At 43.4% G+C, this 72,089-nt stretch overlaps 1 long non-coding RNA gene and 1 pseudogene across 1 annotated transcript; one reads left to right on the plus strand and one right to left on the minus strand.

Annotated features, from left to right (window-relative positions):
• The first annotated feature begins 2,112 nt into the window (after window positions 1-2,112).
• On the plus strand, window positions 2,113-43,118 carry LOC149994727 (uncharacterized). The gene is made up of 3 exons (XR_016507769.1): window positions 2,113-2,256; window positions 12,253-12,371; window positions 42,426-43,118. It is a non-coding gene; the product is annotated as an uncharacterized LOC149994727 (long non-coding RNA).
• On the minus strand, window positions 39,673-40,455 carry LOC149994728 (homeobox protein Hox-B4 pseudogene; annotated as a pseudogene).
• Window positions 43,119-72,089: the final 28,971 nt, after the last annotated feature.

Consider the following 72,089-nt stretch of genomic DNA (forward strand, 5'->3'; position numbering starts at 1 on the left):
ACAGGACCTCCTGTTTTCATCTCTGATCTCTGGAGGATGCCCACCACTTGCATTTCAGTGATGCAGTGTTCCTTTACCAGTGCATTTGCACCATCCCTTCTGAGGATCCTAGTTGGGTTTAGGGTTTCCAGCTTATATAGGAGACCCGTCCCGGTATGTCTCCTATTATAGTTTGTGATCTCTAATCCTACTTGAAGAACAGTGTCCTGCAATTAAATTCTGAAGCTCATCACCAGGAGCTAGCACAGTTTCCAGTGATTAATAGCAAATTCTCTCATAATACTTCCTTGAAACCAACACTAGCCTCACATTTGGGGTTCCCAGGTCACCTACACTTTTGTCCAGTGAGCTACTTCATGGGTCTCCATAGCCTTTTTAGGTTAATCTTTTGCTAAAATGACTACAGCTCCACACAAAATGCTATTGTTATGATTATAGTTTTATTACAATTTAGAACCAAGAACAAAAAATAGACACATAGGGCCAGGTTATTGAAAATTCCACGGCAATGTAGCCAAAGTCCTTTCCTAAAAGAAAAAGGGCTCACCATGCTCAGCCACATAAAGAGGTTTGACAACCCAAAGCTCACCTGCTCATCAGTGCCCAGAGTTGTTTTTTATCGAGGTTTAATTGCATAGGCAGATGTGAGTGACATGGATCATTGTATTGAACTCAATCTCTATTTCAACTTCTACTTCTAAGTGACAGGCTGACTCAAAGCACAACCTACTAACTACATAGTTGGTGTTTTGAGAGACCATTCCCTATCCTGAATCATATTGTAAGCATGAGCTCAGATGGGATCCAGAGTCCTGAATAAAAACTGTTGGTAAAACCATGGGGGAGGGTTAGATAGATCCAATAATGAGGCTGACAACTCCAGCCATACATAAATTAAGCAGGTACTAAAGACTTTTATAGAACAGGGCTGGCCCTGGCTTGTGTGGCTCAGTGGCTTGAGTACTGGTCTGGGAACTGAAAGGTCGCCAGTTCCATTCCCTGTCAGGGCACATGCCTGGGTTACATTCCACACCCCAGCTGGGGCCATGTGAGAGACAACCAACTGATGTATCTCTCACACATCAATGTTTCTCTCCCTCCCTTTCTCCCTCCCTCCCCTTCCTTCTCATCCATCTGAAAATAAATAAAAATTAAAAAAAAAAAAAAAAGAACAGGGATAGATGGATGAATGGGGTATTGATTTGTGACTCATCTCAGAGAAAGGGAAAAGACCTGACATGTTTGCCCCTGGTAAGGTATTGGCCTATTATAGCAATCAGACTGTCTCAACAGGATTTATGGGAAGCAATCTCCATTCTGGCCAGATATAACCTGTCCATCTGGTGGTGGTCACATCACGGAATAGTCTCTGGTCCACCCTCCACCATTCGTGACCAGGTCTTACAATATCATACACCCCCTCTTCCACAAGGTGCCCTGAGTGGTCAGTGAAGGGCTTCATTGGCTGGGACTATATGGGAGACACAGTCTACAGCAATAGAATAGACACATGCAAGAAAAAGAAAAATTAAAGGAAGCAATCCATGCATTAGTAACAATTTTTCTACTGTACTGCTTGGGACCCAAACCAGTGTGCTAATGAGAATCAAAAGCTTAGGGCAGAGAATCCCTTGGGGTGTTTGTGTGTGTATGTTTGTGTATTTGTGTATATGTGTATATTGTTTGCACATGTGCTTCTATGTTAGTGTATCTCTGTGTTAAGGGCACTAGAGTACAAACAGACAAATCTCTAGGGACACAGGAACTAACAGGAAAGGGGGACCTGATGTCCAGGCCAACAGAGGACAGGGTACAGGAAAAAAGGTTAAGAGGGATATTCAAACATTGATGGGCCTGGATTCTGGAGAGTGAGCAGAGATTGAAGGATGATAGGAGGACACTGAAGAGAGAGAAGGCTGAGCTGAGTGTGTCAGCCAATTCAGAAAAGGAAGTGAGTTAAATGTTGGGGTGTGAAGCAGAAGAAGGTTTCTAAACTTGCATGGGGGGGAGGGTGGCCAATGAAAAGCAGGCTGGAGATGGTGAAAAGATTAGTCAAAGGCAGTTTTGAGAGCCAGACAGCATTTCCAGTTTCATTCTCTAACTGGCTGAGATGTGCACAGTTGCTTTCAAAGCTAGGTGTGGATCTGGTGGCTGCAGCATTTCTGGTTGTGTGCAGGCAAGCTAATGTGGATTTCCAAGAGCTTCAAGACGTCCTTCAGCCAACATTTGAACGTAGCCACGTGCCAACACCTCTAAGTAAGTAAAGTATTGAGGGTCCAACTGGAGGCTGAAAAGAGGCTTACCTATAGGGAGTGGCGAGGGCCAATAATAGAGGGCAGGAAGATCTTGGAGTGTTCAGAACCCAGAATAACATAAAAGTGGTGAGTTTTTGGGAGAAAAACCAGAAAGAACTTGGAGTGTGCAGAACCCAGAATTATCTAGAAAACTAGGGGTGTGAGAGAGGGGATCAATAACCAGTAGGACCTGGGGTGCTGGGAACCAGATGAATCTAGATTATGTAGATGTCAAGGGTTCAGAAAGAGCTTGGAGAGTGCTTATCCCAGAAGAATCAAAAGAATGGGATGGGGGCGTGATCAAGGGCTAGAAAGTCTGGGAGTGTGGGGAGCCCACAAGAACCTAGAAAAAGAAGAAAGGAGTTAAGGGGAAGAGAGGAAAACTATTCTAGATAATTGGGGGCTGGGGAAGGTGAATCTTGAGGGTAAAATAACTTTACAAGGGTTGGGACTACCTGTCCACACTTTCTTTATGCAAAATGTCACCTCAGCATCCGCCCACCACCACCCAGTTTAAACTGCATGTCCAACAGGCTCCTTTAGAACAGCACAGGGGCTCGTCCAAGTCCACACCATTCCCCAACCAAAGTCTGTTCTTTTTAAAAAAAATAATTTATTTATTTGTTTGTTTTTTTATCTATTTATTATTTTTAGAGAGGGAAAAAGAGAAAGAGAGGGAGAGAAACATCACTGTGTGGTTGCTTCTCACTTGCGCCCCCAACTGGGGACCTGACATTCAACCTAGTCATGTGCCCTGACTGGGAATCGAACCAGTGACACTTGGTTCGCAGGCCGACACTCAATCCATTGAGCCACACCAACCAGGGTTCCAAGGTCTGTTCTTAAACTTCTGGAGGCTCCTCCATAGCACAGAACTTCATTTTCCCTTTCTTCCATAATTTCTCCTTTGGTGACTTCCTGCCCCAACCACTCTCTCACAGTCACTTCATGGCGCCGACTTCCTCCTGATGGCCACATTATGTTAACTCCTCCCCTCACACGTGGAAAGCCCCCCGCCCTCACCTTCCCCCTCGAACACACCACCTTGGATTCTCAGGACTTGTACTTACGGCGCCCTCTTCTCCCTTCATACCAAGACAGGAGGCTTTCAAAGCCTCCTCAAAACTCACTCCAGAATTTCACCTTTGAACCCTCCCCATCCCCAAAACTGGGGCAGGCTCCCAGCACTGGCACTTCCTGCCCCATGGAGATGCCCTCCCAGCTCCTCATGGGTTCCCTGCAGATCGGAACCCCCCAGAGCTCAGGCCAGAGACTCACCCCAAATGGGAAGGAAGTCACCACAGAACCAGCCCTGAGACCATATTCCAGTTGAGCAATCCTTCGTTCTCTCAGTTTAAAGTTCATCTTCTTGGTCAGGGAGGTGGAGTTAGTACAACAATAAAAACAAAGTTCAGGATGAAAATTTCCTGCTAGTGGTGGTTGAACTGGAGGTGAGGATTTGATCCAAGCAACCAAGACGGTAATGTGTTTGTCTTGCTGAAGACCATTATTTTAACACACAGGATTTAAAAAAAAGATTTTATTTCTTTATTTTTAGAGAGAGGGGAAGGGAAGGAGAAAGAGAGGGAGAGAAACACCAATGTGTGGTTACATCTCACATGCCCCGCAACTGGGGACCTGGCCTGCAACCCAGGCATGTGCCCTGACTGGGAATTGAACTGGTGACCCTTTGATTTGCAGGCCGGCACCCAGTCCACTGAGCCTCCCCAGCCAGGGTGAGTCAGACCTTTTACAGGAGAATCCTCCTCACACTTGAAAAAAGTTTCCAGCAATGAGTGTTGCACTCAAGTACCCAGTACCACTTGTGATCTAAGGTCACTTCTGCAACCTGGGTCAAGTGCCATGATGACTAAGTGCACATGTGGGAGTGAGTGAGAGGCAATGCAACCCCCATACAATGCCAGGGGAGCAAAGAGCTCTTCAACAACAGGAGCAAAGTTTGTTATATATGAAGACTGAGTATTTGGAAGCTGTCTTAATGTTGTGGTGGGCTAAATAAGCATCCCCACAGAGCCAGCTTTTGTCGCCACAAGCTCAGCCTGCTGATGTGGTAGAGACCACGGAGGGTGCAGCACCACAGCTGCCCTAACGGCCAACACTGCTGTAATTCTGCACAGACTTTCACTTTGACTTTGAGGAACAGGATCACACAGATGTTAAAAGCTCCTTTTTCACAACCCTGACAGACTGTTTATTGCAACAACCCTTAAGAAGCCACCAGCCAGCACCCTCTAGTGGCATAAAATCCTAGCTGCTGTCAGCTGCCCCGTGGCCTCACTGCAGACTCACTCCCCAGTGCCCACATGGGTTTCCACCTGAGGGCTGACATTTGTGTTCTCAAGCATGAGCTTTCTTTGTTTATTTCACAAATTTGGTGTGCCTATCTAAAACAGAGTTCAAAAACAAAACTGTGAAGTAGACTTCTGGCCAAGATGGAGGTGTAGACAGACAAGCTGCATCTCCCTCCACAACTGAGAAGGAATATAACTACCTCAAAACTTGAGACAACCAGGAGTTCCAGAAAATCAAAGTACACGAAAGTCCAGCAAACAAGGATATAAAGAAGAAATACTCATCCCGACAGGTAGGAGGGGCGGAGCCCAGGTGGAGAGGACACGGTGTGGTGGCGGCAGCAGTGGCAACAGCAGCAGGCCGGTGGAAAGTGCAATTACATGTTTTAAAAAGTCAGGAGGGACACCTGGGGAGTGTTCCCAGCTCCTCACCAAAGCAGCTCACTGTCCCAGCTCCAGGGAAAATCAAGCCTCATTGCTTCTGACTGTGCAAATCAGTGGGGGTTGGGACGGAGGCAGAAACTGCCAGTCTCTCAGCAGAGTCTGCTTATTTAAAGGGCCCCTACGTTCCTAAGACATCCGCAGACCCACCCACTTCAGGAACAACGGCCAGGACAGCAGCTAGAGGGGTGCCAGTCCAGTGCAGAAGTGGTAGAAGTGTCTGGAAAAGGGGCAAGTGCTGAGCAAGTAGCATTGTTCCTTCTCAGACCCCTCCCCTGGATACAGTGCCACAACGTGGTGAAACAGGTCACCCTGTACTGACAAATTCCTAAGGCTCTGCCCCTTACAATGTAGTAGGAGCAACAGCTCTCCCTGGGACACAGAAGTAAACAAACACAGAAACCTTCCGGCCAATATGGAGGCCTAGACTGACACGCTATGTCTCCCATCACAACTAAGAAGGACTACAACTACTGCAAAACCAGCAATATCAAGAAGTTCCAGAAAATAAATGGAAGTCCAACATATGAAGTTATAAAGAAGTGGTGCTCGTCCAGACAGGTAGGAGGGGCAAAGCTGGGGAGGAGAGGTCAAGCTGTGCTGTCTGCCGCAGCAGCAGTGACGGCGGCAGGACAGCAGTAAGCACAGACACCTGTATTTAAGGGGAGGCGAGAAGCACCTGGGGAGCACCCTGGCTGCAGACCAGACCCATCAGCTTGTGATTCCAAAGCCGGGGAAGTCAGACCCCCATTGTCTTAGACTGTGAGGCCCGGAGGGGGGGAGGGACAGAGGAGGAAGCTCCCGGTCTCTCAGCAGAGATTGAACAGCAGGAATCCATCTTGGACCCCCACCCCCACAAAAAACGCCCTGTTGTGATGAGTGCACAGGGCTCTGCCCCCTATAGCATAGGAGGTGTGACAGCCCTGCCCAGGAAGCAAAGGTAAACACAAAACTGTTTGGGATGACACAGATCATGATAGAGATCCCAGTGACACAGCTGACCAGACAGCAAACTTCTAATCTAATGAAGCAGCAGATAGGAAATCTTTCTGAGGCACAGTTCAGAGCTTTGCTTATAAAAGCGCTTACAGACCTAACAGCAGATCTTAAACAAGACGGGGAAGGAATGAAGGCTAGTCCTGCTGAAATGAACAAAAACACATACAAAACTAGTGGTGAGGGCAAGAAAATCAGGGATCAAATCAACAAATCGAAACATAGGGAAGAAACAAACAGTCAACCACTGCAGAAAGAGGAAACGAGAAGGAAGGAAAATGAGGAGAGGCTCAGAAACTTATCGGAAAGCTATAAGCGGGCCAACGTCTGAATCATAGGGTTGCCAGAAGGTGAAGAAGAACAACTAGAAATTGAAAAATTATGTGAAAAAATAATGAAGCAGAACTTCCCTAACTTGGGGAAGGAAATAGACTTACAGGTCCAGGAAGCACAGAGAGTTCCAAAAATACTGGACCCAGGGAGAACCACACCAAGACACATTATAATCAAAATGTCAAAAATTAAAGATAAAGAATCTTAAAAGCAGCAAGAGAGAAAAAGAGAATTACATACAAAGGGGTCCCAATAAGACTGTCAGCTGATTTCTCAAAAGAAACTCTGCAGGCAAGAAGGGACTGGCAAGAAATATTCAAAGGAATGAAAAGCAAAAACCTACAACCATGATTACTCTATCCAGCGAAGCTGTCATTCAGAATAGAAGGGCAGAGAAAGTGCTTCCAGGACAAAACAAAACTGAAGGAGTTCATCAGATCCAAACCACTGTTATATGAAATGTTAAAGGGACTTGTTTAGAAGAAGGAAGATCAAAACTATGAACATTAAAATGAAAACTGTATCACAACAACCAACAACAGAAGCTAGAGAACGGAAACAAAGGCAAACTAAGTAGTCAACGAGAGTGGGGAAAGAATTATAGGCATGGGGAACATATAGGGGGGAGGTCAGAAGGGAGGGGGAAGGGGGAAGGGGAGGGAGATAGTACAGGAATTAAGAAGCATTGTAGGAGGGAGTGGAGTACATAGGAAGATGTTGAGAAGAACTTATGCACTACCAATGGACATGGACTGAGCAGGGAGGACAACTGGAGGGAGAGGGATCCCTGGGTGGAGGGGAACAAAGGGAAAAGAAATTGGGACAACTGTAACAGCATAATCAATAAAGCATATTAAAAAAAAAAACAGGACTGTAAAGATGAGAAATAGTTTCTAACATGTGGGCTATCTTGCATGTTGAGCATTGGGTTGAATCCTAAAGTATCTTCCCCAGAGGCAGGTAGCTGAAACCCAAGGTGGGCAGCAATGAATGGCATGTGAGGACGTGCTCTTATGCAGAGTTGGGCTGAGAAAATCATAAAGCCTGGGAAGTTTGGTGTGGTGGATAGATCTGGCATTAAGTGAATATACTGGTGCCATGGAGGAAGGCTGTTTGAAAGAGGGGCTTAAGGTTGAGATTGAGGACTGTGAGTGGGGGCAGGGCTGCCATCTGAGGTGGGGGGAGTGACTGAAATTGCTTCAATAAAGTGGAGGGTGCTGTTCTTCCAGACTGGGATGGGTTAAGGAGTGTTATATGGAGACTGGAGGGAAGGAAAACTCATATTAGTGCCCTGACATTAGGGACCAGAGGGGGCCCCAGATGTGTAGCCAACAAGTGACATGGAACAGAAGGCAAGTGAGAGAGGACGATGAGCATCCAGTGGGGTTCTATAAGTCTGGAGAGTGAGGAGGGAATGGAGGACTGAGGACACCATGAATCCTGACCTGAGGGTGTTTGAGGACTCGAGTCAGGAAGGCAGTTTGAATGTGAGGTAGTCAGACTCGAAAAGGGGTTGAGATAGCAGTCTGGGGGAAGGTGAATACAGAGCGGAGAAACACATACAAGACATTTCCAGAGTGAGTGCCCGTGTTACAGTGTCTACCTGTGACCAGGTGGATGTGTGCAGCTTGATGCAAAGTATAGTCTGAAGTCAGACATTTTCAGAATCTCGTAGGTGCACTGCAGAAAAGCAAAATATTGCTCTTCTTTCAAAGCTTTCCTTTATTTCAGTAAACAAGCTAGCCATGTCCCAAGAGGTTATATGTGAGTGTGTAAGGCTGAATAGGGATTTGGGCAAATGGATCAGGGATTAAGGTGAAGGCCGAACAGGAGTTTGGGGACAGGTGGAGCAATTGTGGATGGGTCAGGGATTAAGGTGAAGAATCCTTTTGGAGTACATGCTCCCTTTTCCTTCTTTGTTGACTTGTCAGAGTGAACTTCTGTGAGTCCTCAAGGGAGAGATGTGTGTCAGGTCACAGTACTGAAGTGGTAGGTGCCGGTGGTCTAGGCCACCTGTTTTTGTCTAATTCAGGATGTGACACTTTCATTTCTGATAGACACTCCTCTTCTCATGTTGGTGTAAAGAGGTAAAAAAGATGAAACAGAAGCCACAGCCAAAAGTTCAATGGGATTTTGCAGGGTCCCCTGGCAAAAGCTCTTCCTTTCCAGGAACCAGGCTCTCTAGACCCACAGACCTAAAAGTTAGGAGAATGAGAAGCACAAATTTTCTAAGTTGTTACTGAGAGTAAAGGTGAATGGGACGGGACATTCCTATGTCTATCTCCTGGTGCCTAGGCTCCTGTGTTGTATCTTTGTGGTCATGGCACCATATAATGGCCATTGACCTAAAGTGTATTCCACATCCCAAAGGACAGTTTTCTATCCTCATGGGCTGTCACCTCCAAAATGATGTCTCTTTAGGAGGCCATTCCAATGCTCTGTCAGACTCACACATGCTAATGATGTACATGAGGCAGGACCAGCAAGTTCTTCAATCATGGGCTGTAAAACAAGTCTTTGCTGTAAGGTGATGTGGGACAGGATCTCACACTGGTCTTGGCACCAAGTGGCTATTTGATCTCCTTGAAGGTTGGTGTAATGCTGCTGGCCCAGTGTTGGTGTGTCCCTGTAAAGCTGGGCATTCAGTGGTGGCAGTGGCCTTGCCAGCTTGGCCAGAGGAAGCTTCTGCTGTGGGGCTGTGCACAGCATCCCTCTGTGCCACATGCATGAGCCCATTGTACAGATGATGACCCTTTCCCCTCAGCACTGCCTCTCCATCAGGCTTCCTGTGGGTCAGAGAGTAGTGCACCCTATGTCCATTTTGGCTCAGAAGCACTGAGCTTCTACCTGTGCACAAGCTCAGGCCTTTTTCCTTCTTTGTAGGTTGGTGTATTAGTCAGGGTTTTCCAGAGAAGCAGAACAAATTGGATACAGATGCACACACACACACACACACACACACAATATTCCTTCACTTATCGCGGGTATTACGTTCTAGAACCCCCCACGATAGGTGAAAATCCGCGAAGTAGGAACCTTACATTTATTTTGTATTTATATATATTTTAAGACTTTATAAACCCTTCCCACACACTTATAAACTGTTCCCAGTCCCTTATTAACCTTTTCCACTCCCTTATTAACCTTTTCCACACTTTTATAAACACTACTTATGTTCTTAAACATATTCTACACTCTTAAACCTACATAACTTTAACAACATACATATATAGTACCACAAAATCCCGCGATATAGCAAAAAATCCATGATAATTAAATATAGTATTTTTTTAAATCCTGTGATACAGTAAGGCCATGGTAAATGAACTGTGATATAGAGCAGGACTACTGTTTGTGTGTGTGTGTGTGTGTGTGTGTGTACAAATTTATTGTAAGAAATTAGCTGTCTAAATTATGGAGGCTGAGGAGTCCCAAGAGCTGCAGACTGAAGGCCTGAGAACCTAGAGAGCCAGTGGTGTAAGTTCTAGTCGGGGTCCAGAGACAGAAGATCATCGGGCAGAGAGAGAAAACTGTCTTGCTTAGTCTTTTTTTTATCTTCATGCCTTCAGTGACTGGATAAGACCCACCCACGTTGGGGAGAACAATCTGCTTTACTCAGTCCACCCATTCAAATTTAATCTCATCTAGACATACACACCTTCACAAACACACCAAAAATAATGTTGAACTAAATACCTGGGTACCCAGTAACCCAGTCAAGTTAACACATAAAGTTAACCATCAGAGCTGGTCACAGGGAGCTCATAGGTATGAATTGAGAGGGTCTGAGCCACTTGTACATGCCTGGTTCTGTATGTATCCTTCTGCTTTATGATGGATGTGCTGGGCTTGCCTAACCAGATGACTCTGGTGTGTCTGATAGAAAATTCTGGTCACTTTATGTCCCAATTTCAGGCACACCATCAGGCTTAGAAGCATGTCATGAGCTGTTTTTTCTATGGTTTTAGAGGAATGGCCTTGCTCAAGAACTCTAGGAGTTGGCCCTTCTACCATTATTATGTCCTGCTGGGGGCTCCATAAAGAGTTTTTCATCCTTCCAACATGAGTTGGAGGAGACACAAGGTGCAAAACATGCCCCCCTTTTTGGAGAGTAAGTCAATCCTGCTCTGACTATTGGGACTGTAAAACATAAAAGATACAGCAAACCCATGAGTGATCACAGATGTGGCTAGTGCCCAAAGCCATTAAACTCTTACTCTGTGTTCTAAACTACTGAACCAGTCTCTTGAACTCAAGAGTTCTCAAGTGACAGCCAGTCTTTTTTGACCTATATTTCAATTCACTGTCCAGGGAGCACCTTCTTGTCTGTCTTTTCCCAACACCAGCAACTTGAAAAATGACAGGCAGGACCCACTTCTAAGGGACAGAGGCTCCCACTGGGCTGGTGGCCCCATCTGAGGCACAGGGAAAGGTCCCAGAGAAGGAGAGGCAGCAGTCAGCATTCAGGTGGTTTTGTGGGGACAGCAGAAGGACACAAGCCTGTGGGAAAGGAAGAGCAACAAACCAAGTAACAGAAAGACATAAAAAATGTCAAGAGAGGAACAGAGCCAGGAGGTGGCTGCCACCAGCTAGGGAAGGTGCACAGCAAGGGGCAGGTAAACACTGTGTCAGATTACAGGACTCATAACACTAGTGCAAGAGTGGCCAGACAAGGAATCCTTTTTTCATTCTTCAGCCAGTGAGAAGTAGCCCGTGAGTGACCGGGTCCTGAGGCTAAGAGTCAGCTGGTCAACAAGGGCGAAGTGGAGGAGAAGGACCTCTAATGGGGTCCTTTCTACAGCTTCCCTCAGAGCATCCAATTCAAGAATCATCCTCTTTGCCCCATGATGAAGGCAAAAAGCAGGTCTCTGCATTTTTTAGCCTGGGGAAAACCTTTGGGGGTTCTCGTTTTGACATTATTATGCTTTTGCTCCTGATGTTAGAACTGGGAAGTATATGGGCTTCTTCAGCAGTTAGTAGCTCTTTGATCTCTGGCATTTTGGAAGAAATATGTGAGGAGCATTTCTTGTAATGAACACTTCTTTTTTCTTTTTAAAAAAGATTTTATTTATTTATTTTTGGGGGGAGGGGAAAGGAGGGAGAAAGGGAGAGAAACATCAATGTGTGGTTGCCTCTCGGGCACCCCCAGCTGGGGACCTGGCCTGGAACCCAGGCATGTGTCCTGACTGGGAATCAAACTGGTGACCCTTTGGTTCACAGGTCGGCATTCAATCCACTGAGCCACACCAGCCAGGACACTTTTTTATTTTGTCATCAAAATTCTGCTTGTCCATCTGATTTCTCAGCTTCTCTCTCTGCAGGAAGGAGAACAGGGGCCAATGATCTATTCTGCTGGAGTGCATGTGCCCTCTCAGAATAATTTTATTTCTTATGGCTTTCCTCCATTCCTCTTCTCTTCTCTTCCATCACCTTCCTCAGGATACTTTGTTTCCTTTGTCTCTCTATCTGCCTCTTGTCGTAATTCATGTGTTCTCAGAACACCTATTTAGACTTCTTTTCAAAGAAGAGGAAACATTCAAAAGAGAGGTAGGGGAGACATGCCAGGTAGCTGCTAGAAATGTCAAGTATAGGGAACAGACCCCTATTCAAATAGCAATTGGAGACCACGCAGCTCAGCTTGGCTGTGATCCTTATATGGGTGTAGGGGCAAAGACAGCAGTGGGGTATGACTATGAGTCTCTGGTTCTTCAGTGGCATTTTCCAAGGTGACCTTGCTGGCAATTAATTCCTGCTAGCCTCCCCCCAGTGCTTTTTATCAAGCTGTGCTATGTTTTTACATTTAGGCACAATAGTACCCCACCGATGATGGTTTCGAAAGACCCTAATATGACCCTTTTTGGTCTCTTCCCCTCCAGATCTGGGCCTTCACATACATCCAGAAAATCCTCCAGGAGAAGCTGTGCCTGTCAGTCACCACCTTTTCCCCTGGTGACCTGTGATGCTTGTCTTTTGCAAGAATGGAGATAACAAACAGGTATGTGCACAGCAGGTCTGTCTTGTGGCATGGCCACCTTCAGTAATGTGAATGCCTGTGTAAGTCTAGGTCTCCTACTTAGGAACAAAAGACTAACTATGGAAGAGAAGGGGTTGATAAGAAATAGGTTCTAATGGTTAAGAGAGGGACAGAATACTGTCTCTGATGTTATCTATGGTGCCAGCAGCAATGGTCAGCTTGTTACATAAAGCCCACATTTTGTTCTATTCTTTCTTGCTCTGCTATCCACCTGGGATCCCAGAGCAGGAGAGGACTGAGACAAAGCCTTCAGGGCCCCAAGGATGAGCAAGGCTCAAACCTCTGCCTTTAGGGGCCTTGGGCTCTGGAAGGATGTCCACCAAGCCTACCACTAGTGTCACTGTCACCAGTGGGTGTCACTGTCATCAATCATCCATATTATCAGGGATCCGCTTCCACACTTTGAAATATATGTGTCTTACTAGTTATTCCAAATCCTTGCCACTTCTTGTTCATAAGTTCTGATGATCACGTGTTGTCAATGTCAGGGATCAATATGATGTTCTGCATAGTGTCCAGAGAGCCCAGTGCCTTAGGACTACAGTAGGGCAAGACTGTAAATGTATACTGTTTTTGGTCCCACGTCAATGCTCATATTGACTCGCCTTCTGGATGAATTTTGAAGAATATAACTTGGGAGAGATGCAAAGGGCTAGGTGATGAAAAGTTCCAAATACCAAGCTCTGTTGTCTTCTCCCCGGAGTGTGAGGATGCAACCCTCTCCTGACACATTGATGGGTTGACCACCCAGAACCCTGGCCCTCTCCCTGCTGTCTAGAGTTTTAACTGTGGCTACATCATGTAGACATGGCTTTTTCATTCTTGGCTATGTGATGGTACCCAGTCTGCAGCTTTCCCTACCTACTCTGTGGAGGTCAGGCTGACTCAAAGCCCAAACTTCTTGTCACTTGATTAGTCTTTCTGGTTATCAGCCCCCTTGTGCACCTTGTTAATGTAAACTCAGGCATAATTTAAGAGGTTTATACATAAAAAAAGGCACTGCTATTGTGATAAAATGCCAAGATTTTTAGAATTTGCCTCCCAGGAGCCAGGGAGAAAGACCAAATTAATTATTGGACAAACTCATCTGCACTTTGGAATTCATTTGACACTCATTTATTCTTAGCCTTCAAGGGGCCATGGCGAAGGGTTTAAATCTTGCACCATAGGAGCTTGTCTGTTATTGACAACCTCTCCCTTATTCATTCATGTTTATGGTTCCTCATCCTTAGGATCCTCAGAGTCCTGGCTCCCAGGAATACTCTTCTGATTCCTCTCATGCATGTTAGTCTGATTCCATAGTTCCCTTGTGGCATAGTCCCTCTCCTCCCTTTAGGCAATGAAGCAGTTCCTTTTTTCTGCTTATATTGAGGTTTGGCCCTAACTGTGGGTGTGGTGATCAGAAGGGCTGGTGGGTCCAGCATTGTCTTCTCTTTTTTAGATTTTATTTATTTTTTCTTAGAGAGAGGGGAAGAGATGGAGAAAAAAAGGTTGTCTCTTGTGCAGTCCTATCTGGGGACCTGCCTCACAACTCAGGCATATGCCCTGACTGGGAATCAAACCAGTGACCCTTTGGTTGACAGGTCAGGACTCAATCCACTGAGCCACACCAGCCAGGGCTCCAGCATTGTCTTGTAGGGCAATCTTATCTTAGTTCGTTGGAGGCTTTGGGCATAGTCTTTCAAGCAACGGGGTCTGTTAACTTTCTATTGTTGCTGTATTAAGTTGCCACAAACTTAATGGTCAAAGTAATGTAAATTTATTAGCTTACGGTTTTGGAGGTCAGAAGTCAGAAATGAGTCTTAGGTGGTTATAATAAAGGTGCTAGCAAAGGGCTGATTCCTTTTGGAGGTTCTAAGGGCAAATTCCTCTCCTTGCCTTTCTAACTTCTGCATTCTTTGGCTCAAGGCCCCTCCTTTCACTTTCAGAGTACATAAACCAGCCTCTGCCTCCATCACATCCTTTTCTCTGACACTGCCCCTCCTGATTCCCTCTTATAAAGTTTCTTGTAATTATTTTGTGCCCACCAAAACAATCCAGAATCATCTTTACATCTCAAGATCCTGAATTAAAAAAATATTTTATTTATTTTATTTTTAGAGAGAGGGAAAGGGAGGGAGAAAGAGAGGGAGAGAAACATCAACATGTAGTTGCCTCTTGTGCACCCCCAGCTGGGGACCTGGCCTGCAACCCAGGCATGTGCCTTGACTGGGAATCAAACCAGTGACCCTTTGGTTTGCAGACCAGCCTTCAATCCACTGAGCCACACCAGCCAGGTCTCAAGATCCTGAATTTAACCACACCTGCCAAGCCCCCTTTGCCATATAAAAGGATTTTCACATGGACTGAGGATTAAGACAGAGATGTCTTTTGAGAGGTGCATTATTTTGTCAACCATGGTGGCCTCAATCTTCAAGAAGGAGAAAGGGCCCTGTGTGAGTGAGTCATTGTTCTCTAGAAAAAGAAGACCAGTAGGCTGTATGTACACGGAGAGAGAGATTTTTTTACAGACAGAGGCTCAAGCGATTGTGGGGACTGGCAAATCTGATATCAGGGCAGACCTGCAGGCTGGGGACCCAGGGGAGAGGTGAGATTGTGGCTGTGACTGTGAAGGCAGTCTGGAGGCAGACTTTCTTCTGTATTGGGAGACCTTCATCTTTTCTCTTAGGATCTCAATGTATTGGAGGAGGCCCACCTGTATTATGGAGGGTAATCTTTACCCAAACTCAATTGATTTAATTGTTCATCAACATTTTAAAAGTCACATTTGTATTCATTGCAACACAAACTGGAATTATTCCAAAAACCTGAGTACCATAGCCTAGCCAAGCTGACACATAACATTAACCATTACAGGCATCTTCTGCAGGCCCAGAGGATTTAGAAATCTGGGATCAAGTTCTCAGAAATAAGTCTGCCAACTCTAGCCCCAAGGTTCTCCTTGTCTGAGTAGGCACAGAGCATTCGCCAAGGTCAAGAGCTGCACTGAAGTGCACTGAAGTTTTGCATTTTACCCTTAAATCCTGCTCAGGGTCTTTAGCTCTGCCTGCCTTTCAGATGCAGGAGGACAGGATCCCTTCAACTCTCATATTTTGCTTTCGGTTGCTGAGTGATAGATAGGTCTGAGTCAGACCCTGTCTATCATGAATGTTCAAAGGCACTTTTGATCAGTCACACATATCTTCAGCTTTCTTTCAACCTAGAGACAGTGTAGCAGCTGCACACCCCTTGTACCCATCCAAGCACACCATAGGGGAGATATCTGTGCCCATTGAGCTGACACTGAGCCTGGGAGAGTTAGCAGTCTACCTTGCAGCTGTGTGAAGTGCTGTTTTGTGGTTAGTGATTCAACCCAGAAACTATCTTTGGGGCCAGCTTCCAAGGACCACTTCTTGTGTGAATGATTTCAAGTCACGTTTCCAAGAGGAAGGATTTAGGAAGTTCATGAAGACGGTGCTGGAGGGAATTGGGACAGCACAGAGCAAGGAAGTTAGCAGGGCTTGGGTCTGACTGGGGACGTACTGCCGCCTGACCACTGGGGCTCTGGAGCATACACTGCTACCCAGTGTCACGTCCAAAGCCAGGTGCGAGGCATTCCCTGGATGCTGGATCTGAGTCATCCTGGCTTTACATCATCTAGCTTCACAGTGAAGGTCAGCAAATCTCCTGGAGCTGGGATACCTGAAGGTCATTGGAGTATGAATTTTTTGAAGTTAATTCATAGAATTCTCATACAAACAAGCTATTCATCTATAAGTTGCATATTCATCAGAGTCAGTGCTTACAGAAAAAAGTGTCAAAAGAATGGTAGGATGTGTTACAATTTCCCATGGTTACAATTTTCCACCATTACAAATTCCACTGTCAATTTTTATTCCATTCTATGGAAGTTAGATGTGTGTAGCCAAAACATTTCAGAAAACTAGAAAAATTCAGGATCCAGTGTAGTTAATAGGTGAATTAGAGTCTAATTTCCATACTTGTGTGTAGTAGATTTTATTGAAACATAACTGTTTTTTAAAATCAACTTTATTCTTATCAAAGAGCCAAATCAAGAGAAATTCATTTACTGCATTAAGTCCAGTTTCAATTTGGCCTGATTATTTGCATAAACACAACAGGATTAGCAATCAGTCATATAAGCTTTTTAAAATCTGCTTTGCTGGAATATTAAAAGGAATTTTCAGATTGAACTTTAGCCCCTCAGGGCTGGGAAGCCAAGCCACAAAGTTGCCATCAGGCTTTGCCTGCAATAGCTGCAGATTTGGGTAAATTCCTCAAGTTCTTGAGGTCCCCTAAAATATCTTGGTTCTTCCTTGCCATCTCCAGGAAAGCAACCTTTGCTCCTTACCTGGAAAGACTGCCATGAACCATGTGAATAAGCAAGGCACCAGGCCATTTATCCATTTCTCATTGGCTTCCAAAGTCAATCTTAATTCCTTAAAGCTTTCTGGTGACATCCAGAATCTAGGCATGTCTCTCAACCATGATATGCTAGTCAAAATCTGGTATTACAACCACCATTGGAAACTGGTTCTATGTGCCTTATCATAAAGAGAACAGATTGTCACTGGGTTCATGCAAACAAACATATTGCCATGGAAACAATAATACTCACTCATTAAGAGTTACCAAATTCTGAAGGGATCAGATAGGGAGAAAAATATAGATATTTTAATATTGCCTATGAAGGTATAACTTCAAATTGCTTTAAGAAAAAATAGTTTCTTTATATCTGCAAAGCACATGGAGGGTCCTGGTCCTTCTAACAGAGTGAAAAGGAACCAAGCTGCAACTCTTAATTAGCTTACCTTTGATATTTAAATTCATTTATTTAATTAAATTCATTATTTATTTTAACCATATAATTTTCTCTCAAGATTTCTTTTCACAAACCCTTTACAACTTCCTCAGTTCCTTTTAGTTTACCTCTTCAGAAATAACCAACTTTAAAAAGCAAAGGAGACCCTGGTTAGTGTGGCTCAGTGGACTGAGTGTCGGCCTGTGAACCAAAGGGTTGCTGCTTTGATTCCCAGTCAGGACACATGCCTGGGTTGCACACCAGGTCCTCAGTTGGGGGCGTGCGAGAGGCAACCACACATTCATGTTTCTCTCCCTCTCTTTCTCCCTCTCTTCCCCTCTCTCTAAAAATAAATAAATAAATAAATCTTTTTTAAAAAGCAAAGAAAAAAAGAAAGAAAAACAAGAACAGCCAGTTTTTTCATTTAAAAATTTTTATTGTTGTTCAATTAAAGTTGTCCCAATTTCCTCCCCACTGCTCTCCCCTGCCCCACCCACCCCCTGCTTCCACAGTCCACAGTCAATCCTCACTCTGTAGTTCATGTCCATGAGTCCTTTATATTTATTCCTTGACTAGACCCTTTCCCTCCTTTTCCTCATTATCACCCCCCCTTCTGGTTGCTGTCAGTTTGTTCCTTATTTCCATGTCATCGGTTCTATTTTACTCGTTTGTTTGTTTTCTTCATTAGTTTCCTGTATTAGGTGAGATCATATGATATTTGTCTTTCTCTGCCTGGCTTATTTCGGTTAGCATAATACTCTCCAGTTTCATCCGTGCTGTCACAAAGGGTAGGAACTGCTCCTTTCTCTCTGCTGCATAGTACTCCATTGTGTAAATGTACCACAGTTTTTTGATCCACTTATTTACTGATGGGCACTTAGGCTGTTTCCAGCACTTGGCTATTGTAAATAACGTTGCTATGAACATGCATGGTTTCCTTTGAATTGGTGCTTCAAGATTCTTAGGCTATCATCCCAGCAGTGGGATCGCTGGATCAAAAGGCAGTATGGAATTTCCTCAAAAAAACTAAAAATGGAAAAAAAGCAGTTTTAGAAAAAAATCACATTTTTCCTATTTTTAAAAAATATATATCTCCACACTTTATACCTTCTATTACCAAAGCCATACAATTTCTTTCAAACTTAATTAGAATTCTTAACTTCTAGAACCTTGATTTTCAGTGACAACTAAAATGTAAGCAATTAGCATTCTTTAGATTGGCAAATACATTTCATAACTTTTAGAAACATAGGCCCCTCCACTGGCAATCACACTCACATTTTTAAGAAACATATTTCTAAGAAAATATGAGACATCCATTTAACAGCTCCAGATGTATATTGTAGCTTCTGTGTAATAAAACACAAAAAGTGGTTGAACTTAAGACTTGTCTAGCAATCAATGATTTGGTATTCTGTGTTCCTTTAAAATATCTAGGTATTTAATAATTTTTATCAAAACTTATTAATTTAGAAAGGAACAACTGAAATAAGTTAAACCAATCTGTTCAGATGGCTCAGTTTGTTTTCTTTTAATAAGAATTTCCTTCCAGAAATTTGCATTTTAAAAGATGGCTCAGATAAGAGTTCTTGAAGAAGACCTGGTATTTGCATCTTAAAGGTATAGGGAAAGAAAAGCAAGCTCCTCCTGGAAAGACTTATGCATGTATGTATGTATGACATTTGTGTGTTTATAATTGTGTCTGTGTCTGTATATATGTGTCCATGTATGCATGTGAATGTGTGATTATGTGTATGTATGTGAAACTCTGAGTGTGTGTGTGTGTGTTGAATTAGACTAAGGGACACAGAGGTGCAAATTCCATGGCACAGGAGCTCGCCGGTTGAGGAGTAAGGTTCATGGACAGGCTGGCAGGGGATGGAAGACAGGGAATAAGGTGAGGAGGGTGGTTCAATTACAGATTAGGCTGGAGATCCAGAGAATGAGTGGGAACTGTAGGATGACATCAGAACCCTGTGGCAACAGAAGGCCTTAGCTGAGGGTTCTTCTCATTCAAAAAAAGAAGGGAGTTGTGCAGAAGTGGGTTTCTGACCAGTGGGTGAAGGGCAGCCAATGAAGAACAGGCTTGGAGTGGGGACAACAAATGTCCAGTGCAGTTTCGACAGCCAGGGCAGGGTTTCCCATGTCCACCTCCCACCAGGCTGAGATGGGCACAGTTACTCCCAAAGCCAGGTGTGGGTTGGGTGGTTGTGGCACATCCGGATGTGTGTAGAAAAGGTAATGTTGACCTCTGAGCTTTGAGAGTTCCTTCGGCCAAGCCTTCAAGTTAGCAAGATGCCAAGATATGTAAGTGAAACTAACAGCGTCCCCTATGGAGGCTGATAAAGAGCCTGGGTAACGTCAGAGGGCAGGGTGAGGGATGGAGGACAGGAAGACCTTAGAGTTTTCTGAAGGCAGAAGAATGTAGAAAATGGGGAGGTGTTTGGAGGAGAAAAATAGTGGACCTGTGTAACCTGGCGTGTGGGTGGCCCAGAAAAATCTAGAAAGTAGAGAGATGGGAGGGGATGGTGTGTAGGGACAGGAGGGGCAGAGTCCAGAGGAATATAGGAAAAAGGGGAAGAGGGCAAGAAGATAGAAGAAGATGAAGAAAGGGCCACTACCTTGGAGAAGCGGGTAAATTTTGAGGTGAGGAATTATCCTACGGGGGTTGGGAATACTTGTCCACACTTTCATTTCTTTTTGCAGAAAGTCACCTCTGTCACTTCCCCTCCCCCAGGTGCTTAAAATGCAGGCCCAACAGCCCCCTTAGGGTGGCACAGAGGTTTGTCCGAGTCCACTCCATTCCCCAACCAAAGTCTGTTTTTTAACCTCCTGGGGGAGCCTGCGCAGCACAGAGCTTCCTCTTCCCTCCAAGCCAACCATAATTTGTCCCTTGACGACTTCCTGCCCCAACACCTTTCTTGCAGCTGACTTCCTCCTGGCAGCCATGTTATGTTAACCCCTCCACTCACATCCAAAAATGACCTCGCCCACCAGTACACAGGTTCTGTACTTAAGGTGCCTTCTGCTTTCGTAATGAAGCAGGAGGCTCAAGCCTCCTCAACCTTGCCTCCAGAATTTCAGCCTTAAACCCTCCCCATCCCCTAAACTGGGGCAGGCTCCCAGCACTGGCACCTCCTGCCCCACAGAGATGCCCTCCCGGCTCCTCATGGGTTCCCTGCATATTGGAACGCCTTCCTTGCCCAGAGCCCAGGCCAGAGACTCACCTTTAAATGTGAAGGAAGTCACACAGAACCAGCCCTGAGACCACATTCAAGTTGAGAAATCCTTTGTTCTCTAAGTTGCAAGTTCATCTTCTTTGTCAGGGAGGTGGAGTGAGTAGGAGGATGAAAACAAAAGTTCATGCCAGTGGTGGTTAAACTGAAGTTTAGGTATCAGTCCAGGCAGTGAAGACAGGGATCTCTTTGTCTTTCTGAAGATGATTATTTTAATGCACAAGATGTATATTTGGTAAAAAAAAGGCCCATGTGATTAAAAACAAAACAAAACTCAGGTTGTCTTCTAAGAATTTATGAGGATTGTGTAGACCCAAGCAAGATTCATAGGCATAAATTAAAGTACAATCACTTCTGGTTGGCAAGAATCATCTTTCTCAAGAGATACGGTATTTTGGAATGCAGCTGAAATTTTATCAAGTACATATATCAGCATTTCTTTGATTAGCGGTGGAGCACATCGGTGTAAGATGCTCGGGCTGTGCTCTATTCCGTATGCTCTTAGTTTACCTCTTATAAAATTCCATGCAGTTTCAGCAAAAGCAGTAGCCACGCTTTCCACTAGACGGTTCATGGCCTTGCCCTTGCTGATTTCAGTCCCAGTTATGATGGCATTGGGGAGATTTGGCCCTTGTATAAGGAGAATACTCCTCCCCCTTGAAGGAAGTTTCACCAATGGGTGTGCAGCTGGGTACCCAGTACCACTTGCGACCTAAGGTCACTTCCGTCAGCTGGACTGAACGCCATGATGACTAAGTGCACATGTGGGAGGGAGAGAGAGGCAATGAAACTCCCATACAATGCCGGGGGAGCATAGAGCCATTCAACAACAGGAGCAAACTCTTCTTTTATGAGGACTGAGCATTTGGAAGTCCTAATGTTGTGGTGGGCTAAATAAAGGTCCCCAGAGAGCCAGCTTTTGTCCCCACAAGCTGGAGCCTGCTGATGTGGTAGAGACCGAGGAGGGCGCAGTGCTGCAGCCGCTCTAACAGCCAACACTGTTGTAATTACACATAGACTTTCACTTTGACTTTGAGGAAAAGGATCACACAGAGGTTAAAAGCTTTTTCACAACTCTGACAGACTCTTTATTGTAACAACCCCCTAAGAAGCCACAAGCTATCACACACTAGTGGCATAAAGATCCTAGCTGCTGTCAGCTGCCCCGTGGCCTCACTGCAGGCTTACTCCCCAGTGCCCACATGGGTTTCCACCTGAGGGCTGACATTCGTGTTCTCAAACATGAGCTTTCTTTGTTTATTTCACAAATTTGATGCGCCTAACTAAAACAGAGTTCAAAAACAGGACTGTGAGGGTGAGAAATAGCTTCTAACATGTGGGCTGTCTTGCATGTTGATCATTGGGTTGAGTCCTAGAGTGTCTTCCCCAGAGGCGGGTAGCTGAAACCCAAGATAGGCAGCAGTGAATGGCATGTGAGGATGTGCTCTTATGCAGAGTTGGGCTGAGAAAATCATAAAGCCTGGGAAGAGTTTTGTGTGGTGGACAGATTTGGGATTAAGTGAATGCACTGGTGCTGTGAAGGAAGGCTGTTTTAAGGAGGGGCTTAAGGATGGGGTGGAGGACCCTGAGTGGAAGTGAAAGAGGACCCTAGCATTGGGGGGAGCAACTGAAATTGCTTTGATGAAGTGGAGGGTGCTGTTCTTCCAGACTGGGATGGGTTAAGGAGTGCAATATGGAGACTGGGGAAAGGAAAACTCATATTAGTGCCCTGACATTGGAGATAAGAGAAGGTCCCAGCTGTACAGGCCAACAGGTGACATGAGACAGAAGGCAAGTGGGAGAGGAAGATGAATATCCAGCGGGGGTCTATGACTCTGGAGAATGAGGAGGAAATGGAGGACCGAGGACACCATGAACACAGAAATCTTGATCTGAGAGTGTTTGGGGACTTGAGTCAGGAAGTGTGAGGTATTCAGACTCAAAAAGGGGTTGGAATAGCAGTCTTGTGGAAAGTGGAGAATGCAGAGCAGGAAACACATACACAGCAAGCAGTTTCCAGAGTGAGTTCCAGAGTGTTACAGTGTCTACCTGTGACCAGATTGCTGCAAAGCGTGGCTGAAGTCAGGCATTTTAAGTATCTCTTGGGGACACTGCAGAAAAGCAAGATGTTGTCCTTTTTTCAAAGTTTTCCTTTATTCCAGTAAACAAGCCAGCCATGTCCCAAGGATTTGTACATGAGTGTGTAAGGCTGAATTGGGGTTTGGATAGGTCGGGGAATTGTGGATGAGTCAGGGGTTAAGGTGAAGAATCGTTCTGGAGAAGTGCTCCCTTTTCCTTCTTTGTTGACTTGTTAGAGTGTACTTCTGTGAGTCCACAAGGAAGAGATGTGTGTCAGGTCACAGTACTGGTGTGTTAGGTGCCAATGGTGTAGGCCACCTGTCCTTGTCTAACCCAGGAGGTGATACTTCCATTTCTGATGGATGCTGTTCCTACATTGGTGGACGTGATAGAACCCATCATATGAGGAGTTCTTCCTACCTGGACATGTTACGTCCCATTCAGATAGTCCATGTCTCCTGAAGCCTAGTAGTAGGTCAGGAATGTTCTACTGCTGTAAAAAACATGGCCTCGCTCCAAACCTTAGAGTCTACATGTGATTCTCTTATTAGGTCTCACCAGAAACTTCACAAAGCACCTTCCAATCTTCTAACATGGATTAGATGGAGGTACAAGTGCAGTCACCTGTTCTCTGCTCTGGAGGGTACATCCACCATGACGCAGACTATTGGAGCTATGGAAGCTTCATAGATGTGGTAGATCCCTGAAGGGTTGCAAATGGGGCTGGCTGCTCCTGCAGCTCACAGAGCTCTCACCCTTTGCTTAACTTGCTGATCACAAGAGCTGATTCTCTCAATGGCATCATTCTTATCAGGGGATATCATTGATTTCACTGATGTCATTGATTTTCAAGGAAGACACAGGCCATGTGTCTTACTAAGACATTCATAATACTTGCGATTTCTGGTTATCATACTGCCATTAATATAACGGACCAGCGATTTTCAACTGGGATGCTGTAAGCATTTTTAAAACATGTAACACCTGACTATTTAGTCAGGGACACTGACATCTTTTCCCTTAGACTGTCAAATTTTAAAAATGCTACAGCGAACACAACAATAGCAGTCAAGTGTGAATGAGTAAAAATCATACCTAATTTTTTGTCATATCAGCACAAAATATAATATACTTTTGGTGTGCTGAAGAATTTTAGTAATTAGTTTATGTGAGCCATGAGATGAAAAAGGTTAAAAATCATTGTACTGGATCAATGTGATGTCCTACAGGTTGTCCAGAATCCTGTGGACTACACAGGTGTAGAGCGAGATACAGTAAATGTGCGGTGTTGTTGGTGCCATGTAAATGCACTTCCAGATGAGTTTTGGAAAGTGTGTTTTCAGATCAACAGCTGCATAGCACATAAGTGAGGGTTTTTGATCACCTACAACATTTGTCAGAGCCACTACAAATTCGGTGTAAATTAGCTTATATTTGTGGCAATGCACTGTTTTTGAAAACATTATTTAGTTCTTTAAAGTATATTTGATCGATTATGCTGTTAAAATTGTCCCAATTTCCTTTCCCTTTGCTCGCCTCTGTCCAGTATCCTCCTTCCCTCCAGCAGACCCACTCCACTTAGTTCATGTCCATGGATCATGCATATAAATTCTTTGGCTTCATCCTTTCTTATATTATTCTTAACTTCCCCCTGTCTACTTTGTACCTACTAATTATGCTTCTTGATCCCTGCATCATTTCCCTATTTCCTCCCCTTCCACCTACCAGCTGATAACCCTCCAAATGATCTCCATACCTACGATTCTGCTCCGATTCTGGTTGTTTGCTTAATTTTGTTTTATTTTATTTTATGTTTAGGTTCTGTTGTTGATAGTTTTGAGTTTGTTGTCATTTTAATGTTCACAGTTTTGATATTTTTCCTTTTCTTAAATAAGTCCCTATAACATTTCATATAATAAGGGCTTGGTGATGATGAACTCCTTTAGCTTTACCTTGTCTGGGAAGCACTTTATCTGTCCTTTCATTCTAAGTGCTAGCTTTGCTGGATAGAGTAGTCTTGGTTGTAGGTCCTTGCTTTTCATCACTTGGAATACTTCTTGCCAGTCCCTTCTTGCCTGCAAAGTTTCTTTTGATAAATCAGCTGATAGTCTTTTTAAAAAAAGTATGTTTTATTGATTATGCTGTTACAGTTGTCCCAATTTCTTTTCCCTTTGTTCCCCTCCACCCAGTAAGCCCCTCCCTCCAGTTGTGCCCCACCCTCAGTCCATGCCCATTGGTTGTGCATATAGTTCTTTTCAACATCTTCCCGTCTACTCCACTCCCTCCTACTATGCTTCTTAATTCCTGTACCATCTCCCTCCCTTTCCCCTCTCCCCACTGACCTCCCCCCATATGTTCCCCATACCTATAATTCTTTTCCCACTCTAGTTGCCTACTTAGTTTGCCTTTGTTTCGGTTCTCTGGCTTCTGTCGTTATTTGTTGTGATACAGTTTTCATTTTAATGCTCATAGTTTTGATCCTCCTTCTTCTAAACAAGTCCCTTTAACATTTCATATAACAGTGGTTTGGATCTGATGAACTCTTTCAGTTTTACTTTGTCCTGGGAGCACTTTCTCTGCCCTTCTATTCTCAATGACAGCTTCGCTGGATAGAGTAATCGTGGCTGTAGGTCTTTGCTTTTCATTACTTTGAATATTTCTTGCCAGTCCCTTCTTGCCTGCAGGGTCTCCTTTGAGAAATCAGCTGATAGTCTAATTGGGACCCCTTTGTACATGATTCTCTTCTTCTCTCTTGCTGTTTTTAAGATTTTTTCTTTATCTTTAATTTTTGACATTTTGATTATAATGTGTCTTGGTGTGGTTCTCCCTGGGTCCAGTTTTTTTGGAACTCTCTGTGCTTCCTGGACCTGTAAGTCTATTTCCTTCCCCAAGTTAGGGAAGTTCTGCTTCATTATTTTTTCACATAATTTTTCAATTTTTAGTTCTTCTTCTTCACCTTCTGGCAACCCTATGATTCGGATGTTGGCTCGCTTTTAGCTGTCCCATAGGTTTCTGAGCTTCTCCTCATTTCCCTCACTTTTTGTTTCCTCTTTTTTCACTGGTTGACTGTTTGTTCCTTCCCTTTGTTCCGATTTGTTGATTTGATCCCTGGTTTTCCTTCCCTCACCACTTTTTTCATATGTGTTTTCGTTCATTTCAGCAGGAGTAGCCTTCATTCCTTCCCTGTCTTGGTTAAGTCCCACTGTTATTTCTGTAAGCTGTCTTATAACTATAGCTATGAACTGAGCCTCAGAAAGGTTATCTACCTGTTCGTCCATTAATTCGTATATTTGCTTTCTGGTCAGCTGCGTGATTGGTATCTCTATCATTATCCCTGCCATCCTAACAGGTTTGTTTACCTTTGCTTCCTGGGTGGGGTTGTCACACCTCCTATGCTACAGGGGGCAAAGCCCCATGTACTCCTCAGAACTGGGCAATCCTTCTCACCACACTGTGGTGCTTTATGTGGGGGCGGGGGTCCAAGATGGATTCCTGCTGTTCACTCTGCTGAGAGACTGGGAGCCTCCTCCTCCATCCCCACACCCCGTGGGCCTCACAGTCTGAGGCAATGGGGGTCTGCCTTCCCTGGCATTGGAATCGTGAGCTGATGGGTCTGGACTGAAGCCAGGGGTGCTCCCCTGGCACTTCTTGCCTCCCCTTAAATACAGGTGTCGGTGCTTATTGCAGTCCTGCCACTCGTCACTACAGCTGCTCTCAGCAGGACAGCTTGATCTCTCCGCCCGGCTTTGCCCCTCCTACCTGTCTGGACGAGCACCACTTGTTTATAACTTCCTATGTTGGACTTCCATGTAGCTTTTTCTGGAACTTCTGGTTATTTCTGGTTTTGTGGTAGTTGTAGTACTTAGTTGTGGAGGGAGATGGAGCATGTCAGTCTAGGCCTCCATCTTGGCCGGAAGTTCAGCTGATAGTCTTATAGGAACCTCTTTGTAGGTAACTCTCTGCTTTTCTCTTGCTGCTTTTAAGACTCTTTTTATTTAGCCTTTGGCATTTTGATTATAATGTGTCTTGGTGTGGTCCTCTTAGAGCAGCTGTTCTCAACCTGTGGATTGCGACACCTTTGGGGGTCGAATGACCCTTTCACAGAGGTTGCCTAAGACCATCAGAAAACACATATATAATTACATATTGTTTTTGTGATTAATCACTATGCTTTAATTATGTTCAATTTGTAACAATGAAAATACATCCTGCATATCAGATATTTACATTATGATTCATAACAGTAGCAAAATTACAGTTATAAAGTAGCAACAAAAACAATTTTATGGTTGGGGGTCACCACAACATGAGGAACTGTATTAAAGGGTAGCAGCATTAGGAAGGTTGAGAACCACTGTCTTAGAGTCTAGCTTGTTTTGGGACTCTCTGTGCTTTGTGGACTTGTATGTCTATTTTATTTACCAAATTTGGGGAGTTTTCCTTTATTATTTTTTCACATAAGTTTTCAATTTCTTGCTGTTCCTCTTCTATTTCTGGCACCCCTATGATTCAGATGTTGGCACATTTAAAGTTGTCCCAGAGGTTCCTAAACCATTTCTCATTTTTTCCAATTCTTGTTTCTTCATTCTGTACTGGTTGACTTTATTTCTTCCTTATGTTCCAAATCATTGATTTGAACTCCAGTTTTCTTCCCTTCACCATTGGTTTCATGTGGATTTTCCTTCATTTCATTTAGCATAGCCTTCACTTCTTCCCTTCTGCATTTGCCATACTCAAACATATCTGTCAAGTCTGTGAGCAGTTTTTACCAGTGTTTTGAACTCTGCATCTGTTAGGTTGGCTATCTCCTTGTCACTTAGATCTCCCACTGGAGCCTTGATCTATTCCTTCTTTTGGGCCACACTTCTCTGTCTCCTCAATTTGACATCCTCCTGTGTTTGCCTCTGTGTCTTAGGTAGAGGTGTTGCACCTGTTACATTGTAAGGGGAGGAGCTCTACGTATTCGTCAGTACTGGGTGACCTGTTTCACCATGGTGTGGCACTGTATGTGGGGGAGAGGCCTGAGAGGGAACAATGCCACTTGCTCAGCAATTGTTCTTTTCCCAGGCACTTCTCCCACTTCCCATATGGGACTGCTACCTCTCTAGCTGTTGCCCTTGCCATGGTTCCCAGAGTGGATGGGTCTGCAGACACTCTAGGACTGTGGGAGCCCTCTAAACAAAGACTCCACTGAGAGACCAGAAGTATCTTCCTCCACCCCAACCCCCACTGTTTTTCACAGTTGGAAGCAATGAGGATTTATTTTCCCTGACACGTGAACCGTGAGCTGCTCAGTCTGATCTGGTGCTGGGAGTACTCCCCAGGTGTCCCTCCCGACTTTTATAATGTGTGACTGTGCTTTCTGCTGGCCAGCCACAGCTGCTGTTGCCACTGCCGCTGCCTCCTCCAGACAGCGTCCTCTCTGCCCTGGCTCCGTCCCTCCTACCTGTCTGGATGAGTACTTCTTCTTTACATCTTTGTTTTGTGGATTTCCATGCAGCTCAGTTTTCTAGAACTTCTGATTATCTCCAGTTTCGAGGTAGTTGTATTTTTTCTTAGTTGGGGAGAGAGACACAGTGTGTCTATCTACGCCTCCATCTTGGCTGGAGGTCTGTGGCAATGCACTGTTATCTGCCATTATCCATGTGCATTTTGGAGATGCTAGGCTAATGAATTAAATGGCTATATGATGGGAACCATGATCCCTGTATCCTTCATTTTGATCATGGCCCTCATCTGTCATTTGTCCTATATGTGATATATTTTTCTTTTACTGAATTGTCAGTGGAGAAGATTGATTGACAGAGAAGTTTTCACTAAAAATTATTGTTTTTTCCTATGATTGCTTTTACTTTTAGGTCAAGAAACCACTGTGAGGATTCTCTTTACTGCTCTGTATATCCGTTTTATTCTGGAGCAGGGCAAATGACCACTGGCTGGGTCCACAAACCTAGTAGGGCGAATGTGAGATTAATGTGGGCAAAGAATTTAAGAATTTTCTGATCCTTTTATGCCAATATTCTAAACAGGACCCCCTGGTGGTGCTTTCAGTCCCCAATATCATGCCAACCTGGGCTTGATGTCAAAGAGCCCTTAAAAGATCTGTATATTCCATTTTCCCAAATGTTCACTTACCCAAATCATGTCTGTAGCTCCCTTCTGAGATGAACTGAGGATCACATGGTGTATACTTGCCTTGGTGTTGTAGGCACCCTCCTCATGGTGCCTGAGCATTTATCAACCAAGAGCCTGATTGTGAGGATTTCTCAGGTCTTTTTATTATTTTTTTTATTTTTTGATTTTTCAATTACAGTTGTCCCATTTTTCCCCCATTGCTCCCCCCCCACCCAGCCCACCCCTTCTCCCACAATCATATTCCTCCCCATTGTCCATGTCCATGAATCACTTATACATGTTCCTTGACTAAACCCTTCCCTTACTTATCCCCCTTCTCCCCCTCCCCCTCTCCCCTATTGACTGTTATTCTGCTGCTTGTCCTATTTAGTTTGTTTGTTTATGTTGTTCTTTAGTTTCCTGTATTAGGTGATATCATATGGTATTTTTATTTCTTTGCCTGGCTTATTTCACTAAGCATAATTCTCTCTAGTTCCATCCATGTTGTCGCAAATGGCAGGAGTTCCTTCTTTCTCTCTGCTACATATATTCCATTGTGTAAATGTACCACAGTTTTTTGATCCACTCATCTACAGGTGGGCACTTAGGCTGTTTCCAGCACTTAGCTATTGTAAACAGTGATGCTATGATCATAGGGGTGCATAAGTTCTTTTGAATTAGGGTTTTAGGACTTTTTGAGTATAATCCTAGCAGTGGAATTGCTGGTTCAAAAGGCAGTTTCATTTTTAGTTTTTTGAGGTAATTCCATACTGTTTTCCATAGTGGCTTCACCAGTCTGCATTCCCACCAACAGTGCAGTAGGGTTCCCGTTTCTCCACATCCTCGCCAGCACTTGTTTGTTGATTTGTTGATGATGGCCATTGTGACTGGTGTAAAGTGGTATCTCATTGTGGTTTTTATTTGCATCTCTCTGATGGCTAGTGATGTTGAGCATTTTTTCATGTGTCTATGGACCTTCTGTATGTCCTCTTTGGAGAAGTGTATGTTCAATTCATTTGCCCATTTTTTAATTGGGTTGTCTGTTTTCTTGATGTTGAGTCGTATAAGCTCTTTATATATTTTGAAGATCAGTCCCATCTGAGATATCATTGGCAAATATGTTTTCCCACATGGTTGGTTTCCTTTTCATCTTGCTGATGTTTTCTTTTCCTGAGCAGAAACTCTTTAGTTTGATGTAGTCCCATTTGTTTATTTTTTCCTTTATTTCTCTTCCCTTAGGAGATATATCCATGAAAATATTGTTACGTGGGATATCTGAAATTTTCCTGCCTATGTTTTCCTCTAGGACTTTTATGGCATCACAGCTTACATGTAAGTCTTTGATCCATCTTGAGTTTATTCTCGTGTGTGGTGTAAGTTGGTGGTCTAGTTTCATTATTTTGCACGTCCCTGTCCAATTCTCTCAGCACCATTTGTTAAAGAGGCTCTTCTCACTCCATTTTATGTTCCTTTCTCCTTTATCAAATATTAGTTGACCATATATTCCTGGATTAATTTCTGGACTCTCTGTTCTGTTCCATTGACCTATATGTCTGTTCTTATGCCAGTACCAGACTGTTTTGATCACAGTGGCTTTGAAGTATTGTTTGATGTCTGGTATCGTGATTCCTCCTGCTGTGTTCTTCTGTCTCAAGATTGCTTTTGCTATTTGGGGTCTTTTTTGGTTTCATATGAATTTTTGGAGTATTTGTTCTAGGTCTGTGAAATATGTCATTGGCATTTTAATAGGGATTGCATTGAATCTGTAAATTGCTTTGGGTAGTATGGCCATTTTGATGATGTTGATTCTTCCCATCCAAGAACATGGTATTTGCTTCCATTTATTTGTATCTTTCTTAACTTCTTTCTTCAATGTTACATAATTTTCAGAGTAAAGGTCTTTTATCTCTTTGGTTAAGTTTATTCCTAGGTACTTTATTTTTCTTGTTGCTACAGTAAATGGTATTTTCTTTTTTGTCTCTGTCTGATATTTTATTGTTGGTGTACAGAAATGCCTTAGATTTCTGTATATTTATTTTGTACCCTGCTATTTTGCCAAATTCACTTATTATATTAAGTAGTCTTTTAGTGGAGTTTGTAGGGTTTTCTACGTATACTATCATGTCATCTGCTATAATGATAGTTTTACTTCTTCTTTCCCAATTTGGATGCCTTTTATTTCTTTTTCTTGTCTGATTGCTGTGGCTAGGACTTCCAACACTATGTTAAATAGGAGTGGTGAGAGTGGGCAGCCTTGTCTTGTTCCTGATTTCAGGGAGGATGCTTTCAGTTTTTGTCCATTGAGTATGATGTTGGCTTCAGGTTTCTCATATATAGCCTTAATCATATTGAGGTATGCTCCCTCTATTCCCATTTTGCTGAGTGTTTTCATCATAAATGGGTGTTATACTTTATCAAATGCTTTTTCTGCATCTATTGATATGATCATGTGATTTTTGTCTTTCATTTTGTTTAGGTGATGTATTATATTTATTGATTTGAGAATATTAAACCATTCTTGCATCCCTGGAATGAATACCACTTGATTGTGGTGTATGATCTTTTTGATGTATTGCTGGATCCTGTTTGCCAATATTTTGTTGAGGATTTTAGCATCTATGTTCATCAGTGATATTGGTCTGTAGTGTTCTTTCTTTGTTTTGTCTTGACCTGGTTTTGGAATTAGGGTAATACTGGCTTCATAGAAAGAGTTTGGGAATTTTCCCTCTTCTTGGATTTTTTGGAATAGTTTGAGGAGGGTAGGAGTTAGTTCTTCCCTAAATGTTTTGTAAAATTTGTCTGTGAAGCCATCTGGTCCAAAGCTTTTGTGTGCCGGGAGATTTTTGATTACTGTTTCAATTTCCTTTTTTGTTATTAGTCTGTTGAGACTTTCTACTTCTTCTTGATTCAGTTTTGGAAGGTTATATGTTTCTAGAAATTTGTCCATTTCTTCTAGGTTGTCAAATTTCTTGCCATACAGTTGTTTGTAGTAATTTCTTACAATCCTTTGTATTTCTGTGGTATCAGTCGTGATTTCTCCTCTTTCATTTCTGATTTTGTTTATTTGGGTCCTCTCTCTTTTTTTCTTGATGAGCCTGGCTAAAGGTTTGTCGATTTTGTTTATTTTTTCAAAGAACCAGCTCCTAGTTTCGTTGATCTTTTGAATTGTTTGGTCTCTATATCATTTAATTCTGCTCTGATCCTGATGATTTTCTTCCTTCTCTTGCCCTAGGCTTTTTGTTGTTGTTGTTGTTGTTCTAGTTCTTGTAGCTTTTGGGTTAGATTTTTTATTTGAGATTTTTCTATCCTTTTCAGATATGCCTGTATAGCTATGAACTTCCCTCTTAGGACTGCTTTTGCTGTGTCCCATAGGTTTTGGGCTGTTGTGTGTTCATTATCATTAGTTTCCAGAAATTTCTTGATTTCTTCTTTGATGTCATTGTTAACCCATTCATTATTTAAAAGCATGTTATTCATTCTCCATGAGTTTGGGTGTCTTTTAATTTTTTCTCTGAGGTTGATTTTTAGTTTCAAGGCATTGTGGCCTGAAAAGGTGCTTGATATAATTTCAATTTTCTTGAATTTGTTGAGGCTTGTTTTGTGTCCTACCATGTGATCTATCTTTGAAAATGAACCATGTGCATTTGAAAAGAATGTACATTTTGCTTCTTTGGGGTGAAAAGTTCTATATATATCAGTTAAGTCCATGTGGTTTAGTGTGTTGTTCAATGCCTGTGTCCCTGGCTGGTTTGGCTCAGTGGATTGAGCGTCGGCCTGCGAGCTAAGTGTCGCTGGTTCGATCTTCCAGTCAGGGCACATCAGAGAAGGAAAACTCTGACTCCAAAAAACCTCCGCTGCCTTGCGGCATACCTCTTCAGGGGAAAGGCTAAGGGAGTAAACCCCGACAGAAAATCCGGAGCCGGAGTCCCTAAGGCAGTTTGACGTTGTAGTCAACACCGGCAACTCCTGCGGCGCACCTGAAGCCAAGCTGTATTGACTCCGTCTTTCCCTTGGACCCTTCAGCTGCGAAGAGAGGGGGGGTCTGCTGCATGGGCAACAGCAGACCCTCCATATCACCCTGCCCAGGCTCTGTAGCTTCAGCTTCACTGGAGAGGACACTCCAGCGTCATCACAAGATGTCGATTCAACACGGGAGGAGACAGATACCGTGTCACTCCTGAGTCGGACTGCACAGCCATTCTCGGCGGTGCAGATAGACTCTTAAGAAGCTACACCATCGTCTCTCGAGACGGACGGCTGCCGACGACGACGACAATGCCTGTATATCCTTGGTGTTTCTTGCTTCGAAGAGCTGTCTATTGTTGATAATGGAGTGTTAAAGTCCCCTACTATGAGTGTGTTGCTGTTAATATCCTTCTTGTGGTCTTCTAGTATTTTCTTTATGTGTTTGGGTGCTCCTATGTTGGGTGCATATATGTTTATCGGTGTTATATCTTCTTCTTGGATTGTTCCCTTAAATATTATGAAATGTGCTTCTTTGTCTCTTTGTATTGCCCTTGCTTTGAAATCCGTTTTGTCTGACATGAGTACTGCTACTCCAGCTTTTTTTTCATGTCCGTTTGCTTGGAATACTTTTTTATATCCCTTTACTTTCAGTCTGTGTAAATCTTTTATTTTGAGGTGCATTTCTTTTAGACAGCAAATATGTGGGTCCTGTTATCTTATCCATTCCGTTACCCTGTATCTTTTAATTGGAGCATTTAATCCATTTACATTTAAGGTTATTATTGACAGGTATTTATTCATTTCCCTTTGTACCTGTGTTCCTCTCCTCTTTTTTTCTTCTTTTTCTTAAAACATTCTCTTTAGCATCTCTTGCAATGCTGATTTGGTGGAGATGTATTCTTTTAGTCTTTCTTTGTCTGGGAAACTCCTTATTTCACCTTCCAGTTTGAATGAGAGCCTTGCTGGGTAGAGTATTCTTGGCTGTAGGACTTCGTTTTTCATTGCTTGAAATATTTTTGACCATTCCCTTCTGGTTTGTGGTGTTTCTGTTGAGAAATCAGTCGATAACCTATCGGAGTTCCCTTGTATGTTATTTGCTGTTTTTCTCTTGCTCTTTTAGGATTCTCTCTTTGTCTTTGAATGTTGCCATTTTAATTATGATGTGCCTTGGAGTGGGTTTTGGGGGTTTCTTTTTCATTGGCACTCTGTGCTTCTTCAACTTGCATAACTTTTTCTCTCATCAGGTTGGAAAATTTTTCTGTCGTTACTTCTCCTATCAGCTTTTCTATTGCAAACTCCTCTTCTTCTCCTTCTCTTATTCTGATGATCCTGATATTATTTCTTCTCATGCTATCCTGTAATTCCCTTACATCTTATTCATATTGTTTCAGTCTTTTTTCATTTTGTTGTATTGTCTTGGAATTTTTTTCTACATTGTCCTCTAACTCACTGATCCTATCCTCTGCTTTGTTTAACCTGCTTTTGATTAACTCTACTGTGTTTTTCAGTTCAGAGATTGTGTTCTTCATTTCTTCCTGGTTCTTGTTAATATTTCCTATATCCTTTTTTATGCTGGTGTAGTTCTCTGTAAGTTCCCTGTAATTTTCTTGGAGCTGTTGGTAACTTCCTTGGAGGTTGTCATAGTTGTTTTTGAGGTTGTCAAGTATATTGAGCTTCTTTACCACCATTGTTTTGAATTCCATGTCTGACATTTGGGCTATGTCTATTCCATCTATCTCTCTTTCTGGGGATTCCTCTTTTCTTTTCATTGAGAGGTTGTTTCTGCATCTTACCATGTTGGATTCTTCTTATTTGTTTTTGCTTTTTGGATTTGTCTTCTTTGACTTCCCACCTTTGTGGTATGAGATTTTTTATAGGAGATCTGGGGGTTTCAGTGGTGCAGTCTCTTTGATCTCCTGAGCCTGATGTTCTTGGGATACCCTTTATGTCATTTGTTTATGGTGTCTGGTTATATTTCAGATGCTCTTTGGTAGGATCTTCCCTCTGGCTAGTTGATTGAGAGTCACTCTGTCCACTTTGTCTTGAGTTCTTTTGTGGAGATGCTGTTAAAAATATAAACACACAGCCCAGGCAGGAAACCCACACCCTCAAAAATATCCCCCACACTCTATCCCGCTATTGTCAGCCAATGATCCAGTATTAATATAAGTGTAGAGAGAGTAGGGCTTTTATACTATAGAAAGAATAGACAAGAGTTGTTTTTAAAGAGGAAAAATATAATTTTTGAGAGAGGGGATGATAGATTAATAATAGGAGCAAGTAGTGTCAAGACTATGCAAGACAGTAGGTAATATTTACATTGTATGTTAATAATAATAAAAGAAAAAGAGGGAAGAATGCAGAGTATAGTAAGAAAGTGGAATTATATAGTATTAGATGTATATGGTAGTTATATTCTATTTATTTAGTGTGAAAGGGAGGCTAAACTAGACAGACAAACAAATAAACCAAAATTAAAGAGGAAGGATGAGAAGGAGAGATGGTATGAAACAAATTAAAGAGATATATTTTTAAGAAAAAAAATTTAAAAAAGAAATAAAAATAAAAATTAAGAAATTTAAAAAAATTAAAATCAAATAAGATACAAATAAAAAAAACTAAAATAGAAATAAAAATTTAAAAATATATATAAAAGAAAAGTTTTTACTCAGTTCAGCCTTTGTGTATCGTCTTCTTTTTCTGGATCCACAGCTGGTCTAATGAGGCGGGCCAAAGGTTCCTGTTCCTTGCAGCAGCTGTGTGCGCCCGCGGTGACCAGCGTTCCTTTGGCGCCTTTTGGAGCTGGCCTGGGTGCTTATGCGTGCGCGCAAGGTGGCCTTTCATTAGCCTCAGGCCTGCTGACGATCCGCGCCCTGGGAGTTGGTCTCTCGCCCCTTGGGGTGGAGCCCTGGACACTTGTGCACAGTGGAAGTGAGCGTCTGTGAGTGGCCGCTGCCCACTGTTCCTGCACCACAGCTGCCCGTAGTTCCCACACCCGCGTGGGTGGGCACAGCAGAGCCCGCGCAAGTGGTCTGTGCTCTGGCCTGGTGCCCACTGGAGCTGGCCAGGGGTGTCTGCGCATGGTCTTCTGCGTGTCCGGTGGGCCCTCCCTGCGCCCGTTGGGGCACTGATCTTATGTCTGCTGGGGTGTGTCCAAGGGGGACCTGGACGCTCGGCCCCTGCACACCTGGGCCAGTGAATGAGGGCACTTCCCTGTGCGCGCCACGCAACCCAAGGGGAGGGTTGGGGAGTGGGTGAGCTCACTTCTGCGCCTGCGCTCCTCAAGAATGTCCTATCACCCCCAACCCTTCTCCCTCTCTCCGCAGTTCACAACAGAAAAATATAAAGGAAAATCACATTTTCACATGCACAGCAGTACGCTGTTTCTTGTCTTTCAGTGGCAGATGCCACCTGACCCAGTCCTTTCTCTGCCAGCAGGCAGAGATTCGCTCTCCTGATTCCTCTTTGGGAAAGCCTGTGGTCACCAAAAAGCCTTTGTGTACTTCCAGCCGCAGCTCAGGGTGCCAACCCAATCAGAAACCCCGTCTCATGCCTTTTTCCTCCACTATCCTCAACAAACGGGTCATTCCCAGATGGTTTTCTCTAATCCAGCAGTGCCAAGGTTTGACTCCTGCCAGTGTCCAGCTGCTCACTGAAATGTTCTGTCTGCAATTAGTCCAAACTACAGACGGGTCTCGGGAGCCAGAAAGCGCAGCCTCCCCTCACTCCTCTGCCATCTTCCTCCCTCATTTCTCAGGTCTTGATTCATGACGTGTATTGGGGCAGCTGACCTCAGCTTTGTGCTCCTTCTTTCTTCATCTCTTGATTACATCTACAAAGTGATACCTTGCTGGCCTTTCATATCTTTTGTTCCTAAGGATACCATGTTCTAGGATTTATATCCTGCATCTTTGTGGACCAGGCTGCTCTCTGATAGTGCTGCCTATAATGTAATTATGCCCACTTTGCTTCTGGTGGTTAAGTGCTGGCCTCTGTAATTTCCAGATTTTATCACCTCCTTGTTATTATGAAGTCCAGTTCTGAAACAGCATCTCCTCTCTTCATCTCTTACCTCTGGAGGCTGGCCTTCACTTGCAACTCAGTGATGCTGGTGTCCCTTATCCAATGCTATTCTACCCATTCCTTCTAAGGATCCTAGTGGATGGGTGGCTTAGTGACTTTCTACAGAAGATCCACCCAAGCATGACCACTTTTCTGACAATTATGACCTCTGACCCCACTACAATATTGTGGGATTCAATTCTGACCCTAACCATTCAGAGTTAGTGCAGACTCTACTGGTTGAGGACAAAGTTTTCTAGAAGACTAGTCACATTCTTGGAGTTCCCAGGCATTTCACACTCTTGACACACTTGGTTTGGGGTTCCCAGCATCCACAAGCGTGACTTAAAGAGAACAGGAAAGTGCTATACTTATGATTACAGTTATCTTATAGCAAAAGAACACACTTTAAAAGCAGAAACAGAGACAAATGCTAGGTCAAAGTTGGGGTAGGCTCAAGGAGCTCCTGAATACCACAAATAATTGTATCACTTGGAAAATTCTGAGACTTCAGAATTTAACTAACACTCCTCACCCAGGACCAGGATCAATGACCAGACTTCTTTATCATGCAACACTGATATCTGCAGTTCTGGGTCTCTTTACTTAGTGTGGTATTAATTTATTCTAGGCACCAAAGAGGTATTTCAGCAGTGTTCCAGAACTATATCCAAAGGCTCCAGCCATAAGTTAAATTCTGTGTGGTATGGACCTGCCCTGTGTTGACACTCTCCCTCATTCTGGTCCATCATTCCCTGAATCCTTAGATATGGCTTACAGGCATACTCTCTGTCCCTGATTGTGAAAATTAGTTGGATGCTGTAGCTCCTTTGAGATTTATTCATTCTTTCCCCCCTTGACAAACCCCAAATTTCTATTTTGGGTATGCTGACATTGACCCTGTTGTGTGTCTGGACCAGAGTGGAGTAGGAAGAGCCTTGATGGGGAAGCATTGCCTTGTGAGACACCTACTTCCTTTGAAGCTTTGTGAAGTCTCCAGTCAAGGAGTGTCTTAGTTTCCTATGGCTTTTGTAACAAACTACCACCCATGTAGTGACAAAACCACACGCACATTGAATATCTAATAGTTCTGGACGTTACAGTTTGAAATGAGCATGATTGGGGTGATATCAAGGACTGTGGCTCAGTGGGGGGCAAATCTGTGCTGCAGAGGGCATTTGAAGGGGCAAACATGCATCTCAGAGCAGGGTTCTGGGGGGTGGGGTCACTCACAGATTCTCCTATAGAGATAAATCCTCTTAAGAAAAAGTATCAGATACTCTGGCTCTGGGAGCATCTACATTTCATCAAGTAAGAGGTGTGTGTGTTAGCCTGATAATGTGCCCAAAGCTTGCTTAAATTGGGCATTTCCAGTCCTCAAACAATATGTTTATGTCCCTAAGCCATATACAGCACACACGTTTGCCCTCGTATAAATAATAAACAAATATTTCTATTAAGTTTTCATTATGGTAAATTTGAAACATACAAACGGAAAGAATAAGAGTCATAGTATCTCCACAGAGAGAAGTTTTTCATATTTTTGGTTATATTTGCCACCTCTCTATCTGCATCTATCTAGCTTTAAAGTTTTTAGCTATTAGTTCTTCTCTGAAACACTTACAAATTAATTACAGACATAACAATACTCTGTTTTCAATTCTTCCACCTGCTTGTCTTCAGAAGGTGAGAATTTCTTTTTTTTTTTTTAGAAATTCCCAGTGGACTCTTTGGAAAAAACAACAACCACATACAGTGTGAGTCAAAATGAACTGGGGTGCTTAAAATAGAGACTAGGTGGCATTTGTCTGTATCTTTAGATCAAGGCTACAACAAAAACACGCTGTGCTGGTCACAAGAAATCAAACATTTCTATTGTCATTGTACAGGACACAAATTTTCACTCCAACAAAGGTTCTAGACTAGGGCATCCCCAAAACTAGGAAGGAGTCCTGGTTTGGAATGTCAGGACAGGAACAGGAGGGAGGACACACATGACATAAAATAGTAATAATAATAATAATAATAATCTATGCAACAATGATAAACCATGGGGGAGGTCTCTGTAACATCATCTCGGAGACGGGAAGGAGCACAACAATTTATTTCCTAGTTTCGCATTCAATTTCAGTCTAGGAGAGCAGGTCTCTCTCCTCTGTACAACTCTATAAATTGGGGAGAGGGTTGTGCCCAGCTCTCAGAACTCAGCTGGCCCCCTCACTCTGCCAGGAACGGCTTGACCTTCCGCGTCTCTCTTTTTTCCTGGACTCAGTTTCCCTGCGCCTCCACTTGTCCCCTTCCTGCTGCCCTCCATCCCAGCCCCGCAGTGAAAGGGGGTGAGCAGTCAGTGTCCTCGCAAAGGGGCATGGCGGGGGGGGGGGGTAGGTTGTATGTGTGTGTTTGTTACCGTGGCTAAAACACCGAGCTATCTGGCAATCAGAGGGTGCTTTCGCTGGGTGTCAGGAGTCAACAAGAATATCCAGGTTGTCTTCCAGCAGCGGCAGCAGCAGAGGCGGTGGCCGGGCAGGGCCTCATTTGTTAGCGGGATGTCGAGGTAACGGTTGGTCGCCACCGAGGCCCGTCCTTGCCGTCCTCTCCTCGGCCGAGTAAACAAGACAGATGAGCCTGGGCCTGACGTGATTATAGTTGAAACGTGGATCCATCTTCGCCAAAGCTGAAGAGGAGTGCAGCCTCCTCCTAGTTCTCTTTCTGTCTTGTTCTTTTTTCCTTCTTTTTCTTTTCTTTCTCTCTTTTTTATTTTTATTTTTTAAGGAAGAAAGCAAGAGACTTGAGCTTTGCTTCCGGGGAGCCTCGCCGGGCTCCCTATTGTCGTTTTTTGTAAATAAAGCTTCGTTCGCCTCCCTCTTCTCTGCGTTTATTCGTGTAAATAGATAAAGTGGGTGGGTGGGTGCGTGGGGGAAACAGGAAGAGTTTTCCGGGCTCAGTCCCCTCCCGCCTCTCTCCCCCTGTATTCCCTGCGCTTGCCACCCTCCTCCGCCCCACGTTAAGGCTCTCGCGCTAGGGCCCCGAGAGCACGGGACAACTCCGCTGGGCCGCCTGGGGACCCGCCCGCTGCGCCTGCGGTGCCACCCGAGCGACTCTTGGTTTTGGGCAACTTGTGGTCTTTCTTCCACTTCATACGCCCGCTCTGGAACCAGATCTTGATCTGGCGCTCAGAGAGGCAGAGCGCGTGGGCGATCTCCACCCTCCCGCGCCGCGTCAGGTAGCGCTTGTAGCGAAATCCCTTTTCCAGCTCCAAGACCTGCTGGCGAGTGCAGGCGGTCCGAGAGCGCTTGGGCTCCCCGCTGACATAACTGGGGTTTACCATGCTCACGTGAACTTTGCGCACCCAGGGGTAGACGACGGGCTCTTTGCATGCGGAGTGGGACGGGCTGGGGTGCAGAGGGTTCTGGGCGCAGGGAGGCGGCGCGGGGCTGCTGCTGACCACTCCGCAGCGCTGGCCGGGCTCCGAGACGAGGGCCCTGGAGGGTCCCGGCGCAGGAGCCCGAGGGAACAGCCGGGGTGGTGGCGGGGGCGGTGGGGCTGGTGGCGGTGGTGCAGGCGGCTGGGGCCCGGGATCCCGGCAGGCTGCGGAGCGCTGCACGGTGCACGCCGCGCTCCGCCTGAAGGCCGCCTCCGGCTGGAAGCTGCTCTCTCGCCTCTGGCCGCCGGCGTAGTGCCCCGGCGAGTGGTCGCTGGGTAGGGAATCGCTCTGTGAATATTCCTCGCACGGAGGGAACTTGGGGTCGACATAGTTTGAGTTGATAAAAAAAGAACTTACAGCCATTAATTTCTGAGAACTGCCCACAAAATGTACTAAAATTTATTCCGTTCCCTGACTCGTTTTCCTGTTTCCGAAAGCCCTCCTACTTACTGTCCGAGAATTTATGTAACCACAATTCCACTCACGCACCTACAGAATGGACATTTGCTTATGCTCTCTAATACCCAGTTCACGTTCAAACTTCTTCACTAGTGTGTGGTAATTTGTAACAGCAGCAATGGGAACCCCATACATCTCCTTTCTGAAAGAGTATGTTAAAACTATTTTACCATCTTTACTGAGATATAACTCACCCATATAAAATGTGCAATTTAATCCTTACTGTGTCCTCACAGTTGTGAAACTATCACTGCTCCCTAATGAGGACATGTTCATAGTCCCCAAAGAACCTGCAAACCCACTGTTAGTCGCATTCCAATCCTCCCACCCTCCAACCCCTGGCAGCCACGAATCTACATTTTGTTTTCTGGATTTGCCTATTCTCGTCTTTTCATATAAGTGAAACCATATATGTAGTGTGTGACCTTTGTGTCTGGCTTCTTCCACTTAGCAAAATGTTCTCAAGATTCATCAGTTTTCCATTTTTTTAAACTTTACCCAAAGATATATCCATTGATTTTAGAGAAAGAGGAAGGGGGAGAGGGACAGAGAGACAGACAGATATTAATGTGAGAGAGAAACATAAAATCAGTTACTTCCTGTATGCACCTAGAGTGGGGATAGAACCCGCAACCTAGGTATGTGCCCTGACTGAGGATTGAACCCACAACCTTTTGGTGTATGAGACGATGCTCCAACCAACTGAGCAACCCAGCCAGGGCAGTTTCCCTTTCCTTTATATGATCAAATAATACTCCACTTTATAACCATACTATGATTTTTTAAATTAGTTGATGGACATTTGGATTTTCTTCACTTTCTGGCTATTATGAACAATGTGCTATGTACATATTTTGGTGGGAAAAATGTTTTCCTTTTTCTTAGGCATATGCCTCGGGGTGGAGTTGCTGGATCCTATGACAACTCTGCTGAACACTTTGAGGAAGAGCCAAAACATCCTCCAAGTAGCTCGTACAAGAAGTGAATGAGGATTTCCTTTTTCTGTCTGTGATTCTGGTCAATTCAGAGGTTGTGCGGCAGTATCTCCTTGCAGTTTTTATTTGCATTTCAGTTTTGACTAATGATGTAGAGAATTTTTCATGTGCTTATTTGCTATGTGTAAATCATCTTTGGACATCTATGTATTCACATTCTTTTAAGGTATTTAAATTGAGATATTTTGTTTCTTTATTATTAGTTTACATGTTATTCACCATATATTCCGAATACAAGTCCCTTATCAGACCTGTGGTTGGCAGACTTTCTGCCAATTCAGTACGTTGTTCTTTCACTGTCTTAATGAGTTCCTTTGAAACACAAACCTTTGATGTAGTTCAGTTTATCTATTTTCACTTTTGTGCTTATCTTCAAATATATTTTGTGACATTTTTGTAGCCATGATCTAAGCAAGGGTCCCACAGTGCATGTGATATTAATCTAGAAGGCCCTCTGTTTTCTACAATCTTGACTCTCTGTAAGGCCTAGACTGAAGATCCTTGGGGGCCCATGTCTGGGTCTGTCTGGAAGTTTTCTCCTGATGTCTCTCCTTTTCCTTCCATGATTCCCACTTCTATAAACTTCAGGTGAAGCCTAAACTCAGTGGGGCTCATTGCAGATTTTAGAGGAGCCCCTATAAATGAAGCCCTGGAATCACTAAAATCCCAGCATGGACTGAACCATATAATCAGGCTGCTTGTAGAGGGTTGAGTAGGGACCTCCCCAAAATATGTTCACATCTTAAACCCTGGAACCTGTGAATGTGACCATGTTTGGGAATAGGTTCTTTGCTGATATAATTAAGTGACTGATTTTGAGATGAGATTATGCTGGGTTTTCTGTGTGAGTCCTAAATCCAAATATATGTTTTTTTCTAGAAACAGAAGATGAAACGACACACAGAGGAGAAGGCCATGTGAAGATGGAAGCAGAGATGGGAGTGATGCAGTCACAGCCAAGGAATGCTGGCAGCCACCCAAGATGGAGTGAAAAGGAACAGAATTTTTTTAGAGCCTGTGGGAAAATGAGGTTTTGGCCATACCTTGAATTGGATTTCTGGCTTCCAGAATGCTAGAGAATAAGTTTCTGTTATTTTAAGCTATTCAGTTTGTAGGAATATGTTATGGCAGCTCCCCAAAATTAATGCATGGTCCCCATGAAGGAAACAGAGACCACCTCCCAGTACAAACAGACAACTCTGTCTCCCAGTATTCACTTCATAGCTTCTCAGATGCTGAAGGAACCTGACGGGACACATAAGCACCTGTGGGTGTCACATCCCCAGCTCCACCACTGCATCACCCATATATCATCCACCCTGTTTTTGACCTGAGCTCATTGTGTCATCTGGGGCACAAGGACAATCCCTGATTCTCTGGTCCATCCCGCACTCCAATATAGTCAGTCACCTCCTTTGCAGCGGGGCTTTCCTCACCCCTGGACACTGGTTCCTGCTGGGAAAACAGGAACAGGCTGGATACTTTTTCTGGAACCCATGACTTTTAGGGTATTTGGTACTGTCACTTCTAATGGGGAACATTTAAGGGATTGTGTCCATGGTGGGTTTTCTTGTAAAGTAATTATATTTTTTTAAATATAATAAATGTGTTTATTCTTTTTGATGCTAAAATCATCTCAGATGTTGTCAGAGATTTGATCAGAGCCAAATGCCTACCCAATAATTGTCAGAGCACAAAATGTGAAATTTTTAAAGAAAGAGAATCCTCTTGACTGGAGATTTAAGGCACAAGAACTGGCAGTATACTGGTTTTCCATGGCTTGAGTTGATGAGGTTAGACTTCAGGGTAAGAGATAGAGGTGAAATCTCAAGATTAGGATTGTAATATGTTTGTGATTTCAGTGAAGATATAATGTGAAGTCTTGTGGATAGGATTATTCATTCACTCATTCATTCATGCATCCCACAGATATTTACTGAGCATGTGCCATGGGCTAAGCACTGCTTTGTGTGCTGAGGTGACCATGGTGAACAGGAAAGATCCAGCCCTTCTCCCAGGGAGTCAACATTCCAAGCAAGGAGAGGATAGATAAGAAACAAATGCATAAGCAAAATAATTTCACTTAGTATTTGAAAAGATACAAATAAAAACAGTTACTATAATAGAGGGTGACTGTGGTATAGGGGCATGAAGAGGTGACATTTAAGAGGAGAAAATTCAAAGATCTTGGAGGAGACTATCTTAGAGGTAACAGCCAGTGCAAAGGCTGAGAGGTGGAAACCATCTTGCAGAGAGAGGTAGAAGCCTGGATCGGAGAGGTGGGCAGGAAGCTGGCCGTGCAGGCCTGGTAGGATTTTATTGCAATCACAGGACAGTGTCATATGCTTTAGATTTTGTAAAGATCATTTCTGCCAGGCTTAAAACAGATCTTAGAGGGCAAGGGGGGAAGCATGGGGGCAACAAAGAGGCTATGCTAATCATCCAGACCAGGGACGAAGGAGGGCAGAAGGGATGGGGCAAAGGAAATTGTTGAGTAATGCTCGGATTATGAGTTTATTTGGAAGGTTGAGCTGACATCTTGAGAAAATAAAAAGATAGTGATGACACTCATAGAGTTGGGGAATTGGGGGAGCCACAGGTGTTTGGAAGGACAGGCATGGTAGACTGAAAATGACAACTGACCCCAAATATCCACATTCTTTTGAACCTGTGAATATGTTACCTTCTGTGGTAAACAAAAGATGTGTTTAAGTTAAAAATCTTAAGATGGTGAGATTATCCTGGTTAATCAAGATGGGTCCAATGTAATCATGAGGGTATTATAAAATGGATGCAGAAGGTTCCAGAAGATAGGAGGGATGCAAGGAAGGGAAATGAGCCAAGGAATGCGGGTGGCTTTTAAAAACTGGGGAAGGTGAGGAAATGGATTCATCCCAAGAGCCTCCAGAAGGAAGCCAGTCTGAGAACACACTTTAGGCTTCTGACCTCTAGAACTGTAAGAGGATAACTTTGTGCTGTTTTAAGCCAGTGATTTTGTGGTGGTTTATTTCGGCAGCACCAGGAAACGAATACAGTGTGGTTGGTCCAAACTGGAAGTCCTGTTTTCACCATAGTCACCTTGAGACATCCAGGTGGAGGTGCTGAGTAGGCGCCTGGAGCTCAGGAGGGAGGCGGGGACCGGAGTCAGGGATTTAGGAGCCATTGACAGGTTGACGAATTCGAACACCCTGTGCCTGACCTCTAGAGGGGCCCTAGCAGAGGGAGGCCTGCAGTGTGTTCCAGCCTCTTCCCTGGCAGAAGCCAACACTGATGGTGATAATATCTCTGGGCAAGACTAGAGTCAGCAGCATTGGCTGCTCCGGGTAAGCCGGCAGCCTGGACACTGAGGCATCCCAGGGAGGGATCATTCCCGTGGAAGCCAGTCCTGGTTCCTCTGGCACACTGGTTGGGAAGCCCTGGAATGGCCTGAATGAGGAAAGGCAAGAACCAAGCTGGGGATTGAGAATGAGTGGTGGGAGGGACCCAGGCGAGGGCCAGACAGGATGAGGCCAGGCACCGACAGACAAACACAGGGAGGGGCTAGGCCTGAGGAGGGCAGAGAGGGGTGGACTTACACCCTTGTGAGCAGAGTTGCGGTTAGGCTTCAGAAAGAAAAAAATGCAGATTCACACTGGAGAATGGATTTGGGATACCATTATAGACCCCCTCTCCTCCTTCCATTGCCCTTCACTCCCCTCACCCCCAATCCACAGGGGGCTGGGTCACTCTGGACCTTGGTACCTTTTGCTCCTGGCAGTCACTTCTCAGAGCCTATGGAGCTGTGGAAGCAGCTAAAGCAGGCTGGACTGCTGTCCCCAGTGCCTGGCCCACAGCCCAGGGCCTTACATGGTGTCCCCCCATCAGAGAGAGTTGACCAGAGTCTCATGTTTCCGCAGGCACACACTCAAGGGAGATCCTGCTGTGGGTCCGGGAGAAGCTGTTGAGTGAGGTGTTTGGAAGAGCAGAACTAGAGTAGGGATTGGGTGGGTGGGATGAATGAATGAATTGGAATGTATGGATAGAAAGAACCAGGAATTGAGAAACAAAAATTGAGAGACATGTATAGAGAAATAGAGGTGTGGGGGGCGTGTGTGTGTGTGTGTGTGTGTGTGTGTGTGTGTGTGTGTGTATGTGTAGAGGGAGAGAGAGAGAGAGAGAGAGAGAGAGTAAGTGCAAGGCCGGGGAGGGGAGAGGAGAAGGGTGAGGAGTGGAGAGGAAAAGAGAGAGATGTGCAAAGAATGAGAAACAGAAGCAGAGAGACCCAGAAAGAGAGACAGAGATGAAAATCAGAGATTGAGAATAAAAACAAAGACAGAGTTTGGGATTAAACCTGAGAGACAAAGAGATAGAAAGAAAGGCAGAAAATAGAGACAGAGAGAAAGACAGGGATATGGAAAGACAGACACAGACAGAGACAGAGACAGACAGGTGGAGACAGAGAGAGAGAGACAACAGAGGAGGGACACAAGAAAGAGAGTAAGGGTCAGACACACACACAGAGGCAGACAGTGAGGGACAATGAAATGGAGAGACAGAAGCAGGCCAAGAGGCAGGATGGCAGTTAGGGTGTGGGGACACAGTGAGGATCTGCCCAGGAAGACATGTTACAGGTAGCAAGGTGACTAGTATCGGGACCACTGCTATGGGATTTTGCAGTAGAGAGAGATTGGGCTCAACTGCAAATAAAGCATGGGCACGTGGGAATTTACAGCCTAGGAGCAGCTGAGGGTCAGTGGGTGGAAAATTACATCGTCAGGAAGGGGGAGTTTTGGGTAAAGTGCCTCAGCAGGATTCCTGCAGAAGACAGGCCAGGGTGATCAGACATCCCCTGGTGGGTGTGGAAGCATGAAGAACCCAATTAGATGAGATATGGAGAGTGTTCAGGTATGGAGGGGGGGATTCTTGTTAAAACTATATTTTACAAGGAGTTGCACAGATGGGCCTAGGAGAAGTTTCAGGAACCTGACTAAAATTGGGTCAAGCAAAGAATTTGAGGTCTTGAGCTGGGACCTGCTTCCACCCAGGATATGGTTGGGGGATGCTGTCTGGGATGGAATGCTTATGACTTCCTCTAACCTCTGGCAAAGAAACCTCTGAAGAGCGGATGTCCAGCTGCTGGGCCAGCTGTGTAGCTTGGGTCTGGGGATTTGGGAGCTGCAGGAGGAGCTGGCTGCCTTCCTAGAAGAGGAGGATGAGGAGAACCTCAAGGAAGTGGAGGAGGATAAAGAGCTCAAGGGGAAGATAGATAAGAAAACCTGGGGTTCTTCTGCCCAGTCTCAGATGACTATCTGAGGCCAAGCCAGTGTGTTTTCCATCAGCATATGAAATTTTATGCAAAATTATGTAAAATAGGGATGATTTGCTGGACAGATCAACCTGCAAATGTTGATTTGGAATCAACACATGTTCCTGAGCAAGTGCTTTCTCTAGATGTCTGTGATAAGATTCAGGGATAGCCATGTGAGCTGTGGGCATGCTGAAGATGATGGGGGAAGCCTGCAGAATAATTGTAGGTGTATCTGCAGATGAGCTGCAGGAACGTTGCAGGGGTGATGAGGGGCTTTGCAAGTGGGATGGAGATGCTTGCAGACAGGTCTCAGAGCAAGGCTGCCCACTGGCCCCACGTGGCTGTTGAGCACTTGAAATTTGCTAGCCCTAATTGAGGTGCACTCTAAGTGTAACATACATGCTGAATGCTGAATTTTCAAAGGCTTAGTATCATAACAAGAATATGAAACATTTCAATAATTTTAAAAATTAGTTACATATTGAAATAATAGTACTTGGAGTATACTGTGATAAAATATTACTAAAACTAGTTTTACTTGCTTATTTAAGACTTTTTATGGTAAAATTCCCTTTAAAATGAACTATTTTAACTATTTTTAAGTGTACAGATCAGTAGTGTTAAGTACATTCACATTGTTGGGCAACCATCACCACCATCCATCTCCAGAGTTCTTCTCATCTCGCAAAACTGAAACTGGATCCATTAAACAACTCTCTATGCTCCTCTTCCACCAGATCCTGGCAACCTCCGTTCTACTTTGTGTCGCTATGAATTTGACTACAGTAGGGACCTCATGTAAGTGGGATTGTTGGCGTAGGTAGTTAGCTCATTATTAATAAAGAGGGAGAACAAAGGGAATCAGACACTGAGCTTAGTAAACTAGGGAGCGGAATCAAATATTGGGCCTGCTTCTGTTAGGAAGCTCGAGCTTTCACAGACTCACACACACTCCAGGGGAGTGCTGCCCCAAGTGAAGCGGGCAGGAAAGCCTCCCTGGGAATGCTGCCCCTGATACCCTAATTATTAGAGGGAGAAGGAGGGGAAATTCCTCTGCTGGGCACATGGGTAGTAAAAACAATATGACAACTTTTAGGCATGTACTATAGAAGCCGAAGTGGCAACATGAAGGGGAGAAATCTCGCCTGAGAATATATGGGGAAAGAATTGGGTTTGATAGGGGGTGCAAAACCCAGCTAGGTCCAGGAGTGAGCCTGGTTAGGGGAGGGACCAACTCAGGCCAGAGATGAATCATGAATTTGGTTGGTTGGTTTTAACTGCACTTTGCTTGTAACTGAAAGGCAGGACAATGTATGCAGGATTATCAAAAATCTCAGGACAGCTGCTGCTAGAGCCTGTGCTCTCTCTACATTCCTGATGATCTATCATTTCCCTTTGCCACAATCAAATCCTGCCATTTTACTTAAACTTCTCTATTCAGGTACCCTTTGAAATTCCTTTCTTGCAACATTGAAAAACAGCTAACTTTCATCAGCAACTAGATCATATAGTATTTGTCCTTTTGTGTCTGGCTTATTTCACTCAGCATAATGTCTTTAAGATTCATCTATGTTGTAGCACGTGTCAGAATTTTCTTCCTTTTTAAATGCTAAATAATATCCCATAGTATGTACATTCCACATTTTACTTATTATTCATTTGTTCATGGACACTTGGGTTGTTTTTACATTTTGGCTACTATGAACAAAGTTGTTATGATAATGGGTGTACAAATATCTGTTCAAGTTCTTGCTTACAATTTTCTTAGTTTATAGCTAGAAATGGAATTTGGGATCATATAGTAATTCTATGTTTAATTTTTTGAGGAACCAGCAGACTGTTTTCCACAGTGGCTATACCATTTAACACCCTCACCAACAGTGCACAAGAGTTTTAATTTCTCCACATCATTGCCAACACTTGTTATTTTTTTGCTCTTTTTTCCACAATACAATCTTAACGGGTGTGAGTTTGAATCTTATTGTGGTTTTGATTTGTATTTTCTTCTAATATTTAAAGATATTGAGCATCATTTCAAGTGTTTATCTGTTCTTACATTTTTATTTTTAAATTTTTTAAAAAATTTATTTTTTTAGATTGACTTTTTAAAAAAAGTATATTTTATTGATTATATTGTTACAATAGTTCCAATTTTTCCCCCTTTGCTCCCCTCTGCCCAGTACCCCTCTTCCCCCAGCAATTCCACCCCCCTTAGTTCATGTCCATGGGTCATGCATTCAAGTTCTCTGGCTTCACCCTTTCCTATATTTTTCTTTTCAAAAATTAATTAATTAATTAATATTTTATAACAATAAAAAATAACACCCCCCAGACTTAAGACCCTTTATAAGCTTATAAAGAACAATGGGTGAAGGTCTCATGCTCCTCTAGCTGCTTCTAGCTGGACATGGTCATCATCCTACCTACTCTTGGGTCCATAAGTCTCTAATAAGAGTGGGATTGTGAAGGTGAGGGTGGCCTTCCCACATGGGGGAGGATCTTGCAGACTCCAGGTCAGTTGACTGTCCCTGGGCAATGTCATGTTTGGTTTAACAAGCTGGTCTCCTTGTATTCTGGGGGCAGCAGATTTGGCAACAGGGTTAAAAGGCATCATTAAAACCATAACCACTAGATGACAAAAGGCAGGGATTAATTTTTCAATGTCCCACATTAGGAAAAAAAAAGGCTTCTTTGGAGGGAGGTGTGCAAGGCATGTCAAACCTGTCCAAAGCCTTTTGCCCACTAAACTTAGTTTGGGTTGAGAGGAATATTTTAGGCTTCCCCCCTCTCAGACCACTGGGTCCTTTCTGTTCAAGCCATTAGGACAGAAAAGAGATGCCAATTTTAAAGTGAAGCCCACAGACCACCCCATACTTCACCAATCCAACCACTTAGTTCAGCTAAACTGCAGACAGGATTAAGTGAGGCTTATACGTACAGACAATCACTCAGGTAATGAGATCATAGGCTTATGCCCTATGAAAACAGAACATACATGTTAATTTACACAACATAACCCACAAACCAGTCTCTAAATCTGCAAGACTATCTTACTGGGAAGACATCCAGTTGTAAGGCACTTGACATTCTTCTTGCCTGTAAATTAAGCACCTTTGATGATGTTACAGACCTAGTTTAACTTTCAAATGAAAACAAACTTTAAGTGAAAATAAACTTTAAAGACAGCTGCACTAGTTTATAATCTACCACTAAGCATTGTGATTTTCCTTGAATCACAGTTTTTTTCCTTAAGATTACCCTCCTTGTCCTTAAAGGGACTGCATTAAGTCTAGTTTTAATTTATCCTGTTCATTTGCATAAACACAAGAGCAGCAAATGGTCACATATGATCTTTAAGTTTGCTTTGCTGGAACTTACACAAGGAAACTTTAGGTTGACCTTCAGTCTGCCCTTTAGGGCACAGAAGCTGAGCCACACATCTGCCATCTGGCCTTGCCTGTAAAACCGATGCTCTTTCCAAGTCTCTCAGGTTTTCTATTATGCCTCAAGGTTTCTTCTAGCCATCTTTCAGAGAAGCAACATTTGTTTCTTCCCTGGAAAGAACTACACAACCAACCAAGATACCAGGTCTTTTTTATCATGGGCTTTTATTTTCAAAAGTTAATCCCAGTTCCTCGGGGCTTTCTGGTAACAACCAGAGCCCAAGCATGCCTTCTTTAGGCATGACATTCCAGTCAAAGTCTTGGTTAACAAAAACCTCTATTAATAACTGGTCTTATTAGTTTTATGCAAAGAACCTTATGTCATTACTTACTTCTTCAGAATGTCAAATTATGGAGGGATCAGGTAGGGAGAAAAATATACAATGTGAAGGAAAATCCTTGTCTTTCTACTATTCACTAAAATTGCATTTCCATACTTTACACTTTCTTTCGTTCACTTTCTTATATATGAAGTTTTTTTTTGGGGGGGGGTCGGTTTGCTGGCTCATTTATTTATTCATTTATTTGCTTTTATTTTTTTCCCACTAAAATTTTTTGTTTGTTTGTTTTTCTATTACAGTTGTCCCACTTTTTTCCCCCTTGCTTCCCCACACCCTTCTCCCACGGTCAATCCCCACCCCGTTGTCATGCGTCATTTATACATGTTCTTTGACTAGACCCTTCCTCTTCTTACCCCTCTTCTCTCCCTCCCCCCACCCCCTTTGTCTTTACATTTAAGGTTATTATTGATAGATACTTATTAATTGTCACTTTTCCCCTTTGTACTTGTGTTCCTCTCTCTGTTTCTTCATCTTCTTAAAGCAGACTCTTTAGCATCTCTTGCAGTGCTGGTTTGGTCGAGATGTTTTCTTTTAGCCTTCTTTTGTCTGGGAAGCTCCTTATTTCACCTTCCATTTTGAATGAGAGCCTTGCTAGGTAGAGTATTCTTGGTTGTTAGGCCTTTGTTTTTCATTGCTTGGAATATTTTTTGCAATTCCCTTCTTGCTTGTAGTGTTTCTGTTGAGAAATCTGATGATAGCCTTATTGGAGCTCCCTTGTATGTTATTAGCTGTTTCTCTCTTGCTGCTTTTAGGATTCTCTCTTTGTCTTTCAATATTGCCATTTTAATTATGATGTGTCTTGGAGTAGGCCTGTTTGGGATCATCTTCACTGAGATCCTTTGTACTTCCTGGATTTGCTTAACTTTTTCTCTCATCAAATTAGGGAAGTTTTCTGTTATTACTTTTTCAAACAGGTTTTCTATCCCTTGCTCCTCTTCTCCTTCTGGTATTTCTATGATATGGATATTATTACATTTCATGTTGTCCTGCAGCTCTCTTAAAACCTCTTCATTCTTTTTCAGTCTTTCACTGTTTGGGAATTTTTTTCTACATTTTCCTCCAGCTCGCTGATCTGATCTTCTGCTTCCTCTAGCCTGTTTTTAATTCCTTCTACTGTGTTCTTCAATTCAGAAATTGTATTCTTCATTTCTTTCTGGCTCTTATGGATAGCTTCTATGTCTTTTTTCATGATGATGTAATTCTCAGCAAGTTCCTTGTAGTTTCCCTGGAATTCTTTGTAGTTTTATTTGAGCTTGCTGAGCTCATTGAGCTTCCCTATAATCCATATTTTGAATTCCATGTCTGATAGTTTGCTTTTCTCTATTTCATTTAGCACTCTTTCTGGGGATTCCTCCTTTCCTTTCTATGAGGGAGTTGTTTCTCTGTCTCCCCATTTTTGTGACTCTTCTTGTTTGTTTCTGCTTTTCAGATTCATCTGCACTTCCTGAATCTGCCCCTGGTGGTGTCAGATAGTGTACCAGTCTGGGCCTAGGCAGCCTGTTGAAGACTACCAGGGATCTACTGCCTTTGTCTGACTCCTTTAGTTGTTAATCTATTCAATCTGTGATCAGCCATGAGGCTTAAGTTCGGAGGTGGGGGGGCAGATTAATCCCTGTGGGCAGGGCTTTTGATTCCCCTCAGGCTGACACCACTTGGAGGGGAATGGTCTGCCTGCAGTATGGGGAATGAGTCAGCACTGGAACCTGGTCGGCTGCTCCCTCAGTTCTCTCCTCAAAGCCACCACCCCAAACTCTCCCCAAGCGTCTCTAGTCCTCTCTGCCCTCCCTCTGCTAGAGCCTAGGGTAAGTGGGGGCCAAAATATTTTTGTACATGATCCATTTAAGAGCTCTTTGTCTCCAGCTGATTCTTTCAGGCCAGCAAAAGACCCTGTTGCTTTTCGCTTTTCACAGCTGGATGCTATTTTACTTTCTGCTCTGTTGCTGTAGGCTGGGAAGCCCAGCTGGGGGTATAGACCCTGCCCTTCTCAAGGAGCCCCCTGGCTGCTGAGCTGTTTCTCAGTCCCTTTGGCTGCCACCCGTGGGAGCCCAGCCAGCCCATTCATGTCTCCACACTTCCTACCAGTCACATGGTGATGAAGTGGCCTTTTCTGTTTCTCCGTGGTTATAAGACTTCTCTCCAGCTAGTGTTCAGTTGGTTATTCCAGATGATTTCTCCACAATTAAGTTGTAGTTCCAGATTGGTCCTTGGAGGAGGTTAGTGTAGCTTCCATTTACTCCTCCGACATCTTGGATTCCTCAAACTTGATCTTTTGTTAAGTTATCCTTCATCAGAATTGCCACAAGGGCCAGGAGGACCTGCCTGCTGACCAGCCCCTTCCATTGAGGTATGTCCCATGGGAGGCCCTGCAGATCTAGGGTCAAGGGCAGGTCAAAGGAAGTGTGGACGCCTGGTTCTGGGAGTGCTCTGTGAGGTCAAGTATTTGTTCCCCTAATGATAGAGATGACACTCATCTGCCCCAGACCACAGCTTTGAAAATCACAGCCTCCTTCCTGTGAATAGACTTGGGCTTCTAGGCCTGGGGGATATACTAGGAAGATTCTCCAGGAAGAAATAAGACCCTAGGATCACACAGGGCATGTCACTCTCCTTGTGTCCCCAGAAGTCTTCCCATGGGCCCTCCAGTGTCATCCACAGCAGCCTCTACTCCTCTCTCCCCCAACAACTCTGGTTGACACCTGGAGTGTTTGATCCACTTGAGGGGATGGAGAGGACTCACCCACATGTGCCCAGATCCTCTGACCCAGAGAGAATCCTGAAAGGAAACCACATCAGACATGATTTGTTTTCAATGGATCCCATGCTCCAGGGCACTTCACCCGTGGAATCTGGTCATGTGCCATGACGAAACCCAGATTTCCACCATAAACTGCTCCTCCCTTTTTTTTCAGGGTTCACCAAGACCCAGGAGGCTGAGGAATTTGGGAAACATGATCCTGCTACTTTGGGGCAGGAGGTAGGAGCTGAGTGGAGTTGAAAAACTCACAGAATGTGGTGGGCAGAGTCTCCACACCACAGTCTGTGTCTTCCCCAAGGTGCCCATAACCCAGGAGGAGGACCAGTTTCTTCTCACCAGGAGGATGGTGGTGCTGAGGGCGTGACTTGAGCCACATCCCTGAACATGCCTTGTGTCTAAAGTATCACTTCAGTTAGCCTAGAGTCCACAGCCATATAAACGTATCAAATGGTCTTGCTGCCCTTTGTACTTTTTCCTTCCCAAGCTAATATATAAATATTCATGTCATAAAACTCTTTGCAGAAAAAATACCTAATGTGTGTTTAGTTGGAGGCACATAACTCAGAAACTTATCTACCTACATGTGAGAGATCCCACTAACTCAACAGCTGGGGAGGGATTGGTGTCAAGGGCTCCTGAATGTCTTGTCAATGGAAACCCCCTGGACCCCAACATTTATTACTGTCTCAGACTGTCCAGGGACAGGGCCTGGAGCTGAGGAGCCCCAGTACTAGCTGCTGGAGGGGAATCAACCACACCCTGACTTTTCTCCAAGGATCCCCATTAAAGATACTGCACTGTTCTGTCAGGGTTGTTGAAAGTGACTCTCAGGGCTGCTATTACTTGCTCTGGTTCAGAGCCAATGGACATGATTTCAGTGACCATATTCTCATAAGACTGACCTGTCACAAGAGCATTTGTTACATCTTCAAAAAGTTTTGATGGAGAGGACTCTCCTGATGTCTTGTTAGTTGATGTTGAGCTAGTCGCCACTGGAGTTTCTGCTGGCTTTTCTGCAGGGCTCTCCTGCTTTATTGCACTAATGAGTGCAGCTTCAGAAGATGCCGTCTTGATGCTGAAGGGACAGGTGCAGGTGAGGGAGTGGGAGCCAAAGCAGGGGCCGGGTGGGGACCTGACCCACAGGGGGTGCTGTGGAGGAACTAACCGAGCTAGTGGTGGCAGGATTTGATTGTAAAATTGTTGTAGTTGCTGGTGTTGTCCCTGCTTTGGTGGGTTCTGTCACCATAACCACCACAAAGTTCTTCTCATCTGTGTTATAATTCTTTTAGAGCATTATCATCACTGAGGATATTTCCCGCATAAATTAATTTTTGACCCGCTCAGGAAAGGCATCTTTTTCTTTTTCAGATTCAGCTGTCTCTTTCAGGGCTTTCACTTCTCCTTGGTTTGGACAGCGATCTTCAAGGTTTATGGGGGTCTGCATGGTGCGTGCTCAGATAGGCACTCGGGCCTGCTCTGGCTGCTGGGCAGGTCTGTGGCTGGGCGGGTCTGTGGCTGGGCGAGGCCCGGGGAGAGCTGAGCTTTTAGAGCACTAGGGACAAAAGCGGTGGGGGGTTGTCACTGTGGAACGGCCTCTCTCGGACCTGAATAATCTACTGGATAGGTGGGGAACGGGGCAGTGCTGGCAAAGCACGCAGGCGTGGATTGCGGCAAGACTGCGCAAGCACGCTCCATAATGAATATTCTTGTCCCAGGCTCAATTGCAGGCAAAAAATTTTCATATTTTTACCTTTAAACAGTATTTATTTTATAAGGCTTTTGAAAGATGCTTTGATAAGTGATAAAAATTTCCTTTTATTTCTGAAGTTTTTCCCTTATAAATTCATGCTGTATTTTAATAAAAGCTTTGCATCGATTATCTTTTTTGCTATTTTTTCTTTTAATGTTTCAATTATATTGATTGATTTTTTAAATATGAAACCAACCATGCGTTCCCAAAAACACGAACCTCCATGGTCATGATTAACTATCGATTCTATTTACTAACAAATCTCGTTAGAATATTTTGTTTAGGACTCTACACCTAAGTTCTCACGAAAGAGCTTTTGTGATGTTCCCATTTTGTAGCTCCCTTGTTTGGTTTTGTTATCAATTTATTTCTGGACTGATAAACTGTGTTGGAAGAATATGCCTGTTTTCTCTATTCTCAGAGAAGCTTGTATAAGGTTGTTGTGTGTGTGTGTGTATCTATTCATGTCCATGTGTATATGTGTTGTGTAGTTCATATATGCATAAGTATTCAGAAGCTCTTACCAGGGAACCTCCATGGAATCCACGTTCACTTAGTAGAAAAAAAATTTAAATACAGGTTAAATATATTTAATTTATGACAGTTCAGAGTTTCTGTTAAATTTTATGTCCATCATTTTGGTAAACTGTATTTTTGAGGATTTTGTCCATTTCATCTAAATTTTAAAATACATTGGTATAAAATTGTTCATAATGTTCTTTTTAAAATTTATTAATTCTTCAAAAAGTGTTATTGACATACACCATTATTTGTGTCTCGGGTGTACGGACTTTATAATGTTGTGTTACCTATTTATAATGTAGGTTCTGTGATGCTGTCCTGATGGTGTACTGTGTGCTTTCTCCCTTTGTTCCCTGTCCCTTGTGCTAGAATTTGTAAGTGTGATTAATATTTTCAAGAATAAAATTTTAGGGCTGCCCTGATTTTTTCTATTTTTTGTTTATCCCCAGTAGCTACTCTTATTGCTATTATTTTCCTCTTTCTACCTTCATTTGGAATAATTAGCTATTTTTTGTAAATCCTTGATGTAACACCTTAGGTCATTGATTTTTTTAAGGCTTTTAAAAACTGAGATGAAGTTTATTGTTTTAATTTAAAATTTTAAAGTAAATTTATTGGAAGAACATTGGTTAATAACACTATACAAATTACAAGCGCACAATTCTATAATACATCATCTGTGTACTCCATTGTGTGTTCACCACCTGAATTCTAGTCTCCTTCTCTCACCATATATTTGAACCCCTTTACCCTCTTCATCCTCCCCCTACTCCCCTTGCCCTCTGGTAACAATTTTTCTGATGTCTAAATTTATGGCTTTGTTTGTTTTTTTTTCTTTTTTATTTGTTGCTGTCAGAACATGGCGGCAGCTGGACTGCCCACCTAAACTTATGACATATGCAAATGAACTCTATGCAAATTAACCGGGTCCCAGCCCCTTCCATAGAAAATAAAAATGGACTTTTCTCATTCCCAGAAGAAGTGCTGATGTACCTAGCATGTAGTGTACAGATATGATGTTAAATATGGCCGGGGACGCTGAGGTAATTCCAATAAGCAGGATGAATAGCCAGTACCCACGGAGGGGAGGACTGTGGCTCTCTCAGACCAACAGCGGAGAGCAGGAAGCCTCATCCTCCTTTTATTGGATTTTACAGATATGCTAATTAACAGGGAGGGTCCAGGAAAGAGCTCACAGGCAGATCCTGGGGATGTTTACAAAATACTTGAAACTTACAACAGAGGATACCCTGGCTGGTTTGGCTCAGTGGATTGAGCGTCGGCCTGCGAGCTAAGTGTCGCTGGTTCGATCTTCCAGTCAGGGCACATCAGAGAAGGAAAACTCTGACTCCAAAAAACCTCCGCTGCCTTGCGGCATACCTCTTCAGGGGAAAGGCTAAGGGAGTAAACCCCGACAGAAAATCCGGAGCCGGAGTCCCTAAGGCGGTTTGACGTTGTAGTCAACACCGGCAACTCCTGCGGCGCACCTGAAGCCAAGCTGTATTGACTCCGTCTTTCCCTTGGACCCTTCAGCTGCGAAGAGAGGGGGGGTCTGCTGCATGGGCAACAGCAGACCCTCCATATCACCCTGCCCAGGCTTTGTAGCTTCACTGGAGAGGACACTCCAGCGTCATCGCAAGATGTCGATTTAACACGGGAGGAGACAGATACCGTGTCACTCCCGAGTCGGACTGCACAACCATTCTCAGCGGTGCAGATAGACTCTTAAGAAGCTACACCATCGTCTCTCGAGACGGACGGCTGCCGACGACGACAACAGAGGAAGCTTAAAGAATTAACTAAAGAGAACGCTTCCTGACCAACAAGTCTATATAGCATTCCTAGACAGAAAGACAGAAAAACAGAAATCTAATCACTTATTCTTTTAAGGCTAAGGAACGAATGCACTGTTCAGAAAGCAATTAAGGTTAAACACCATTTGTCAGAAAGCAATTAAGGTTAAACACCATTTGTCAGAAAACAATTAAGGTTAAACACCATTTGTACTTAATTTTGTCTGATCTCCTTATCAACGTCAGGGAAGATGGAGTACTCAGCAAGATTCTGTTTAAGTCACAGGATGTCTTTAAGATCCTGAGTCCTGAGCAGTCAGAGACTGTCAGCAGCAGCAAGTCTAGCTCGCTGCTCAGATCATTAAACACCTGGACCGAGAGGCCTGTAAACATACCTCAAATCAGAAGTCTTGATTTCCAGCATCACTAGCACAACATATTGACTGGCCTGGTGGGGGAAAAGCAGGGAGATGTAAATGACCTGCTGAATGTGTTGATGGGTAAACTCACTGTAACTGAAATGTATGTTCGGAAAGGTGTGGAGACGGCGCCTGCAGGTGCAATAGCATGTGATTCCTATGGGCCCTTGTAAGTGACCAGAAATCTCCACTCCCCCTTCCTTCCCTCTTCCTCTTTCTCCCAACCCTTGCTCCTAAGAGCCCTCGAATTGTTCCAGGAGTTTCCACTTCCCTCCAAACCCCTTCCCCCTCTTCCTTCAGTAAACCTGGTGTAAAATCCTAGACTGAGGTTCTCTGGGTGATTTCTCAGAGCAAGGTCACCTGACAGTTGCTTTCTGTTCCCAGCTCCTCACTGGATCCCGAAGCTCACTGTCCCAGCACTGGGGGAAATCAAACCTCATTGCTTCTGACAGTGCAGACCAATGGGGGCAGACTAAGAAACTGCCGGTCTCTCAGCAGAGTCCACTTGTTTAAAGCGCCCCCATGGTCCTAGAACATCTGCAGACCCACCCACTCTGGGAACGATGACCAGGGCAACAGCTAGAGAGGCACCAGTTTCATACAGAAGTGGGAGAAGTTCCTGAAAAAGGGGCGAGGCTGGGCAAGCGACACTGTTTCCTCTCAAACCCCCTCCCCCACACACAGCGCCACAATGTGGTGAAACAGGTCACCCTGTACTGACGAATCCCTAAGCCTCCGCCCCTTACAATGTAACATGAGCGACACCTCTACCTGGGACACGGAGGCAAACAAACACAGGAGCCTGTCAGAATGAGAAGACAAAGAAGTATGGCCCAAAAGGGGGAATGGATCAAGGATCCAGTGGGAGAACTAAGCGACCAGGAGATAGCCAACCTAATAGATGAGGATATAGACAACCTAACAGATGAAGAATTCAAAACACTGGTGATAAAGATGCTCACAGGCTTGACAGATAAGCTTGAGTATGGAAAACACATAAGAGAAGAAGTGAACGCTATGCTAAGTGAAATGAAGGAAAATCCACACAAAACCAATGGTGAAGGAAAGGAAACCTGGGTTCAAATCAATGAGTTGGAACACAAGAAAAACACAGTCAACCAGTGCAGAATGAGGAAGTAAGAATTGAAAAAAACGAAGAAAACTTTCCAAATTTTGCAAAGGAGATGGACATACAGGTCCGGGAAGCACGGAGGGTTCCAGGCAAGCTGGACCCAGAAGAGACCACACCAGGATGCATCATGATTGAGATGCCAAAGGTAAAAGATAAAGAGAGAGTCCTGGGGGCAGCAAGAGAGAGGTGGAGAGTTGCCTACAGGGTGCTGCCTATAGGACTATCAGCATCGCAATGTGGTGAGAAGGGTCACCCAGCAGTGATGAGTGCACGGGGCTCCGCCCCCTATAGCGTAGGAGGTATGACAGCACCGCCCAGGAAGCAAAACACTGCCAGGATTACAGGGTTAATGATAGAGATCCCAATCATGCAGCTGACCAGAAATCAAATACATGAATTAACAAATGAACAGATAGGTAACCTTTCTGAAGCTCAGTTCAGAGCTATAGTTATAAGACAGCTTACAGAAATAACAGCAGGGCTTAATCAAGATGGGGAAGGAATGAAGGCTAGTCCTACTGAAATGAATGAAAACACATATGAAACAAGTGGTGAGGGAAGGAAAACCAGGGATCAAATCAACAAATCAGAACATAGGGAAGGAACAAACAGTCAACCAGTGCAGAAAGAGGAAACAAAAAGTGAGAAAAATGAGGAGAGGCTCAGAAAACTATGGGACAGCTATAAGCAGGCCAACATCTGAATCATAGGGTTGCCAGAAGGTGAAGAAGAACTAAAAATTGAAAAGTTATGTGAAAAAATAATGAAGCAGGACTTCCCTAACTTGGGGAAGGAAATAGACTTACAGGTCCAGGAAGCACAGAGAGTTCCAAATAAACTGGACCCAGGGAGAACCATACCAAGACACATTATAATCAAAATAGCTAAAATTAAAGATAAAGAGAGAATCTTAAAAGTAGCAAGAGAGAAGAAGAAAATCATGTACAAAGGGGTCCCAATTAGACTATCAGCTGATTTCTCAAAGGAGACTCTGCAGGCAAGAAGGGACTGGCAAGAAATATTTAAAGTAATGAAAAGCAAAAACCTACAGCCACAATTACTCTATCCAGCGAAGCTGTCATTCAGAATAGAAGGGCAGAGAAAGTGCTTCCAGGAAAAAGTAAAACTGAAGGAGTTTATCAGATCTAAACCATTGGTATATGAGATGTTAAAGGGACTTGTTTAGAAGAAAGGGGATCAAAACTACGAACATTAAAATGAAAACTGTATCACAACAACCAACAACAGAAGCTAGGGAACTGAAACAAAGGCAAACTAAGTATGCAATGAGAGTGGGAAAAGAATTATAGGTATGGGGAACATATAGTGGGGAGGTCATCAGGGAGGGGGAAGGGGGAAAAGGAGGGAGATGGTAGATAGGAAGATGTTGAGAAGAACTATATGCACAACCAATAGGCATGAACTAAAGGGGGGGACAACTGGAGGGAAGGGGTCACTGGGTGGAGGGGAACAAAGGCAAAAGAAATTGGGACAGTTGTAACAGCATAATCAATAAAGCATATTTTTTATAAAAAGCAAACTAAAATATGTAATTACACTAAAAGAACAATAGACATAAAATAGAGACAGTGAGATATTAAAGTGAGAAACGTAATGACAAAAACAAATAAACTTTGGAAAAGTGCATTTGTAGACACATTCACATATACATCTATATTTAAGGAAGTTAAAAAATATTTGGAGTGGGTATGTGTGTGTGTGAGAGAGAGAAACACACACACACAACTTTTGAAAGTAGGTACAGAGAGTTCAGCTAATGTGTAAGGACCTTTTCTTATAAAGAGGTAAGAATGAATAAAATGCTTCAAAATTATAAATATAAATACCAATATTAACATTGATCATAGCTCTCCAAATTGGAAATGCATATATAACCTGAAAACTGGTCAACATAATTATATAAAATAAGTAAAATTCAATAAACTCAAATCTGGGCTGAATTTTTTAAAAAGAACCATTTAAAATGAAACATCTATTACTTAAATGTTTCAAGTAATGGCAAAAAATTTAAATTATTTATTTATTATCAAACATTAAAACTTCTGTTCAAAATGGCAGAGTAACCTCCCATAACCACATCAAAATTACAACTAAACTTCCGAAAAACCATCATTCAAAACTGCCTGAAATCTAGCTGAATGGAAGTCGTATAACTGAGGTCATAAAGAAGAACTTTCATGCAGACTGTTAGGAGGGGTGAAGGCACATGATAAGCTGGCCCCATAACCACGTGTAGCAAGTACCAAAACTTGTGTGTGTGTGTGTGTGTAGGACTTTGTTCTTTATGGTTTAAAAAAAATGCAGTGTAATGAAGATACATTTTGTTTATATGAATGGGCTCCGGTGTGAAGGAACGTATAGATGTGAATCCAAACGAGGCATGTGGGACAGACCCTCATGTCATAGGGGTGAGAACAAGACAGTTAAGGGGCATAGAGTTTGATGGAGAAGGCGTCCTCTACAGGAACAGGAGACACACTTCCCAGCACCCAAACCACATACATTCCCTGGACCCCAGCAGACAGATTCCCCAACTATAGTATAGACTTACTTTCTCCACCTCCTGGGATCATCAGATGTGTCCCAAGGCTCCCCCACGCTGAATGGTGCATTGTTTCCTCCTGTGCTCACATCCTGGCTGCATTAGGGTTGCTTCTGGGGCTGTTTTGAGCCTGAAACAGCAACACTCCAAATCACCAGGATCACTCCAGCCACACCCATCTGGATGAGATTCCCCACTGTGTAGTCTTGGGGGGGGGGGGGGGAGGCTAGAGGTCACCGTGGCCAGGGCAGACCCAAATCTCCAGGATTCTTTTTTTTAAAAAATTGATCATGTTGTTACAGTAGTCCCATTTTTTCCCTTTGCTCTCCTCCACCCAGTACCCCCCTTCCCTCCAGCATTCCCATCCTCCTTAGTTCATGTCCATGGGTTGTGCATATAAGTTCTTTGGCTTCACCCTTTCCTATATTATTCTTAACTTCCCCCTGTCTCCTTTATACCAACCAATTATGCTTCTTAATCCCTGTACTATTTCCCCATTTCTCCCCCTTCCCCCTCCCAGCCGATAACCCTCCAAATGATCCCCATACCTATGATTCTGTTCCTATTCTGGTTTCCTTAATTGGATTTTGTTTTTATTTTTTAGATTCAGTTGTTGATAGTTGTGAGTTTGTTGTCATTTTAATGTTCATAGTTTTGATCTTCTTTTCCTTAAGTAACTCCCTTTAACATTTCATATAATAATGGCTTGGTGATGATGAACTCCTTTAGCTTCACCTTGTCTGGGAAGAACTTTATCAGCCCTTCCATTCCAAACAATAGCTTTGCTGGATAGAGTAATCTTGGTTGTAGGTTGCTTTTCATCACATTGAATACTGCTTTCCAGTTCCTTCCTGCCTGCAGTTTCCTCTGAGAAATCAGCTGATAGTCCTATAGACACCCTTCTGTAGGCAACTCTCTGCCTCTCTCTTGCTACCCCCAGGACTCTGTTTTTATATTTTACCTTTGGCATCTCAGTCATGATGCATCCTGGAGTGGTCCCCTCTGGGTCCAGCTCACCCGGGACCCTCCGTGCTTCCTGGGCCTGTATGTCCATCTCCTTTGCAAAATTTTGGAAGTTTTCCTCATTTTTTAAAATTATTGTTTCCTCATTCTTCACTGGTTGACTTTTTCTTCCTTAAGTTCCAAATCATTTATTTGAACCCAAGTTTTCTTCCCTTCACCATTGGTTTTATGTAGATTTTCCTTCGTTTTACTTAGCATAGCCTTCACTTCTCCTCTCATGCGTTTGTTATACTCAAGCATATCTGTCAAGCCTGTGAGCATCTTCATCACCAGTGTTTTAAATTCTGGGTCTGTTAGGTTGTCTGTCTCATCATCTGTTGGGTTGGCTATCTCCTTGTCGCTTGATTCTCCCAGTGGAACCTTGATCCGTTTCCCCTTTTAGTCCATACTTCTCTGTCTCCTCATTCTGACAGGCTCCTGTGTTTGTTTGCCTCCACACCCCAGATAGACCAGTCACTCCTGTTACGTTGTAAGGGGTGGAGCCTTAGGGATTCATCAGTACAGGGCGACCTGTTTCACGACGTTCTGGTGCTGTGTGTGGAAGAGAGGCCCAAGAAGGAACAATGCTGCCTGCCCAGCACTCGCCCTTTTTCCAGGCACCTCTCCCACTTCTGCACCGGACTGGCGCCCCTCTAGCTGCTGCCCTGGCCGTCATTCCCAGAGTGGGTGGGTCTGCGGACGTTCTAGGACTGTGGAGGTCCTTTAAACAAGAGGACTCTGCTGAGACCAGCAGTTTCTGCCTCCGCCCCAACCCCCACTGGTCTGCACAGTCATAGGCAATGAGCCTTGATTTTCTCTGGCGCAGGGACTGTGGGCTGTGAGGTCCAGTGAGGAGCTGAAAATGCTCCCCAGGTGTCCCTCCTGATTTTTTAAAATGTGTGACTGCGCTTTCTGCCAGCCTGCCACTGACGCTGCCGCCACTGTTGTCACTTCTGCTGCTGCCACCACACCGCGTCCTCTCCTCCCTGGCTCCACCCCTCCTACCTGTCTGGATGAGTATTTCTTCTTTATATCTTTGTTTGCTGGACTTCCATGCAGTTTGATTTTCTGGAACTTCTGGTTGTTTCTAGTTTTGAGATAGTTGTGTCCCTTCTTAGTTGTGGAGGGCGATGCATCGTATCTGTCTATGCCTCCATCTTGGCCAGAAGTCCCCGTATTTTTTGTAGAAATATTTTTTATTAAAAATAAGGCAATTATATTTAAAGCCAAGATGATTATAAAACAAAACCATGAGTGTTACTTTATAAGCTAGTTTATTTAGAAAGCTCTAAAAGTTCATACCGCATACACAAGAATTAACAAAACATAATCAAGCTAACACCTGGGTAACAACCCAAGTCAGGAAACAGTTCATTGCCAGCACTCAGAAGCCCCTGTGTGCACAGTCCTGGCTGCAAACTCCTCCCTTGAACCCAGAAGTGACAATTCTGCGAATTTATGGTCATATTCATTATTTGTTTACTTTAGAATTTCCAACTGCACTAAATCTAGAGATTGGAGTTTAGAGTTTGTCTTCTCAACTTCCAAAAATGCATATCATACTTCAAGTGCCAACTTATCTTGAATTTTTTACTCTCTATTAAGTTGTAAGTGTGAAACCCATTGCAGTAAGCAGGGGATCATTCATTTTTTTCTTATTTTTATCTTTACTGTGGTAAAATACACATAAATAAAACCTACCATTGTAACCATTTTTATGTGCACAATTCATTGGCATTAAGTGAGGAGGAGCTGCCTCCAACAGCCGGCTTGGTTGGAAGCTACTCTGTCCAGGAGAGGTTTTGTGACCACAGCAGAACAAATGTATCCAGGACACTATTTTGTCTGGGAGGAAAAGGAGGTGGCTGTTCCCTCTAGTGGAGAAAGCACAAGACCTCTGTTCCTCATGCTCTTTATGGAGAAGGGTATGCATGGGAGATATAAGGTCAAAATTCATAAATCATCAATAGCTTTTAGGACCTGGATTATAGTTGACAGTTACAGATTACAGATATCAATATAGAGGGCATAGTGACCAGTCTGTGTCAGGGTCTATTAAACATCTTGATGCCACACTGGCATTAGGTGCAAGGTTTCGTATATTCCTTGCTAGAGATTGTTTATAGTTAGCTAAGAGATAAGAAAAGCAGAGCAAGCTCTAAGGTATAATAAGCATTCTTTAAATCCAATTCCCATGGAAATGCTCTGAGTGGCCTTTGGTCTAGTTTGCCGCACAGCCTTCCAGGGTTCTGTTGAGACTCAGAGGCCTGCCAGGGGGGCCTGGCTCACAGCTTGGGTACAATTCCCAAAACTGCAAGGAGCGGTTCCCCACAATTAAGTACTTCATAATGTATACCCATAAGAACTACTAATTTTCAATGTGATTTTGTTTTTTAAGTATTTCAGTACAATCTGGTTGTGCAGATATTGTGCTCAACTTGTAAGTGGTAATTGAACCACAGTCATTGCTGCTGGTTTGCAGCACATCACCTAAAAAAAGGATATTTTTTCTCTCAGAAAAAATTGCAGAGGAGTAGAGGCTGCCCTTGCTTGCTCCCGAGACCGGTCTGGAGCTTCAGCTACTTGTGGAAAAGCATCTCAGTTACCATTGGGAAACCAGCTGGAGTCAGACCTTGAGGCTGCTGGTGGCAGAGGAGGCCACCTCAGAGCGACTTGTGTGGTGAGGATCGCAGAGGAGACGTGGGAGAGATGCGAGTACTGGCTGGCTCCCCAGGCAGCGGCTGGCAGGGTGGAGAGAATTTTCAGTGACCCGAGGATTCCCCCTGAGAGGAGTCAGGGGTGGCATCTGGCTCTGGGAGGCAAAGAGCAGGGTTTTGTGTGTGTGTGTGTGTGTGTGTGTGTGTGTGTTTTATTTTGTTTTGTTTTGTTTTTGTTTATTTGTTTTTTACTGACTGGGGAGGAATGGCTGGAGCCAGCATAAGATTCTTGAGGGGAGCTTGGGCAGGAGCGCAGGAGCGTCCACTTGCCCTGGGATGGAGCTGAGAGAGAGATGCTTTGGAAAAGTTTTGGGTGCTGGTTTCAGAGATAGAGTTGGGGGAGCAGCGGACTGGATCTCAGTGCAGACTCATCCCCAGTGCTACAGGAGAAATCTTGTAAGCAGATTACTCCCCTCCAAGTGGCATCAGCTGGAGCATGAGCAGTAGTCCCACCCAGAGAAAGTATTTGGCCCCACCCCATGGTGGTTAAGCTTGACTGCAGATTACAGATCAACTAGAGCAAAAAACAATGGAAAGGGAGAGAAACGGGCAGTAGAACGCTAGGAGGCTCGAACAGGCTGCCTAGATACAGACTGGGACATCAGGGGAGGATCCAGAAAGAGAAGAAAATGGCAAAAACCAGATACTATTGAAATCAGTTCCACTGAGATCTTTTACAGGAGTTTTCTGTCTCCTGCATATCTTTTCAACAGTCATTTTTTTTTTGTCCTCACAGTCTATGCATTATAAATAACTAGTCTTTATTTCAAATTTTATATTTTGCTCCTCCTTTTTCTCAATCAATTATACCATCTGATTTCCTTCTATTTTTGTTTTAAATTCCATATTTTCTCTGTCTGCAACTCATTTCAAATCTATACACATTATCTCTCACCTCTCCAACCTCTTCATACCATTTCTCTTGTCATTAGTCACCCCACTGGTTTGGCTCAGTGGATTGAGCGTCGGCCTGCGAGCTAAGTGTCGCTGGTTCGATCTTCCAGTCAGGGCACATCAGAGAAGGAAAACTCTGACTCCAAAAAACCTCCGCTGCCTTGCGGCATACCTCTTCAGGGGAAAGGCTAAGGGAGTAAACCCTGACAGAAAATCCGGAGCCGGAGTCCCTAAGGCGGTTTGACGTTGTAGTCAACACCGGCAACTCCTGCGGCGCACCTGAAGCCAAGCTGTATTGACTCCGTCTTTCCCTTGGACCCTTCAGCTGCGAAGAGAGGGGGGGTCTGCTGCATGAGCAACAGCAGACCCTCCATATCACCCTGCTCAGGCTCTGTAGCTTCAGCTTCACTGGAGAGGACACTGCAGCGTCATCGCAAGATGTCGATTCAGCACGGGAGGAGACAGATACCGTGTCACTCCCGAGTTGGACTGCACAACCATTCTCAGCGGTGCAGATAGACTCTTAAGAAGCTACACCATCGTCTCTCGAGACGGACGGCTGCCGACGAGTCACCCCACATTCTTTTTGCCATCATAAAATACACTTACTCTCTCTCCAACTTGATTAATCAGTGCCCACTGAGTGGGAGAGGGAGGTAGTGGTGACATTCCTACAACTTTATTAATAAATCTTCACTATTCAGGTATTTCATATTTCAAATATCATTGTCCCCCTCTCCTACTCCATTTGTACTTTCCTCCAGACCTTTCCTTCTTTCATTTTAAATTTCAAATTTTCCCTGTCTTAGCCTGATTTTTATTTCTCACTCTTATTATTCCTTCTCCCTCTATCAATCAAAATCACTTCCCTTTCCTCCAGACATCTCTTAAGCTTCTCTTTCTTTCTTATTCTTTTTATTTAATCCTTACTCCCATCCCACCTACACTAATCTTAGCTCATAGGTTATTGATAGTGCTGTGGTGAAACTTTTTCTCTAATCTGGTGCTTATTATTATTACTTTGCTTCTTATTCATCTACCTTATTTTTGGGGTGTGTGTGTGTTAGTACAACTTCTGTTAAAACCTAATACTACATGTTTCTCTTCTATTAATTCATTCTGCCTTCTTCCATCACTTTTTTATATACAATATAAACTTTACTTTCTTTCTCTCATTACCTTGTTCCTTCTCCCTACTATTACAGCTCCTTCCCCTCCCCTCTCAAAAATCACTTTTCTTGCTGTTAGTCAACTCTTTTTCCATTCCTATAATAGTCTTAATCTCTATACATCCTTATTAGTACTGACTCATTTGCAGTTGATACAATGATTGAGGTGGGGATATATCTTTGTGAGTGTGGGATTCTTGCCTGGACTTGTGGCTTTGTTTAGCAGCAGCTCAACAACTGTTTACAAGATGAAGTGGGTGGAATGACTCTTATTCAGCTAGCTGGAGGGAAGGACCCACCAAAGAGCAACACAACAACAAGCAAAACCAAAATTCTACCAGAAAGCCCAAATAAAAGGCATAAAGGACATCCCAAGAACATCAAGTTCAGAAAATCAAAGAGTCTGCACCACTGAATCCCAAAGAACTTCTACCACAGAAAGTCACAACATGAAAGCAGGAAGTCAAAGCAGGCTAATCTAAGAATCAGAAACAAACAAGAAGACCTACATTAAGTGGGGAAAGGAAGAAACAATACCCCATCAAAAGGAAAGGAGAAATTTCCAGAAGGAGGGATAGATGAAATAGAGGCAAGCAAACTATCAGATATAGAATTCAAAAAAATGGTAATAAGGAAGCTCAATGAACTCAACAAACTCAGAAAAAAACTACAACAAACTCCAGGGGAACTACAAAGAACTCCAGGGGAGCTACAAGGAACTTACTGAGAACTACACCAGCATGAAAAAGGATATAGAAACTATCAATAAGAATCAGGAGGAAATGAAGAATACAATTTCTGAACTGAAGAACACAGTAGAAGCAATCAAAAGCAGGCTAAATGAAGCAGAGGACAACACAGAAAAAAATTTCCAGACAATGCAACAAAATGAAAAAAGACTGAAAAAGAATGAAGAGGGTTTAAGAGAACTGCAGGACAACATGAAATGTACCAATATCCTATCATAAGGATACCAGAAGGAGGAGAAGAAGAGCAAGGGGTAGAAAACCTGATTGAAAAAGCAATGACAGAAAACTTTCTGAACATGAGGAGGGAAAAAGTCCCACAAGTACCAGAATCAGAGAGGGTACCAATGAAGATGAACCCAAGGAGACACACTCTAAGGCACATCATAAATAAAATGGCAACATTCAAAGACAAAGAGAATCTAAAGGCAACAAGAGAAAAACAGCATATAACATACAAGGTGGCTCCGATAAGGCTATCAGCTGATTTCTCAACAGAAACACTACAAGCCAGAAGGGAATGGCAAAAAATATTTCAAGCAATGAAAAACAAAGGCCTACAACCAAGGATACTCTGTCCAGCAAGGCTCTCATTCAAAATGGAAGGTGAAATAAGGAGTTCCCCAGACAAAAGAAGACTAAAAGAATACATCTCCACCAAACCAGCATAGCAAGAGATGCCAAAGGGCCTGCTTTAATAAGTGTGAAAAAAAAAGAGAGAGGGAAAGGAACACAGGTATAGAGGGAAATTAATAAATACCTGTTAATAATAACCTTAAATGTAAATGCATTAAATGCACTAATCAAAAGACATAGAATAGCTGAATGGATATGAAAACATGACCCACATATATGCTGTCTACAAGAGACCCACCTCAAAACTAAAGATCTGCACAGACTGAAAGTGAAGGGATGGAAAAAAGTGTCCCAAGCAAATGGACATAAAAAAAAAAAAAAGCTGGGGTAGCAATATTTATATTAGACAAAACAGATTTCACAGCAAAGGCCGTAAAAAGAGACAAAGAACATTTCATAATACTTAAGGGGACAATCCATCAAGAAGATATAACCCTGGTAAACATATATCGTCGTCGTCGTCGTCGTCGTCGGCAGCCGTTCGTCTCGATAGACGATGGTGTAGCTTCTTAAGAGTCTATCTGCACCGCCGAGAATGGCTGTGCAGTCCGACTCGGGAGTGACACGGTATCTGTCTCCTCCCGTGTTGAATCGACATCTTGCGATGACGCTGGAGTGTCCTCTCCAGTGAAGCTGAAGCTACAGAGCCTGGGCAGGGTGATATGGAGGGTCTGCTGTTGCCCATGCAGCAGACCCCCCCTCTCTTCGCAGCTGAAGGGTCCAAGGGAAAGACGGAGTCAATACAGCTTGGCTTCAGGTGCGCCGCAGGAGTTGCCGGTGTTGACTACAACGTCAAACCGCCTTAGGGACTCCGGCTCCGGATTTTCTGTCAGGGTTTACTCCCTTAGCCTTTCCCCTGAAGAGGTATGCCGCAAGGCAGCGGAGGTTTTTTGGAGTCAGAGTTTTCCTTCTCTGATGTGCCCTGACTGGAAGATCGAACCAGCGACACTTAGCTCGCAGGCCGACGCTCAATCCACTGAGCCAAACCAGCCGGGGGGGGTAAACATATATGCACCCAACATAAGAGCACCCAAATATGTAAGAAAATTTTTGGAAGACTACAAGGATATCAACAGCAACACACTCATAGTAGGGGACTTTAACACCCCATTGTCAACAATGGACAGATCTTCAAAGCAAAGAAACACCAAGGATATTGAGGCATTGAACAACACTCTAGATAAAATGGACTTAATTGATATATATGGAACTTTTTACCCCAAAGAAGCAGAACATACATTCTTTTTAAGTGCACATGGAACATTTTCAAAGATAGACCACATAGTAGGGCACAAAACAAGCCTCAACAAATTCAAGAAAATTGAAATTATATCAAGTATCTTCTCAGATCACAGTGGCTTGAAACTGGAAATCAACCTCAAGGGAAAAACTCAAAGACGTTCAAACTGATAGAGAATGAATAATATGCTATTAAATAATGAATGGGTTAACAATAACATCAAGGAAGAAATAAAAAAGTTTTTAGAAACAAATGATAATGAACATAGAACAACCAAAAGCCTATGGAACACAGCAAAAGCAGTCCTGAGAGGAACATTCATAATGATACAGGCCTCTGTAACAAGGACAGGAGAATCTCAAAGTATAAAACCTAACCCTACAGCTACAAGAACTGGAGGAACAACAACAAACAAAGCCCAGGGTGAGGAGAAGGAAGGAAATAATCAAGATCAGAGCAGAATTAAATGACATAGAGACTAAACAAACAATTCAAAAGATCAATAAAACCAGGATCTGGTTCTCTGAAAAGATAAACAAAATCGACAAGCCTTTAGCTAGGCTCATCAAGGAGAAAAAAGAGAGGACCCAAATAAACAAAATCAGAAAACAAAAGAGGAGAAATCACAACCGATACCACAGACATACAAATGATTGTAAGAAATTACTACAAGCAAATGTGCGGCAAGAAATTTGACAACCTAGATGAAAAGGACAAATTTCTGGAAACATAATCTTCCAAAACTGAATCAAGAAGAAGCAGAAAGTCTGAATAGATTGATGACAACTAATGAAATTAAAGGAGTAATAAAAAAATCTCTCGGCACATAAACACCCTGGACCAGATGGCTTCACAAGGGAATTTTACAAAACATTTAGGGAAGAACTAATACCTATCCTTCTCAAACTATTCCAAAAAATCCAAGAAGAGAAAAGACCACCAAACTCTTTCTATGAAGCCAGTATTACCCTAATTCCAAAATGAGGTCAAGACAAAACAAAGAAAGAAAACTACAGACCAATATCACTGATGAATATAGATGCTAAAATTTTCAACAAAATATTGACAAACCAGATCCAGCAACACATTAAAAACATCATACACTACAATCAAGTGGGATTCATCCCAGGGATGCAAGGATGGTTTAATATTCACAAATCAATAAACATAATACACCACATGAACAAAATGAAAGACAAAAATCATATGATCATATTGATAGATGCTGAAAAAGCATTTGATAAAGTACAACACCCATTTATGATGAAAACTCTCAGCCAAAAGGGAATAGAAGGAGCATACCTCAACATAATAAAGGCCATATATGAGAAACCTGAAGCCAACATCATACTCAATGGACAAAAACTGAAAACATTCCCCCTGAGATCAGGAACAAGACAAGGATGTCCACTCTCTCCACTCCTATTCAATACAATGTTGGAAGTTCTAGCTACAGCAATCAGACAAGAAGAAATAAAAGGCATCCAAATTGGAAAAGAGGAAGTAAAACTGTCATTATTTGCAGATGACATGATAGTCTATAGAAAACCCTATAGACTCCACTAAAAAAGGACTCAACCTAATAAATGAATTTGGCAAAATAGCAGGGTAAAAGGTCAATGTTCATAAATCAAAGGCATTTCTGTACACCAACAATAAAATATCAGAGATAGAAACTAGAAAAAAGAAAACATTTACTACAGTACCAAGAAAAATAAAGTACCTAGGAATAAATGTAACCAATGAGCTAATAGACCTATACTCGAAAAACTATATAACACTGAAGAAATAAATTAAGGAAGATACAAATAAATGGAAGTATATACCATGTTCATGGATAGGAAGAATCAACATCATTAAAATGTTCATACTACTTAGAGCAATTTATAGATTCAGTGCAATCCCTATTAAAATATCAGTGACATATTTCACAGACTTAGAACAAATACTTGAAAAATTTATATGGAACCAAAAAAGACCCCGAAGAGCCACAACAATCTTGAGGAAGAAGAACACGGTAGGAGGAATCACAATACCTGATGTCAAACTATACTACAAAGCCACTATAATCAAAATAGCCTGGTACTGGCACAAGAACAGACATATAGGTCAATGGAACAGAATAGAGAGCCCA

This window comes from Furipterus horrens, unplaced genomic scaffold (assembly GCF_987537825.1).
Source record: "Furipterus horrens unplaced genomic scaffold, mFurHor1.1.pri manual_scaffold_13, whole genome shotgun sequence".
Taxonomy (NCBI): Eukaryota; Metazoa; Chordata; class Mammalia; order Chiroptera; family Furipteridae; genus Furipterus; species Furipterus horrens.